The sequence below is a fragment of the Notolepis coatsorum genome, assembly GCF_963971535.1.
Source record: "Notolepis coatsorum genome assembly, chromosome: 7".
Classification (NCBI taxonomy): domain Eukaryota; kingdom Metazoa; phylum Chordata; class Actinopteri; order Aulopiformes; family Paralepididae; genus Notolepis; species Notolepis coatsorum.
This window is the reverse complement of record NC_140171.1, coordinates 80878678-80950766: the sequence shown is the minus strand read 5'-3', so window position 1 is coordinate 80950766 and position 72089 is coordinate 80878678.

Here is a 72089-nt window from a genome sequence, read left to right as displayed (position 1 = left end):
ATCAGGGCCGGGGACCACACAGCTGAGCCCCGGCCCGGCACGACCAGGACCAAGTACTGCGCACCCGACGTACCCGCCCCAACAGCTGAGCTATCAGGTGTAAGCGGGGGAAGCATACAGAATCCCGGACGGCCACGGAATCGGTCCCAGACCTGCCCGACTATGTCTGGACGTAATCCCCACTCGTCAGGGTGAGGACCGCCCCGCGATATCACACCTGCACCCACATTCACCCTGCCGGGGATGTGGAGAGCCCTCAGGCAGAGCAGATGGAGAACGCCCATAGCCAGAGCCCGACCGCCGCCCGGTGCAGACGGGGGGAGCGCACTCCTCCCTGTCCGACAATATACAACGCTGACATTGTGTTGTCCATCCTGACCAAAAAAACGCTTGCCCACCACAAGGTGGTCGAGCCGTTTGAGGACCAGAAGGACTGCCTTCAATCCCAACACATTGAATGTAGCGCAGACCGGGCAGCATGGCAGTTGCCCGCTACTGCGTTGGTCCGACACGTCCCCCCCCATCCCATGAGGGAGGTGTCGGTGAAGACCATGATGTGTGACAGCCAGCTGCCCAAGGGGACCCCGCAGGTGAGGGCACCAGACCCTCCCCAGAAGACGAGGTCCCCCAATACTGACATGGGAACCTTCAGCCGATTCCATATGTCTCACACCGGGTCCATTTCCATACTGGAAAAAACCACCTCTGCATCCTCCCCATTTAGAGGAGGCCACGATGGACTCCAGCAGCAGGCGCATCACGGACAGCGCCGTAACCGCCCTAGGACGGAACCTCCCGAGCGCGCAGAGAACCCAACCACTCGCTGCCGCTCAGAGAGGGATGCCCATATAGACCTTGAGCTTAGAAAAAGCCCAAGTACTCCACCTGTTACAAAGGATCAGATTAAACCGAATATATATATTTATTTATTGATATATATTGCATAGTATTTGTATATCGTTTGATATCCCCTGTATATTCCTTGTACATATACACGGAATATCCCTTTAGCCCAGACCATAATAGTTCATTCTCCTATTGGACAGCGGTCCACCGGCGCCAGGGACCGGCCTCCGGAGCCAGGTTCAAAGTCACCGTCAAGATGTGTCTGGACATGCCCGCCCTTGCCCAGGGATACGCGACAGAAATGAGAGTGGAACTAGTTTTGTTCACCGTGCGTATAAATACGGCGCAGGTGAATGTAGAAGCCCCTTACCTCCGTACCCTTCGTCCTTAGTATGTTACCGATAAATTGAAGCCTCACCCACGATACAACGTGCGGTGAAGTATGGCCTGTTTGGCCTCAGAATAGAGCATCGAGACCGCGTGCGAATTAATAACTGAATTGTCAGAGTTTGGCGCTATACCGTCGAGTGCGACATATTCCTATTAAGTCTTTAATAGTCTATTTGTGTATAGTGTATCGTGCGGTTAGAATCCTACAGTGACCAGCATCTCCAACGCTTTCTCGTATTAGCTAGAGTTCTTATCCAGGCTGGGCCGACCGCATGGCGCTTTCACCCGAGGAGACCTAGGCGAGAGCCGTATGGACATGTACACTGGATTAATCTACCCGACGACTACATAGCCCTTTGCGGCTGGAATATATTTGCTTTGGTCCTGTGATTTATGGAGCGGATAATCGCAGACGCCTGCACGTGTTGGATTTACCCCGAGAGGAGTCAAGTCGAGTCGGCGCTCAGAGAGCCTGAGGCCGCCTAGCTTTCTTCCCTGTGGAGCTACAGTCTACAAGAGAACCAAGCTGTATTCGTCTGTGGATCAAGAGGCTACTGCACCGGCTTCTGTACCTGAAGTCTCCCTAGTCATCGTTGACCAGACGTCCTACTACCGACAGATCTTCTACCCCCCCTGCTGGCTTACAACCAGTGGGAACCCCTTCCAGTATCTTCCGCTATATTACTAGTGCACCATAGATATAATCCCCTAAGATTCAGGTTGTATAATTACCTCCTGCGTAACCAGAGAATGGACATTCGTTATTGATTTGCCTACGCATACTCCTTTGCCTTACAAGTGCATTCAAAGAATAATGTAAAGTATCCTATGTACCTTTTGCTCCATTAAATACTTGATTAATACCTTTGACTGGAACCGATTTCATTGTGGGAAGTGTTCATCATATTCATATATCGTGTACTGTATGGCCAGTAATTAAAGTACATAAAGCGGTAGTGGTTTAATGATACCATACTTATCAATACAGTCAGGGAATTGTACCCCTCAGTTACAATTGGTCCTTCGAGCCGGAGGGTAACTAGTGTAATATTAATATAGTGGTATTAATATTGACATGGCCTATGATGAACACTCCACAAAACGGTTCTCCTAAAGTAGATCGCCCGCAGCGTAGACGGCAGACACCTCAGTACTTAGAGGATTACGTTGCCAATATACTACCTAGCCTTCTACATACGGTAAACGCGGAAAAAGTAGATAGTAAAATTATGTCCGACCCTACCGCCCAGGTTACCCCGCCAATAGAGGCCCACAATATAGCGCTGGCCTATGCCACCTCTACTACCCCATACACAGCGGCTCTAGCAGCACTCGACCAAAGATATGGACGCATATGGGATTACGTAATACAAGAGATAAGGCATATTGACCGCCTACCCCCAGCCACAGACAATCGCTCACTAGATGACCTGTCTATCAAGGTACAATCCCTGGTAGGGATGCTGGGGGCGCAAAGAGAAAAGGGTATGCACGAACTGTACGCAGACTCTAATGTCGAGAGGATTTTAGAGAAGCTTCCGCCCGCCCGACAAGAGCGCTTCAGGCGGCAAAGAGACCACCGTGATCCTAACGGTCCCGAGCCATCCCTCCTAGACCTAGCCGACTTCCTAGCGAGAGAAGTCAACAGCCTACGGTTGGCTTCGGTCAGAATCAGTACAGAGCAGCAAGAACCACAGTACCCCCTCGATGAAAGAGAAGTGGAAGATGGTGTGCCCGTACTGCGAGAAAGAACACTGGTTGTCACAATGTGACACATTCAAGAAGATGACCGCCGACGAGGTGGGTCAATGGATAAAGTCCAACCGACGCTGTTACCGATGTGCGCGCAGTCACATGGCAGCCGACTGCCGCTTAAAGAAGAGGTGTAGCCGGTGTGACGGAGCCCACCTAGATGTCCTACACGACAGTAACAGAAGAAAGCCTGCACCCTCAAGCAGCACAAAGGCAAGTGTTATGTACATTGACCCCGCCAGCAGCGGGGGCGCCCGAGTGCTCTTAAAGGTGGTCCGCGTAACACTGAGTTACCAAGACAAGGTCATGGACACTTACGCCGTCCTTGACGACGGGTCAGAGAAGACCCTTCTCCTCGCGTCCGCTGCGGCCCAGCTGGGGCTGCGGGGGAGCGAAAACCAGATGACGATTCGGACAATAAGAAGAGATCTAAAGACGATAAAGGGCGAGAATGTCTCCTTCACTATCGCAGCAAGCGGGCAGCCAGAGAGACGGTATAGGATTACTAATGCTTTCACCAGCCAAGAAATAGGCCTGTCGCAGTACACCTACCCCATCGCCAAGCTGATGGATAAATATGTGCACCTGCGTCAACTACCTATCCCGCTCATAGACGGTGCCACCCCGACCCTGCTGATAGGCTCCGACCATGCAGACCTCATCGTCCCGATTGACCGGGTCCACACAGGGCCCAGAGGCTGTCCTGCAGCAGTCGAGACCCGCCTAGGATGGACATTACAAGGCCCCCTCGCTAAGTCTCTTAACCGAACAGCAGCCACTAGCTGCCTCCACTCCAGAGTGACAGAAGAAGACACCACCCTCCTACAGCATGTCGAGAGGCTATGGACACTAGAGACAATGCCCTTTAAGAACGAAAAGAAAGACATTCGCTCCAAGGAAGACATTTACGCCATAGCACTCCTCGAGCAAGGGACAAAGAGAGTCAAAGTCAACGGAGTGATGAGATACGCAACTCCACTCTTGAGGCGAGAGGGTATGCCCACCTTCCACGCCCCAAAAGAAGCGACGGAGCGGTATCTATTGAACACAGAGCGGCGCCTAGCCAGAGACCCCGCTCAAGAGACTGTGTACTGCGCTGAGATTAACAAGCTAATCACAGCAGGACACATAAAGAAAATTGACATTAAAGAGGCCGATCAGACGACCGAATCATGGTACGTGCCGCACCACAAAGTCCACCACAACGGCAAGGATCGCATTGTGTTCAACTGCAGCTACCAGATCGGATCACAAAATCTGAATAAAGAGCTCTTGCCCGGCCCAACACTCGGCCCCTCCCTACTAGGCGTGTTACTACGTTTCCGCCAGGACAAGGTGGCCATCAGCGGCGACATCAAAGGGATGTTCCTGCAGGTGAGACTAGTGGAGGAGGACAAGCCCCTGCTGCGGTTCCTATGGAGAGAGAGGATCGGGGATGAGCAACCAGCCATCTATCAATGGGAAGTCCTCCCTTTCGGAACCACATGCAGCCCATGCTGTGCTACGTTTGCACTGTAAAAACACGTCGCAGAGGACCCAGCAGCTGATGAAGAGGTCCGAAAAAGTGTAGAAAATAGTTTCTACGTGGACAACTGTCTGCAAAGCGTCTCGACGCCAGAAGAAGCCGAGGCCCTTCTACTCAAGCTCCGCGCCTCCCTGATCAAAGGCGGCTTTGATCTCAGGCAGTGGGCCAGCAGCGACCCGCAAGTATTGCGCAGCCTCTCCCCCGAGGACAAGGCAGCAAGCAGCGAGACCTGGATGGCGACCATCCCAGGAGAAGCCCAAGAAATGACATTAGGACTAGTCTGGCGCTTCAAAACAGACTCGCTCCATTATAAACACACACCCCTGACCAAGGAGCAGGGAAGGTCGACTGCACTACCGACCACCAGACGGAGTGTATACAGAACACTCGCCAGACAATATGACCCGTTGGGATGTATTCTACCTTACACCACCAGGGCAAAGATGATTGTAAGAGCGTTATGGGACAAGGACCATGGCTGGGACGACCCCATACCCGAACACCTTGCATCCACATGGAGAGAGTGGGAGACGGAACTCAGCTCACTCCCAGGTGTTAACATACGCCGCAGCTACTTCCCACCCACAGTGAGGCCGGAGACGTGCCAGATGGACCTGCACGTCTTCAGCGACGCCTCCGAAGTAGCCTACGGTTCGGTGGCCTACTTGTGTGCCCGAGAGGAGGGAGGAGAAATACATACTGCCTTCATCCTGGCCCGCTCAAGAATAGCCCCACGAAAGCAACAATCTATCCCGCGTCTAGAGCTCTGCGCAGCCCTAGCAGGAGCGCAACTCGCCACGTTAATCCAACGTGAACTCACCATTCCGGTGCAAAGAACAATCTTGTGGTCAGACTCCACGACAGTACTCACATGGATCCGGTCTGATTCGTGCAGATACAAGGTCTTCGTGGGAGTCAGTCACAGAGATTCAAGATTTAACAGAAGTAGCAAGCTGGAGGTATGTGGACACAAAACACAACCCAGCTGACGTCATCACCCGGGGAATGTCCCTGGATGACCTCACCCGTCACAACCTGTACAGTGACGGGCCAGAGTTCCTCAAGCTCCCGGAAGAAGAGTGGCCTACACCCACCCCACGGGAAGCGAGTAAAGAGGAGGCAGAAAACAAGAAATCTATGTTCTGTGGATTGAACACACTCGTCTCCACAGACCCCGACATAGACGATTGCCTCACCCTAGAAAGTGCGCAGCTAAAGACATTCCTGTGGCACCACCCAGAGGTTCAGCTCACTACTGACATTACAGCAGCTGACTACAAAGAAGCAGAACTTCTTCTACTACAACGAGCCCAGAGAGACTCGTTCCCCGATGAGCTAGACTGTCTACAGGGAGCAAAGCCCGTCCCATCAGACAGCAGACTGCTCCACCTAGCCCCCGAGAGCGACGCCCATGGTCTCATCAGAGTGGGTGGTCGTCTGCGGAGAGCTCCAGACTTACCGGATGACGTCAAGTACCCGATAGTCTTAAACAGCCGACACAAGGTCACAGAGCTGATCATAAAGAAATACGACGAGGATGTGCATCACGCCGGGGCAGAGAGAGTCTTCGCGGAGATCAGACGTCGTTATTGGATACTGCAAGGGAGAGAAGCAGTGCGGCGCTTCCAGCGAACCTGTCTAGACTGTCGTAAGTGGCGAGCGCAGCCCAGTATACCCCGGATGGCTGACCTACCTCCCTGTCGCCTCCGACTCGGCGACAAGCCTTTTCACTCCACCGGTATGGACTGTTTCGGCCCGCTGTATATAAAGAAAGGAAGAGGCACCGAGAAGCGGTGGGGTATTGTATTCAAATGCATGACCACCCGAGCGATGCATATAGAACTCCTTCCAACCATGAGCACAGACTCATTCCTTATGGCCTTCCGAAGATTCACATCGCGGAAAGGTAAACCGTCTATATTGTTGTCTGATCACGGGACAAACTTCAAAGGCGGAGAAAGAGAGCTGAGAGAGAGCTTCCAAGCTATGGGCCCAGAACTTAAGACCCACCTCGCTCCATACCAGATTGACTTCCAGTTTAATCCCCCGAACGCACCTCACTTCGGTGGAACTTGGGAACGAGAAGTACGTTCAATAAAGACAGCCCTGTACGCCGTGCTTGGGGCCCAGACCGTGGCGGAAGAAGTCCTAATGACAGTCCTCACGGAGATCGAGGGAGTATTGAACTCAAAGCCCCTCGGTTACGTCTCAAGTGATGTAGCAGATGTCGACCCAGTCACCCCCAACACACTCTTGATGGTGCGGCTGGACCCCGCGCTACCACAGACAATGTACAGGCCTGAAGAAGCGAACGGCCGAAGAATGTGGAGGTACAGTCAAGTACTGGCTGACAAGTTTTGGAACAGCTTCCTACTCCACTACCTACCGTCTCTACAGACCCGCCAGAAATGGGTGAAAGAGAGAGACAATTTGACAGAAGGAACAGTCGTCATGATTATCGACCAGTCACTACCCCGAGCTATGTGGCCGGCTGGCCGCGTAAGCAAAGTGATCACCGGTGCCGACGGAAAGGTCCGAGCAGCCGAAGTGCTCGTCCAAGGGCGGACCTACACCCGACCCGTGGCGAGGCTAATAGAACTGCCAAGGCTCCCCGATACCATCGATGACGACCATGACCCCATGACTTTGTGAACTGACCGATCCCTCACAACAGACATTGAGTAGTGGACAGTGCGGTTAATCTGTCTCTGCTTAGCTAATTAGGTGGGACTAATTAGGGGGCGGCTGTTACAAAGGATCAGATTAAACCGAATATATATATTTATTTATTGATATATATTGCATAGTATTTGTATATCGTTTGATATCCCCTGTATATTCCTTGTACATATACACGGAATATCCCTTTAGCCCAGACCATAATAGTTCATTCTCCTATTGGACAGCGGTCCACCGGCGCCAGGGACCGGCCTCCGGAGCCAGGTTCAAAGTCACCGTCAAGATGTGTCTGGACATGCCCGCCCTTGCCCAGGGATACGCGACAGAAATGAGAGTGGAACTAGTTTTGTTCACCGTGCGTATAAATACGGCGCAGGTGAATGTAGAAGCCCCTTACCTCAGTACCCTTCGTCCTTAGTATGTTACCGATAAGTTGAAGCCTCACCCACGATACAACGTGCGGTGAAGTATGGCCTGTTTGGCCTCAGAATAGAGCATCGAGACCGCGTGCGAATTAATAACTGAATTGTCAGAGTTTGGCGCTATACCGTCGAGTGCGACATATTCCTATTAAGTCTTTAATAGTCTATTTGTGTATAGTGTATCGTGCGGTTAGAATCCTACAGTGACCAGCATCTCCAACGCTTTCTCGTATTAGCTAGAGTTCTTATCCAGGCTGGGCCGACCGCATGGCGCTTTCACCCGAGGAGACCTAGGCGAGAGCCGTATGGACATGTACACTGGATTAATCTACCCGACGACTACATAGCCCTTTGCGGCTGGAATATATTTGCTTTGGTCCTGTGATTTATGGAGCGGATAATCGCCGACGCCTGCACGTGTTGGATTTACCCCGAGAGGAGTCAAGTCGAGTCGGCGCTCAGAGAGCCTGAGGCCGCCTAGCTTTCTTCCCTGTGGAGCTACAGTCTACAAGAGAACCAAGCTGTATTCGTCTGTGGATCAAGAGGCTACTGCACCGGCTTCTGTACCTGAAGTCTCCCTAGTCATCGTTGACCAGACGTCCTACTACCGACAGATCTTCTACCCCCCCTGCTGGCTTACAACCAGTGGGAACCCCTTCCAGTATCTTCCGCTATATTACTAGTGCACCATAGATATAATTCCCTAAGATTCAGGTTGTATAATTACCTCCTGCGTAACCAGAGAATGGACATTCGTTATTGATTTGCCTACGCATACTCCTTTGCCTTACAAGTGCATTCAAAGAATAATGTAAAGTATCCTATGTACCTTTTGCTCCATTAAATACTTGATTAATACCTTTGACTGGAACCGATTTCATTGTGGGAAGTGTTCATCATATTCATATATCGTGTACTGTATGGCCAGTAATTAAAGTACATAAAGCGGTAGTGGTTTAATGATACCATACTTATCAATACAGTCAGGGAATTGTACCCCTCAGTTACACCACCCATTGACTGGGAAGAGGAGAACTCTACTTCCAGTCAACAGCAAAACTCAGGCTGGTGAGACACCACCTGCCTGGTATGAGACCTGGCGATCTACCCTGACCGGCCAAGGACCAGAACGTCATCCAGGGCAGAATACACTTTGTAACCCCAGACGACGCAGAGGCCCCGGTCTACACGCACTTGGTGAAGATGGGGGGAGCCAGAGAATAGCCAAACGGCAGCCTCTGGTACTCGTACGCTAAGCCCTGCAAAGGAAGCATAGGTAAGCCCTAGGATGGAAGATCGGCATTCAAATACGCATCCTACAGATCTATGGAGGAGAACCAGGCCCCCACCTGACAGCATCTAACAGGTGGGAGATGGTCAACATTCTGAACCTTCCATGGGACAGGTCCAGTATGAGTCTGACACCCCCCCCCCCGATTTCTCGGGCACCAGAGAATACCGGGAGGAAACGCCACGCATCACGTCCTCCTTTGGGACCACAACGATGGCTTGCTTCGCCCACAGAGATCTCGTCGGCCAGAGCTGTCACTGCTGTTGACCCCGACAATAGGGTCTGTACCAAACCTGAAAACGGGTGGGGTTGTGTAAACACAAGTCCCCGCCTCAACGTTCTCTCCATTCACCTCGACATATGGCACTGCTATAGCCATATGTGATGATAATCCCAAGCGCACCCGCCGCCACTTGGCGCTGGTCCGCCAGGAACCGTAGATAGGCGGCCCGGTCCCACCCGCTGTGCGTTGCCAACCCTGGACCCGCCAACCGCGCGAGCAGGGTGTCTCGCGGAGTCGGGATATCGGACCCTGACACTACTAACGAAGCAAACTCACCCAAGGGGGGACCCCGAAAGAAAGGGCCAGTTTGATACGGGGGAAGCTGACATCACACAGGGTGACAAAAGATCCCCCACTGAACACCTCCCCGGCATGGATTGCTGAGGAACTGTTCTACAGCTGGACATACAAGGCGTGAGGTCCACACACTGCCCGATAGGGTGGGTTCCTACACACCGTAGCCCTGCAGTGATATTACTACCACCCAAATTACGCACGCCTGCCTGACCACTGCCGGTCTTCCGGCCGTGGGAGGCACTAACCCGGCCTGGTGAGGGCGGGGCTGGGGGAACTCACGCTGCGACCCCAAGGGCCTCGAGCTCCCCCGCTGACAACCTTTGTTGTTGACAGACACAACACCAGGCTCACCGAACACAGACGCAGAACGTGTGGCGTGGGAGCCACTTGACAGCACAACATTCTCACGGACAGACCCAGGCCTAGCCAGCAACTGGGTGTCAGCAACTGTCCCCATGAGAAGTGAAATGTGGGGCCGCTTGCGCTTCATGGAAACAAATCAGAGCCCTTATCCTGCTGGTGTTGGGGGGGGAGAGTGACCAGAGAGCGAGCTAGACACAGCTAGACAGCGACAGTTTTTTAGGTCGTGCTCATCTAATGTAGCCGATCCCTCGGCCGCCAAGGCTGTCAGCCTTGCAATCACCTGTTGTCTTTGTGTCCAGGGTACCTCAGGCAGGGGAAAACATGGCCGCTGGTTGAGGGCCTCGCCACAGCCGCTGGCGAGGCCGCGCCCTCACCTCTGGCTGCGCAGTGTGAGGCGGTGTGGGGCCTAGGTCAAATACCGCCCGCGCTCCTGCGGAAAGACCAAAGTCCCTCTGCGGAGAGGGGAGCCCTGAGGAGGGAAAAAACTTTTCTCCTCCTCAAGGGGAGACTGATCAAACCAAGATGTCTGTAAACAAGCGTTGACAGCTGTTAAATGTATTATTATTATGTCCGCCCTTACTCATTTGTGTTCTACAGAGGGCGATGTAGTAAATCCAGTATGTGACGTCACTGACGTTTCCTTTCCATTCCTGTTCCGGTCTATTATTTGTCAATGATTGTTGTTGATATATATAGCGGCACTACGACCGCATCTCGCCCCGCCTGAGAAATAAATATGCCTACGAGGCTAAAGATGATCTGAGTCAATTGAGTTCCATTCAATCGCCACCGCAACACACTCCGTTTAACAACAGCATCCTAGCCCTCCCTGCGGTTATAGCTTGCGGCTAGGTCAAAGCTAATAACCTCAAAACCTTGTGCGATGTTTCGACGTCGGCTGGCCCTAAGGCCCCACCACCCGACACCATTTTTGACAGAAAAAACAGCAATTCGAACAATGTTGCTAGTCGCTGCTAATTCTATACCGTGACGGTATAGGCTTAACAGCCCACCAGCCACCTGCCGGGCCGACTCGCCTCATGGCGTCGGCCGGGCGGGAGACCGTTCCACCATGTCAGAGGCAAAGGACTGATGCCACCTGCTTCACAAGCACGGAGCACCAGTGGTGGCTGCAACAAAAGACTACTACTAGTGAAGCACTGCCTCACTAGTAGGAATGCAGCAACCTCCACTGTGGTGTGCACCCATGAAGGGGTAAATGAATAACAGAACGAAAACTCCACTAACACACTGCAGAATGGGCTAGCCCATACACACAAATGTTAGGGATGCAGACCAGAGAAAAACACCAGCCCCGCACACAATTCATAGATTCACAAAAAGCACACCAGCCCTAGGCCTCAGCCCATCCACCCATGAAATGGTAAACAAGCCCCCGTCAAAACTCCCAACAGTAGACACCGATTGACCGTCAGCATGAATGGTTAAGAGGAGGGAAGCCCTTTTAAAAAAGACAGCCCTCGGCGGGGAACAAGAACGGAGACCGAGCATTGTAGCATTAGCATTAGCTGCACGCAGTAGGATAGCTGGGAAAACACCCAAAACAGAGTCATGACGACCATGTTTTCCCAAATATCCTGCCCCTCGCGCCAATACACAACTCGGCTGTCTCACGGGACAACGAGCAGTATTACAAATGCTAGCAGATGCGCTGTTAGGATGTGCCGAGAAGATTCCAGGGGCTGGTGAATCTCCGGCGAAAACCCAACATTGTGTAATTTCTCTCTGCATTTCATAACAACCAGTTCATGGAGTGCACTGCAGCGTCCATGTTGGAAACAAAGAAAGAGGAAGGGGGAGTGTGACCATGTCCGGCATCTTATAGGAGGACACTGGGGCATGGCCTGGTCACGTGCATGGGTGCAAATTGTTTGTTCATGAGCACAGTAGTTGCTAGGAGATAAGAGTTATCTCATTATGGCGAAGAGCGAGACGCGATTGGCCAGTATGATAATATAACAGGTTGAGAAGAAAAGACAGTGTTTCTGACAAATGTAACCGTGTTGAAAACCAGCCCATTCTCTACCGCTAATCATGAGAGTTGACGGTGCATTTAGATAGTGTTTGTTCTCATGGAACAAGTACCCAGGTGGCCAGCATACTCGGCCCGATTCCGGCTACCGGTCGGCACACTCGGCACATGTCCGGCACGGCACGCCAACGATGAGCCGGATCTGGCCCGGTAATGGTTGCCGTGCCAGAGCCGACTCGGGCTCGCCAAATATAAACCGGCTCTGGCCCGGCTCTGGTTGCCGGGGCAGAGCCGACTCGGGCTCGCCAAAGATAAACCGGCTCTGGCCCGGCTCTGGTTGCCGGGGAAGAGCCGACTCGGGCTCGCCAAAGATAAACCGGCTCTGGCCCGGCAATGGTTGCCGTGCCAGAGCCGACTCAGGCTCGCCAAAGATAAACCGGCTCTGGCCCAGCAATGGTTGCCGTGGCAGAGCCGACTCGGGCTCGCCAAAGATAAACCGTCTCTGGCCCGGCTCTGGTTGCCGGGGTAGAGCCGACTCGGGCTCGCCAAAGATAAACCGGCTCTGGCCCGGCTCTGGTTGCTGGGGCAGAGCCGACTCGGGCTCGCCAAAGATAAACCGGCTCTGGCCCGGCAATGGTTGCCGTGCCAGAGCTGACTCGGGCTCGCCAAAGATAAACCGGCTCTGGCCCGGCAATGGTTGCTGGGTCAGAGCCGAAGTTTCAGTCAAGCGACGCCGCCCCCACACACAACAGCGGTGTGATTGGCAGAAAAATTCAAAATTGTTCTGTTGAGACCACTGCAACAAGTGAATACAGCTGTACTGTACCCACTCTGCAGTCTGTCAATAAAGCTTTCAATCAATCAATCAATCAATCAATCAATCAGACAAATGCATACAAAAGCCCTTATTTTAACCAAATAACAAAAAATTATATTATTGTTTATGAAAATGTTTTAGCCCTATGCTTGCCTATTATTTTAATGGCAACAAATAAAATAATAATAATAAAATTAATAAATAAAATGTTAGAGGAGTGGAGGGGGGGGGGGCAGAGCGAGGTGGGTGTTAGAGGAGTGGAGGGGGGGGGGCAGAGCCTCATAAAGCTAACATTAGCTGCACTCATAGGAGCCTGCATGTTGATGTAGCCTCATAAAGCTAACATTATAGCTGCACTCATAGGATGTTGATGTAGCCTCATAAAGCTAACATGCTGCACTCATAGGAGCGTGTTGATGTAGCCTCATAAAGCTAACAAGAGTATATGTAATACTGTGGTTATGGCCTCTATAGTTAGCAGCTCATAGCTAACATAATACTGTGGTTAAGGCCTGCAGCAGCTCAGTAGCTAACATAACAACACTGTAGTTAAGGCATTTAACCAGCAGCTCAGTAGCTAACATAACAATTGTGGTTAAGGCCTTTAACCGCAGCTCAGTACGCTAACATAACAATACTGGTTACTGATTTATTATTTACATTGAAAAGATACAGAGATAATTTGTTAAAGCTGGACCAGCACACTACACCTAGGTTAGTAAATCCTAGGCCCCAGATTCAGATTCAGATTCCTTTATTTAGCCATTTGTGTAAAACACATTGGTAATTGTTGCAGCAATACAGTGTATGCATTTCCTTTCTTTTTTCACAGAAAACAACACCAACACAGACAAGAAACGAAACAGTGCAGTGGGGGATTAATCAATAAATACATATATATATATATAAAGTGAAGAGTGCAGGGATCCAGTACGGACTAGTGCAGTGCAGTCAGTGTAATTGTGCCAGTGTCACTTGGGGGCAGGGGGGGGGGTACCGAGGGGGGGGGGGGGGGGGACCTGAGGCAGTCTGTGTTGAGCTCAGTCTGTGTCGAGCTTTCACAGCCTTTGGGATCCTCAGCCTTCTCCCAGAGGGGAGCAGGGTGAAGAGGCTGTGAACCTCTGCTAAAGCTCCACTCCTGCACTAAAGTCGGGGATTCAGTTGGACTCAGATCTGCTGCGTTCCCCCCTACCGCTGGTGACAGTGTGTACATCGATCTACTCTCATAAAGTAGGGAATCCACCCTGCTACACAAACATAACAAAACACACTGGTCAGACTACTGCTTGACCTTACTCCTAGAACCCACCTCACCCCTGCCCACTTTGACAACCTAGGATGGCTAGTAGACGACACTTACAGCAACTTGCAATGGGCCTGGTCTACAAGATACACTACACGACCAAGGTACCCGGTGTACATGTCAAAATACTTCCCAAAGGTCAGTGAATACCACGACCACAACACAGGGAGCTCCACAAATCATGTTAAACCCAGATTCGGCTAACAGGGGAGCTAACAGGGGAGCTAAAGAGGCTAACAGGGGAGCTAACAGGGGAGCTAACAGCCGCAGCTAAAGAGGCTAACAGGGGAGCTAACAGGGGAGCTAAAGAGGCTAACAGGAGAGCTAACAGGGGAGCTAAAGAGGCTAACAGGGGAGCTAACAGCCGCAGCTAAAGAGGCTAACAGGGGAGCTAACAGGGGAGCTAAAGAGGCTAACAGGAGAGCTAACAGGGGAGCTAAAGAGGCTAACAGGGGAGCTAACAGGGGAGCTAACAGCCGCAGCTAAAGAGGCTAACAGGGGAGCTAACAGGGGAGCTAAAGAGGCTAACAGGAGAGCTAACAGGGGAGCTAAAGAGGCTAACAGGGGAGCTAACATAGGAGCTAAAGAGGCTAACAGGGGAGCTACTAACTAAGTCTCTGCTTCAGAAAGGTTTAGCCCAATATACAGAATTGCTAATTGTACATTACCTTTTACATTAAAACTGAACATGAAAGTCATGCATCCCATACATGAGTACATCTGAAACACATTAAATTAGAGGCACAACATTTCTGCAGATAATTATCTGCTTATATAAGTACACATATCATCTAATGAAATAAGTGTTTTATAGACAATACAGCTAACTTTATACAGTTTAAAGGAACACGCCAACATTTTGGAAAATTCGCTCAGTCTTAGCACAATGATAGCCTAGCTTAGCACAATGAATGGAAGCGGGCATGACTGGTTAGCCTAGGCATTGTCCAACTAACACCTCTCCCGACGGCTACCCAGTCATGTCCGCTTCCATTCATTGTGCTAGGCTAACATGCAGCTTAGCTAGCCTACAGTCACACGAGTCTCCAAGTCACAAGAGTCTCCACGTCACACAAGTCTCCAAGTCACACAAGTCTCCAAGTCACACAAGTTACACAAGTCTCCAAGTCACACGAGTCTCCAAGTCACACAAGTCTCCAAGTCTCCAAGTCACACGAGTCTCCAGGTCACACAAGTCTCCAAGTCACACGAGTCTCCAAGTCACACAAGTCTCCAAGTCACACAAGTCACACAAGTCTCCAAGTCACACAAGTCTCCAAGTCACACAAGTCTCCAAGTCACACAAGTCTCCAAGTCACACAAGTCTCCAAGTCACACAAGTCACACGAGTCTCCATGTCACACAAGTCTCCAAGTCACACGAGTCTCCAAGTCACACGAGTCTCCAAGTCACACAAGTCTCCAAATCACACGAGTCTCCAAGTCACACAAGTCACACGAGTCTCCAAGTCACAAGAGTCTCCAAGTCACACGAGTCTCCAGGTCACACAAGTCTCCAAGTCACACGAGTCTCCAAGTCACACAAGTCTCCAAGTCACACGAGTCTCCAAGTCACATGAGTCTCCAAGTCACACAAGTCACACGAGTCTCCAAGTCACACAAGTCTCCAAATCACATGAGTCTGCAAGTCACACAAGTCACACGAGTCTCCAAGTCACAAGAGTCTCCAAGTCACACGAGTCTCCAGGTCACACAAGTCTCCAAGTCACACGAGTCTCCAAGTCACACAAGTCTCCAAGTCACACGAGTCTCCAAGTCACATGAGTCTCCAAGTCACACAAGTCACACAAGTCTCCATGTCACACAAGTCTCCAAGTCACATGAGTCTCCAAGTCACACAAGTCTCCAAGTCACACGAGTCTCCAAGTCACACAAGTCTCCAAGTCACACAAGTCACACGAGTCACCAAGTCACACAAGTCTCCAAGTCACACGAGTCTCCAAGTCACACAAGTCTCCAAGTCACACGAGTCTCCAAGTCACACAAGTCTCCAAGTCACACAAGTCTCCAAGTTACACAAGTCTCCAAGTCACACGAGTCTCCAAGTCACACAAGTCACACGAGTCTCCAAGTCACAAGAGTCTCCAAGTCACACGAGTCTCCAGGTCACACAAGTCTCCAAGTCACACGAGTCTCCAAGTCACACAAGTCTCCAAGTCACATGAGTCTCCAAGTCACACGAGTCTCCAAGTCACAGAAGTCTCCAAGTCACATGAGTCTCCAAGTCACACAAGTCTCCAAGTCACACGAGTCTCCAAGTCACAAGAGTCACACGAGTCTCCAAGTCACACGAGTCTCCAAGTCACACAAGTCTCCAAGTCACATGAGTCTCCAAGTCACACAAGTCTCCAAGTCACACAAGTCTCCAAGTCACACAAGTCTCCAAGTCACATGAGTCTCCAAGTCACACAAGTCTCCAAGTCACATGAGTCTCCAAGTCACAAGAGTCACACGAGTCTCCAAGTCACACGAGTCTCCAAGTCACACAAGTCACACGAGTCTCCAAGTCACACAAGTCACACAAGTCTCCAAGTCACACAAGTCTCCAAGTCACACGAGTCTCCAAGTCACACGAGTCTCCAACAATACGTGGTTAATGCCTTTAACCAGCAGCTCACTGCACTTTAAAGATAATTAGATTAGTATCTTTGTGAGGTTACTTTATTATTTACATTGAAAAGATACAGAGATAATTTGTTAAAGCTGGACCAGCGCACTACACCTAGGTTAGTAAATCATAGGCCCCATCCACTCCCTCTGCTAAAGCTCCACTCCTGCACTAAAGTCTGGGATTCAGTTGGACTCAGATCTGCTGCGTTCCCCCCTACCTGGTGACAGTGTACATCTCATAAAGTAGGGATAATCCACCCTGCTACACAAACATCTCAAAACAAACTGGTCAGACTACTTGTTGTGAAGGGCCAGATTAAAGCTGAGAATCTACCTTTATTGTTTTATATACCTTGTATATTATTTATATATACACGGAATGTCCCTTTACCTGCGTTCGAACCAGAGTAATATTCGCTCTCCTTATTGGATAGCGCCCTAGGCGCCAGCTCGCAAGCCCCCAACGTCAGGTTCAAAGACAAGCTCAGGCATGTCGTAACATGCCCGGAGACAGCGTATTGATCCCAGACAAGAACTGAGGTTTGGGACTAGATAATCACTTAAGTATATATACGGCGCAAGGTGCGCACATCAGCAGTCCTTCGTTGTTCGTTCATCAAGTTCATCCCGAGTCAGCGGGTAGTGAAGTGAGCAACCGTGCGTTGAGAACATGTGCGAATAGAATAGTAAAGTGTCAGAGTTTAATGCAGTAACGTCAAGTTCGACCTAATCTAATGTGAAGTAAATAGTCGTTCATTTATTGTATATCGTGCAACCCAGTTCGTTCGTGTGTAGCATTACCCAGCGGTTCGTCGTGTTTAGCTAGTGAACCTTAGCCAGGGTGTGTGGCCTAAATACGTCGCCAGCACCCGAGGAGGCCTAGTCGGAGAACCGTTGGACATGTGCACAGGAGAACCAGCGGCGGCGATTGCAGAACCATTACTGGTTGGATTATATTGATTTGGAACGTGTTACCCGGAGAAGAGCCTCGTTGATTTCCACTATCGTTTGGGATTCAACCTCGTGAGGATTACACTCGGGCTGGCCTCATGGACAGAGGCTGGCTAGCTGTCATCATTGCTATCGAGCATTTGGATTACAGTTATTGCTTTTGCTGCTGATCGTTGGATTTACAAGGACTGACTTCTGTACGTGGAGTCCCTTTATTCTTCATTGAATCAGACTGAGTATCCGAACATTCCTCTATCCTCTAGACCTTACAACTCTGAGAGGAACCCAGTGTCTCCAGGCGGTACCAGCGTTGCCTTCTATAATTGCTATTATACGCCAGGTGGCGTCAACTTAGACCCATCGTAGGAATCCTGCTATTCCCAGTGACTCATGCTACTGACTGACTTTATGCATATTCTTCGCCATACAAGCGCGACCCTAATTCTCATTCTGTAACCTAATGTTGCATAATAATAAAATACCCTCAAATACTATTTCTTTGTCAATGCCGTGTTCTTATGAGTGTTCACCATCTATATTCGATGTACTGTCTGGCCAGTAATTAAAGTACATACCTAGCAGTGGTTTAATCTATCACAATATTTAATACAGTCAGGGTTTTGTAACCCCTCAGTTACAATTGTTCCTTCGAGCCGGAGGGTAACAGTAATATTTAATATAATATTAATATTGACATGGCCAGCGGTGAACACTCTCCAAGCGGCTCCCCTAAGCTAGAACGCCCGCAGCACAAACGTCAGCTACCTCCATATCTGGAGGACTTCGCTTTCGTTTTACCCCCTAGCTTATCTAAACGTTAAATACGGATAAATCGGATAGTTTAAGCATGCCCAATCCTATCGACTTGGCGGCCCTGCCAGTAGAGACCCCAGTGGGTTCAAACGAAACTGACTTAGCTCACGGGGGGGACCAAGTGGGACATGACGTGACTATACCTCCAGACAGCGTCACCGGGATAGACCCCGGAGCGCTCCAGGATAAAGAAAGTGCTCCAGGGATAGACCCCGACGCACAACCAAGAGAAGAGTACCGCGCTCAGGAGATAGACCTCGGAGCGCGCCAGGAGAACAGATCTCCACCAAGCCCTGTCAGCACCCGATCACCTCCGTCAGTGTCATCCCCCAGCGAGGCGGACCAGAGACTGGCGCAAGCCTTGATCGCCACGCTGACAGCTTCAACCGAAAGAGACCGACTCCAGGGTGAGCGCGACCGGCTTCAAGCAAAGACGCTTAGTGAGCGCGAACACTCTGCAACGGAACGAGAGCGCCTCCACGCGCAACTCCAAGCACAAGCCCTTAGTGAGCGCGAACACTCTGCTACGGAACGAGAGCGCCTCCAGGCGCAACAACTAAGTGAGCGCGAACACTCTGCTGTGGAACGAGAGCGCCTCCAGGCGCAACAACTAAGCGAGCGCGAACAACGAGAGCGCCTCCAGGCGCAACAACTAAGCGAGCGCGAACACTCTGCAGCGGAACGAGAGCGCCTCCAGGCGCAACAACGGAGTGAGTACGACCGCATCAGACTGGAGGAGAGGCGCCTTCAGACGGAAGAGAACATCGAACGAGACCGCGCCAATGCACAGCGCGACGCCGCCAATGCACAGCGCGAAGCAGAGCGCGACCGGCTGTAGGCGCAGATGATAGAACAATTGATCGCCAGGGCGACACCCCCTCTCTCCGCACGGAGCTCCCGGAGATCATCACGACAAGGGTCTAGGGCACCTTCCCCTACCCGACAAAGCTACCAGGGACACGGCCAACAGGAAGAACCTGCCTACGTCTCCGAGCCCCCTCCCCGACCGGTCCATACGAGACCCAGCCAATGGGAAGAACCGACCTACGTCACCGAGAGACTAACTAGAAGACTCCAAGACCTAGAGGAGGAAGAGGAGGGATATCAAGCCCACCAGCACGAACATACTTTGGACCAGGAGGCCCAGTACAGCCCCGACCTCAGCCCCGAGTCACTGCACTACAAACCCCCGACCCAACTCAAGGGTGAGTTTGACGTACAGTCAGCACCGAGGAACAGCACCTGGGGACCCGGCCTCTGGTACCCACCAAGTACTAACCCACGACCACCCGTACGGGGAGACTCGCCCAGGAGGCCTCTCCCCCTACGCTCATCGGTGTCCCAGCCATCCATGGCATCTTACCTTGGCACACCGACGTTCCCAGACTTTACGCGCGAGGACAGAGCACAGTACACAGAATTACGCATGTGTTTAGAGACTATAATGTCCGATGTCCACGACGAGTCGTACACATATGCCATCCTCCTCAAGCATCTCAAGGTGCCCAGAGCGCATAACATAGCGCTGGCATATTCCAACTCAAGCACCCCATACTCCGCTGCTCTGGTGGCCCTCGACGCGCGCTATGGACGCATATGGGATTACGTGATCCAAGAAATACGAGATATCGACCGCCTCCCCCCAGCCAAAGACAATAGATCACTGGATGACCTCTCTATCAAGGTACAATCCCTCGTGGGGATGCTGCAGTCCCAAAAGGAGAAGGGGAGATATGAACTGTATGAAAATTCTAACGTGGAGCGGATACTGGAGAAGCTCCCTCCAGCCCGTCAAGAGCGTTTTCGGCGGCAGAAAGACCACCGTGACCCCAACGGCCCAGAACCATCCCTCCTAGACCTAGCTGCTTTCCTCGCAAGGGAAGTTAGCAGTCTACGACTGGACACATTCGTGTGGAGTGGCTCTAGCCCAAGAGATGGACCGCGGAGGTTCAATGATAACCGCCGGTCAGTGACAGTTATGCACCAGGCCGAGTCAGTGCCGCAGCACAAGAACCACAGCACCCCCCACGTGAAGGAAAAGTGGAAGATTGCATGCCAGTACTGTGAAAATGAACATTGGCTGTCTCAATGTGACACCTTCAAGAAGCTGACCGCTGACGAGGTGAGTCAGTGGATCAAAGCAAACCGCTGCTGCTTCCGCTGCGCGCGCAGCCATATGGCAGCTGAGTGCCGCCTAAAGAAAAGATGCAGCAAGTGCAACGGCGCCCACTTGGAGGTCCTGCACGACAGCAACAAGAGGAGACCCGTACCCCAAAGCAGCTCGAGAGTGAACGTCATGTACATAGACCCTGCGAAGAGCGGGAGCTCCCGAGTGCTCTTGAAGGTGGTCCGAGTGCTCCTAAGCTACGAGGACAAGGTCATGGACACTTACGCCGTCCTAGATGATGGTTCAGAAAAGACTCTCCTCCTCGCATCCGCCGCAGCCCAGCTGGGTCTGCGGGGAACCGAAGAAACAATGACAATCCGTACCATTAGAAGAGACCTAAAGACCATAAAGGGTGAAAATGTCACGATAGCAGCGGTCGAGCAGCCCGAGAAGCGGTATAGCATCACTAACGCCTTCACCAGCCACGACATAGGCCTGTCACGGTACACCTACCCCATCACACAGCTGACGGAGAAATACGTGCACCTACGTCAACTACCTATACCGCTCATCGACGACGCCACCCCGACCCTGCTCATAGGATCCGACCACGCACACCTCATCGTCCCAATGGACCAGGTCCACATCGGGCCCAGAGGCTGTCCAGCAGCGGTCAAGACCCGCCTGGGTTGGACACTACAAGGCCCCCTCTCCGGGTCTTCCAACCGACCGACAGCCACTTGCTGCCTCTACACGAGGATAAACGAAGACGACACCACCCTCTTGCAGCACGTCGAGAGGCTATGGACATTAGACGCGATGCCCTTTAAGAATGAAAAGAAACTCGTTCGTTCAAAGGAAGACACTTATGCCATAGCCCTCCTCGAGCAGAAGACAAAGAGAGTCGAGGTCGACGGAGTGATGAGATACGCAACTCCACTCTTGAGGCGAGAGGGGATGCCCACCCTCCACGCCTCAAAAGAAGCGACAGAGCGATATCTACTGAACACCGAGCGGCGTCTAGCCAAAGACCCCACTCAAGCCACTGTGAACCGCGCTGAGATCGACAAGCTGATCACAGCGGGACACATAAAGAAAATTGACAATCAAGAGGCCGACCAGACGACTGAATCCTGGTACGTGCCCCACCACAAGGTCCACCACAACGGCAAGGATCGCATTGTATTCAACTGCAGCTACCAGATCGGACTACAGAACCTGAATAAAGAACTCTTGCCCGGCCCGACACTCGGCCCCTCTCTCCTCGGCGTACTACTACGTTTCCGCCAAGACAAGGTGGCCATCAGCCGCGACATCAAAGGGATGTTCCTGCAGGTGCGACTAGTGGAGGAGGACAAGCCCCTGCTGCGGTTCCTATGGAGAGAGAGGATCAACGATGAGCAACCATCCATCTACCAATGGGAGGTCCTCCCCTTCGGCACCACATGCAGCCCATGCTGTGCTACGTTCGCACTACAAAAACATGTGACAGAAGACCCTGAAGCTGACGAGGAGGTCAGACAAAGTGTAGAGAGGAGTTTCTACGTGGACAACTGTCTGCAAAGCGTCTCGACGCCAGAAGAAGCCGAAGCCCTCCTGCTCAAGCTCCGCGCCTCACTGATCAAAGGCGGCTTTGATCTCCGTCAGTGGGCCAGCAGTGACCCTCAAGTACTTCGCAGCCTCTCCCCAGAGACAAAGGCAGCAAGCAGCGAGACCTGGATGGCGACCACCCCAGGTGAAGCACAGGAAATGACATTGGGCCTAGTCTGGCGCTTCAAAACAGACTCGCTCCATTACAAGCACACACCCCTGACCCCGGAGCAGGGAAGGTTGACCCCTCTACCGACCACCAGACGGAGCGTATACAGAACACTCGCAAGTCAATACGACCCGCTGGGGTGTATCCTACCTTACACCACTCGGGCGAAAATGATTGTACGAGAGCTGTGGGACAAGGAACAGGGCTGGGACGACCCCATACCCGACCACCTAGCCTCCACCTGGAGAGAGTGGGAGAGAGAACTCAGCTCGCTCCAAAATGTGAACATACGCCGGAGCTACTTCCCACCCACAGTGCGGCTGGAGACGTGCCAGATGGACCTGCACGTCTTCAGTGACGCCTCGGAAGTAGCCTACGGTTCGGTGGCTTACTTGCGGGCCCGAGAGGAGGGAGGAGAAATACACACAGCCTTCATCCTGGCTCGCTCAAGGATAGCCCCCCGCAAGCAACAATCGATCCCGCGTCTAGAGCTCTGCGCAGCTCTGGTAGGCGCGCAACTCGCCACGTTAATCCAACGTGAACTCACCATCCCGGTGCAAAGAACAATCTTGTGGTCAGACTCCATGACCGTACTCACATGGATCCAGTCCGATTCTTGTAGATACAAGGTCTTCGTGGGAGTCAGAGTCACAGAGATTCAAGACCTGGTAGGATCAGCGTGCTGGTACGTTGACACCAAACAGAACCCAGCCGATGTCATCACACGGGGGATGTCCCTAGATGACCTCACACGTCCCAATATCTACAGTGACGGTCCTGAGTTCCTCAAGCTCCCGGAGGAGAAGTGGCCTACCCCCACCCCACGGGAGGCTAGTCAAGAGGAGGCAGAGATCAAGAAATCTATGTTCTGTGGGCTGACGCACATCCCAGTCCCCACTGACCCTAACATAGACGACTGCCTAACCTTTGAGAGTGCGCAGCTAAAAACATTCCTGTGGCACCACCCTGAGGTTCCCCCCACTACAGACATTGACGCATCGAACTACGCAGAGGCAGAACTCCTTCTGCTACAGCGAGCCCAAAGAGACTTGTTTCCCGATGAGCTAGACTGCCTGCAGGGAACAAAGCCAATCCCTTCAGACAGCAGACTGCTCCACTTGGCCCCTGAGCGCGACACCCATGGCCTCATCAGGGTGGGTGGTCGTCTGAGACGGGCCCCGGACTTAACGGATGACGTCAAGTATCCTATCGTCCTCAACAGCCGACACAAGGTCACTGAGCTCATCATAAAGAAATACGACGAGGATGTGCACCACGCTGGGGCAGAGAGAGTCTTCGCTGAGATCCGACGTCGGTACTGGATACTGCAAGGAAGAGAAGCAGTACGACGCTTCCAGCGGACCTGTCTAGACTGTCGCAAGTGGCGAGCACAGCCCAGTATACCCATGATGGCCGACCTGCCTCCCTGCCGCCTCCGACTCGGCGAGAAGCCCTTTCACTCCACGGGCGTGGACTGCTTCGGCCCGCTCTACGTGAAGAAAGGAAGAGGGACAGAGAAGAGGTGGGGCATTGTATACAAGTGCATGACCACCCGAGCAGTACACATAGAACTCCTTCAGACCATGAGTACGGATTCATTCCTCATTTCCTTCCGGAGATTCACAGCAAGAAAAGGAAAACCGTCTACGTTGTTGTCTGATCAAGGGACAAACTTCAAAGGTGGAGAAAGAGAGCTGAGAGAGAGCTTCCAGGCCATGGGCCCAGAACTTAAGACCCACCTCGCTCCCTATCAGATCGAATTCCAGTTTAACCCCCCGAACGCCCCTCACTTCGGGGGAACTTGGGAAAGAGAAGTACGTTCCATAAAGACAGCTCTGTACGCCGTGCTTGGGGCCCAGACCGTGGCGGAAGAAGTCCTCACGACAGTCCTCACGGAGATCGAGGGAGTATTGAACTCAAAGCCCCTCGGTTACGTCTCAAGTGATGTAGCAGACGTCGACCCAGTCACCCCCAACACTCTCTTGATGGTGCGGCTGGACCCTGCTCTTCCACAGACGGTGTACAGACCTGAAGAAGCGAACGGCCGAGGAATGTGGAGGTACAGTCAAATATTGGCTGACCAGTTTTGGAACAGTTTCCTCCTCCACTACCTACCGTCTCTCCAAACCCGTCAGAAGTGGGTAAAGGACAGAGACAACTTACAAGTGGACACAGTCGTTATGATCATAGACCAGGACCCGAGCTATGTGGCCGGCCGGCCGCGTAAGCAAAGTGATCACTGGTGCCGACGGGAAGGTCAGAGCGGCAGAAGTTATTGTCCAAGGGCGGACCTACACCCGACCCGTGGCGAGGCTGATAGAGTTGCCGAGGCTCCCTGACTCCCCTGATGACGATCATGACCCACTGACTTTGTAGATTGCCCTACTCCTCACAACAGACATTGAGCAGTTGACTGGACTATTAATCTGTCTCCCTTAACTAATTAGGTGCGGACTAATTAGGAGGCGGCTGTTGTGAAGGGCCAGATTAAAGCTGAGAATCTACCTTTATTGTTTTATATACCTTGTATATTATTTATATATACACGGAATGTCCCTTTACCTGCGTTCGAACCAGAGTAATATTCGCTCTCCTTATTGGATAGCGCCCTAGGCGCCAGCTCGCAAGCCCCCAACGTCAGGTTCAAAGACAAGCTCAGGCATGTCGTAACATGCCCGGAGACAGCGTATTGATCCCAGACAAGAACTGAGGTTTGGGACTAGATAATCACTTAAGTATATATACGGCGCAAGGTGCGCACAGCAGCAGTCCTTCGTTGTTCGTTCATCAAGTTCATCCCGAGTCAGCGGGTAGTGAAGTGAGCAACCGTGCGTTGAGAACATGTGCGAATAGAATAGTAAAGTGTCAGAGTTTAATGCAGTAACGTCAAGTTCGACCTAATCTAATGTGAAGTAAATAGTCGTTCATTTATTGTATATCGTGCAACCCAGTTCGTTCGTGTGTAGCATTACCCAGCGGTTCGTCGTGTTTAGCTAGTGAACCTTAGCCAGGGTGTGTGGCCTAAATACGTCGCCAGCACCCGAGGAGGCCTAGTCGGAGAACCGTTGGACATGTGCACAGGAGAACCAGCGGCGGCGATTGCAGAACCATTACTGGTTGGATTATATTGATTTGGAACGTGTTACCCGGAGAAGAGCCTCGTTGATTTCCACTATCGTTTGGGATTCAACCTCGTGAGGATTACACTCGGGCTGGCCTCATGGACAGAGGCTGGCTAGCTGTCATCATTGCTATCGAGCATTTGGATTACAGTTATTGCTTTTGCTGCTGATCGTTGGATTTACAAGGACTGACTTCTGTACGTGGAGTCCCTTTATTCTTCATTGAATCAGACTGAGTATCCGAACATTCCTCTATCCTCTAGACCTTACAACTCTGAGAGGAACCCAGTGTCTCCAGGCGGTACCAGCGTTGCCTTCTATAATTGCTATTATACGCCAGGTGGCGTCAACTTAGACCCATCGTAGGAATCCTGCTATTCCCAGTGACTCATGCTACTGACTGACTTTATGCATATTCTTCGCCATACAAGCGCGACCCTAATTCTCATTCTGTAACCTAATGTTGCATAATAATAAAATACCCTCAAATACTATTTCTTTGTCAATGCCGTGTTCTTATGAGTGTTCACCATCTATATTCGATGTACTGTCTGGCCAGTAATTAAAGTACATACCTAGCAGTGGTTTAATCTATCACAATCTTTAATACAGTCAGGGTTTTGTAACCCCTCAGTTACACTACTGCTTGACCTTACTTCTAGAACCCACCTTGCCCCTGCCCACGTGACAACCTAGGATGGCTTAGAGTAGACGACAGAGTACAGCAACTTGCAATGGGCCTGTCTACACATACACGACCAAGGTATATGTGTACATGTCAAAATACTTCCCAAAGGTCAGTGAATATGGAGCTCCACAAATCATGTTAAACCCAGATTCGGCTCAAACAGGGACTAAACCTTTTTTTTCTCAATTATGCCACATCAATGTGGAACGCCCTACCCAAAGATGTAAAGGAATGTGAATCACTACCCACTTTCAAAACCATGCACTCTCAAAGAACACCTACGGGAGACTGCAATTCGAAACTGGCCCCTGTAAATGTCCTAACCCAACCCCCTCCAATGTACAGTAAAGTACCAAACATGGTTTTGTCAATATTCCAATGTACAGTTGTGCTTGTGCAGTTGTACAGTGTCCCCCACCCACCCCTCCTACCCAACCTACCCCCCCCACCCCACCTATAATGTACGGTTCTACGTCAAATATATACTCTCTTTTCTAGACTCTTTTTGTATCACAAACAGTAGGCCCTACTGTATTTGCAAATCTGGTATGTCATAAATGTATAGAAGTGTCTATCTGTATGTCACATGTCATGTTATGATGAATTGAAAATGGGGGACCCTGATGTAAACAAGATGAAAGTCTTTCTCTGGTCTGCATGCCCTTAACAATTGTATGTATTGAGCTGTACTGTATTGTACCCATTCTGCAATCTGTTAACAAAGTTTTCAATCAATCAATCAAAACCGTGGTCAGTCTGTGCGGGGAAACAAGGAAGAGCATGGTTGCCAGATCGGATTAACAATATCCGAACCGCCCATTATTATCAAAGGTTTGTCGGATGATGGCAGACTCTCAAATCTGGCAACACTGATGCGTTGCATTGTGGGGGATCCCGGCCTGCACCACGTCGTGAGCAACTGTTGCATCTTCTCCTCAGGTAATTGTGCAACACATATATTTTATTATTTATAAGTAATGCGTGCCGCTGATATAAATGAGTGCTGTTTAGTCTGTGTTTCAGTGAGTGTAGCGCAAGCTCACGTTAGCTACTAGGCTACATACACTGTAGCGCGAGCTCACGTTACTACTAGGCTACATACACTGCGTGCGAGCTCACGTTAGCTACTAGGCTACATACACTGTAGCGCGAGCTCACGTTACTACTAGGCTACATACACTGTAGCGCGAGCTCACGTTACTACTAGGCTAAATACACTGCGCGCGAGCTCACGTTACTACTAGGCTACATACACTGTAGCGCGAGCTCACGTTACTACTAGGCTACATACACTGTAGCACGAGCTCACGTTACTACTAGGCTACATACACTGTAGCGCGAGCTCACGTTACTACTAGGCTACATACACTGTAGCGCGAGCTCACGTGCTACTAGGCTACATACACTGTAGCGCGAGCTCACGTGCTACTAGGCTACATACACCGTAGCGCGAGCTCACGTGCTACTAGGCTACATACACTGCTACAGGCAGAGCCTCACGTCGTCACCAACTGTTCTCATCTCAGGTAATTGTGCAACACATATATTTTATTATTTATAAGTAATGCATGCTGCTGATATAAATGCTGTTTAGTCTGTGTTTCAGTGACTAGTCTACTGTAATGTTATTTGCTCGATATTATGAAACTGGTGGGATCTGTAAACTACAGTAGCACTACTGCTAGCAGGCCTAGACTGCAGAATACTGACGTTAGCTAACCAATGCATATCACGCAGATCTTTCATGGTTTAATTTAATTGTAAAATATATAATTTCACAGCAAATACTGTTACAGTGCTGGATCTCAACAACGACATGAAAGCAGAAGACAGCTCAAAAACAACTACCGGTATACTTCAAGTGGTCGTAAGTGATGTATAATTTTTTTTTATTGTGTGTGTGACTGTATATATAATATATACTTTTTAATCTGGGACATCATTTTCAAAGAGTCATCCTGTAATGCCTTCTCTCTCTCTCTCTCCCAAGACGGTCAAGATCTACCAAGTCTTCAAGATCCTCAAGTGGTCATGCTTGTAAGTGATGTATAAAATGTTTTATTGTGTGTGACTGTGTATATATATATACTTTTCAATCTGGGACTTTCATTTCAACAGCTGGAAAGAGTCATCCTGTAAATGCCTATACTGACTGTTGAATGTCCTTACTTTTAGCCCTTCTGCAAAGAATTCTTACAAATCAAGAAGTGTTGATAGATGCTACAGTATATTGTATGTAGATGTACATGACGTGGACTAAATTAGAGGTCCTAGATATGGAAGTTTGAAGATGGCGGTGTTTCAAGAGACTGGCTAGGCTACTGCAGGCTGTAGAGTGGTGAGTTAACTTGTTCCATGTGCCGCAAGTATGTCAAAAAGAAAAACAGAAACCACGTTTGTCATTGTCATGTTAACAGTTACTTCACAGTACAAATACGTGAGTCCCCTGTTGTGGTTGTGAGTCACCTTTATTAGCTTAACTCCGTAGCACCGTATATTCTCTCCCCACCGTATGTATCTTTTTTTCTACCACCCCCTCCTAATGTACAGTCTCCTCCCCATCATAATGTATATATTCTCTGTTAGGATCTATGGGTAACATTGATTACTGTATATTTGCATATCATATATGTCACAAATGTAACATTACTATATACCTGTAGTATGTCCCTACTATGCCATAAATGTCATGATGTCAATGTTGTGTAATGTCATAAATGTCACTATGAATTGAAAATGGGGGACCCTGATGATGTAAACAAGACGAAAGTCTTTCTCTGCTCTGCATCCCCTTAACAATTGTGTGTATTGAGCCGTACTGTATTATACCCATTCTGCAATCTGTTAAATATTGATTGATTGATTGAACATTTTATTAACAGATTGCAGAATGGGTACAATACAGTACAGCTCAATACACACAATTGTTAAGGGGATGCAGACCAGAGAAATACTTGCATCTTGTTTACATCAGGGTCCGCCATTTTCAATTCATCATAACATACACGACATACAGATAGACAGTACTGTCTGCTACATCTATACATTTATGACATACCAGATTTACAAATACAGTATTGTTTGTGATACAAAAATAGTCTAAAAAAGAGAGTATATATACATTTGACGAAGAAACTGTACATTGGAGGAGGTGGGGTGGGGGGACTGTACATTGGAGGTGGTTGGGTAGGCGGGGTGGGGGGGGGGGGACTGTACATTGGATTATCGACGAAACCTTACTTGGTCCCAAGAAGAGGGTCTCGTGTATTAAATAAAGTTTTTATTCATTCATTCACTCTGGATCTGGTAAATCCAGTAGCAATACACACAATTGTTAAGGGGATACAGACCAGAGAAAGATGTGTCTTGTTTACATCATCAGCGTCCCCCATTTTCAATTCATAGTGACATTTATGACATACACAACATACATGACATCATGACATTTATGACATAGGGACATACATGACTTACAGGTATATAGGGATGGGTACCTTTCACATTTGAACCGATACCGGTACCGGTACCTGTGAATCGATACCGGTACCCAATGGTACCTTTTTTCTGTACTTTAGTCTCAAGAAATTTAATTTACCTACCTCAAGTCAAGTCAAGTCAAGTCAAGAGTTTTAATTGTCACGGCATACAAGTATACAATGAAATGCGGGTGGTCTTGCCCGCGACGATGTGCAATACAGTGGTACAACATATAATAGAATCCAATAAAAATACAGTGGTACAACATTTAATAGAATCCAATAAAAAACAACAGTGCAATAAACAGGTAACATGGTGTGACATCTCGGTATCTGTACATAGTATTTACAGAGCATATAGGACATGCTAGGTAGCTTTAGTAGTGCAATACACTGTTCCTGTTGTTATACTAATTTAAAGTGGCCTTTCCTTCTTGGCCATAAGTGTGCGTGTGTGCGGCATGAGTGTTAAAGTGGCTGCTAGTGTGTGAGCGTGCTCAGCGTGCGTGTCGTGTGTGTGCTTGTGTGTGCTTGTGTGTGGATAGTTCAGTTTCTGTGGCTCTCAATGTTCATTGTGCAAGGCTCTGATGGCCTGGGGGAAGAAGCTGAGCCTAAGCCTCTCCGTCCTAGTAGCTGGGGTTCGCAGGCGTCTGCCTGACCTCAGCAGCTGGAACAGGCTGTTATTGGGGTGGTGGGGGTCTTTCATTATTCTGCAGGCTCTGGATTTGCACCTCTTGTTGTATAGAACCTGCAGGGTAGGTAGCGCAATACCCATGGTACGCTCGGCTGAGCGCACCACTCTCTGTAGGGCCTTCTTGTCCTGTGCCGTGCTGTTTCCATACCAGGCAGTGATGTTTCCGGTCAAGATGCTCTCTACAGCTCCTGAGTAGAAGGACTGAAGTATCTTCCCCGATACTCTGAACTTCCTTAACTGTCTCAGGTGGTAGAGGCGCTGCTTCGCTTTCTTTACTACTGTGTCTATGTGTGTTGACCATGTCAGATCCTCTGAGATGTGGACCCCCAGGTACTTGAAGCTGCTCACCCTGTCCACGGTAGCCCCGTTAATCATCAGTGGTGTGTGTGTCTCCTGCTGTCCTCTCCTATAATCCACGATCAGCTCCTTGGTTTTACCAATGTTCAGGAGCAGGCTGTTGTCCTGGCACCAACGTTCCAGTACCTCATCCTCCTCCCGGTAGGCCTTCTCGTCGTTGTCCGAGATCAGCCCCACCACCACCGTGTCGTCTGCGAACTTCACTATGGAGTTGGAGCTGAACTTGGCCACACAATCGTGTGTGTAGAGTGAGTACAGCAGGGGGCTTAGTCGTAAAAAAATAATCCAAACTTCAAATAACTACAATTTCGACAGTTTTCGGCTCGTCATTGCTCCGACTGCTTTGTTGTTGAATCAAGTCAAATCATAGGTAAGCATATATTGTGCGTGTGAACGTTAACATGAAAAGAAAAAAGTAAAAAAAAAAAAAAAAAAAAAAAATGGTTTCTCACTTGATTCGATACTCGGTAGTACCGACGTGTTTCGGTTCGGTACCTCAAAAGTACCGAATTCGGTACCCATCCCTACAGGTATATAGTACTGTTACATTTGTCACATATACGATATGCAAATATACAGTACTGTTACCCAGAGATCCTAACAGTAAATATATACATATGATGAGGAGGCGACTGTACATTAGGGGGGGGGTAGGCTCCCTTAAAAGGAGAATTTCTTTTGCTTTAATCCCTGGAATCACTGGCCTTAGACTATCTACTAACGTATTCTCTATCTCTCTCTCTCTAGGTTCATGGCCACTAATGACTTCAGAGCTTCAGAAGGACAGTATGCTGGATGAGGAAGGTCTTGGCCATGCTGTGATGACTCCTAGAGGACAAGAACGGAGGTGCAGGACCTGGCTGTCAAATGGTTTGTAATGCTACAGTATATTGTATGTAGATGTGCATGACATGGACTAAATTAGAGGTCCTAGATATGCTAAATAATATTGAGAATCACTGGCCTTAGACTATCTACTAACGTATTCTCGCTCTCTCTCTCTAGGTTCATCATGACCACTAATGACTTCAGAGCTTCAGAAGGACAGTATGCTGGATGAGGAAGGTCTTGGCCATGCTGTGATGGCTCCTAGAGGACAAGAACGGAGGTGCAGGACCTGGCTGTCAAATGGTTTGTAATGCTACAGTATATTGTATGTAGATGTGCATGACGTGGACTAAATTAGAGGTCCTAGATATGCTAAATAATATTGAGAATCAATGGCCTTAGACTATCTACTAACGTATTCTCGCTCTCTCTCTCTAGGTTCATGACCACTAATGACTTCAGAGCTTCAGAAGGACAGTATGAGGAAGGTCTTGGCCATGCTGCGATGGCTCCTAGAGGACAAGAACGGAGGTGCAGGACCTGGCTGTCAAATGGTTTGTAATGCTACAGTATAAATTATTGTATTACCCATCACACTGACCATCAATGACTCCACCATCACCCCCTCCCCCCTAGTCCGCAACCTCTGTGTCATACTCGACCCCACCCTCTCATTTGACCCCCATGTCCGCTCCATTGTCAAAACTTCATATTTTTACCTCCGCAACATTGCCAAAATCCGTCACTGCCTCTACCCCCTGCTGCTGAATCCCTCATACACGCCTTCATCTCCTCCCTCCTGGACTACTGTAACTCCCTCCTCACTGGCATCACCTCCCGCTCCCTCCATAAACTGCAGATGGTCCAAAACTCAGCCGCCCGCCTCCTCACTAACACCCGGTCCCGCGAACACATCACTCCTGTCCTCCACTCCCTCCACTGGCTCCCGATCAAGGAACGCATTAACTTCAAAACACTACTCCTCACCTTCAAAGCCCTCCATAGCCTGGCCTCACCCTGGTCTCAAACTTTTTACAGCAAGTACCACCTGAGAACGTAGCTGGCTCTCCAAGTACCACCATATGACAGACGTTAAAATACAGTATTCAGCTATGCACAGTTCACGCAGGAGGCAAATGTATTCCTAATACCATTATTTTGTTACAAAGACTTAATTTCCTGCATTCTGGTGCAGGAATGTTTGAATTTTTACCATTTAAATTCCAGTGTTTGTGATGGGCATCACAAAGTATTGTATATAAAAAAAAAAAAAACACATATTCAATACATTTTGAATTGTAACCCTTTAAATGCCAGTTTGTGTGATGGCATCACAAATTATTGTTAATTTTTTTTATTATTGTTGTTGTGGTATGGAAGCAAATGAGTGACAGAAGTATCAGACACCGAATTCATAGCATTGAAAATAATTACTTTGAAAACGCGTATCTGAATTGAATTTATAGCATTGAAAATAATTACTTTGAAAACATGTATCTGAATTTTTTCAGACACCGAATTTATAGCATTGAAAATAATTACTTTGAAAACATGTATCTGTTTTTTTTCAGACACCGAATTTATAGCATTGAAAAGAATTACTTTGAAAATCATGTATCTGAATTTTTTTGCTCCGAATTTACCTTATGTGAAATTAAAATTCAGTGTTTAAAATTCAATGTAAAAAATTCGAATGCATAATAAAATTCAATGTAAAAAAATTCGATGCATAATTGCGGTGTATAAAATTCAATGTAAAAAATTCGATGCATAATTGCGGTGTATAAAATTCTATATAAAAAATTCGATGCATAATTGCGGTGTATAAAATTCGATGTAAAAAACCATCATCCGGGCTGCGTGAATCCTTTCAGCAACTGGCTTGTCCTTCCGTGTTTCCGTTTGGCGCTCTGATTGGCCAGGTCATGTGACATGAGCGCCAATCGTGGGACGGCAAGTTTTTGCAGGGTTAAGCTTAGGCACTCTTTCGAAGTTGGTTAAGGTTAGAGTTTGTCTTAGAGCGTGACGGCAATTTCTTTCGACGGTTAAGCTTAGGCACTCTTTTGAAGTTGGTTAAGGTTAGAGTTTGTCTTAGAGCATGGCGATAGAACGCCAGGTAGTTTGCAGGCTGTTCGACGCGTGAATGGGCAAACACGCTATTGGGCGCACATGTCACATGACCTGGCCAATCAGAGCGCCAAATGGGAACGCGGAAGGACAAGCCAGTTGCCGAAAGGATACACGCATCCGGGCTGCGTGTATACCAAACCAAGCCGCATTTCTCGGAGACGCTCTCTGATTGGCACTGACTGACGCTCTCTGATTGGCCACTGACGCATTTGCCCAATCCGTGACGAGCTGTGTCTTTGCCCATTTCCACGTCAAACAGCCTGCAAACTACCTGGCGTTCTATCGCCATGCTCTAAGACAAACTCTAACCTTAACCAACTTCGAAAGAGTGCCTAAGCTTAACCGTCGAAAGAACTTGCCGTCACGCACTAAGACAAACTCTAACCTTAACCAACTTCGAAGAGTGCCTAAGCTTAACCAGTGTAAAAACAGGCGTCGGCCAATCAGAGAGCGTCTCTGAGAAATGCGGCTTGGTTTGGTATTCACGCATCCGGGCTACCCAGACAGGATAAGCAATCGAGCCTGGATGCAATCGAACTAACTTCTGGCCTATCACTGCACGGCTTTGTCAGTCATGTGATCACACCAACCCGGGAGAAAGATGGCGGTATATACATACGGTGGGGAGAGAAATATACATACGGTGGGGAGAGAATATATACATACGGTGGGGAGGAGACTGTACATTAGGAGGGGGTGGGAGAGAAATATACATACGGTGGGGAGAGAATATATACATACGGTGGGGAGGAGACTACATTAGGAGGGGGTGGGTGGGAAAGAAATATACATATGGTGGGGAGAGAATATATACATACGGTGGGGAGGAGACTGTACATTAGGAGGGGGTGGGTGGGAGAGAAATATACATACGGTGGGGAGAGAATATATACATATGATGGGGAGAGAATATATACATACAGTGGGGAGGAGACTATACATTAGGAGGGGGTGGGTGGGAGAGAAATATACATACGGTGGGGAGAGAATATATACATATGATGGGGAGAGAATATATACATACGGTGGGGAGGAGACTGTACATTAGGAGGGGGTGGGTGGGAGAGAAATATACATATAATAGACAGTCTCCTCCCCACCGTATGTATATATTCTCTCCCCACCATATGTATATTTCTCTCCCACCCACCCCCTCCTAATGTACAGTCTCCTTTCCACCGTATGTATATATTCTCTCCCCACCGTATGTATATATTCTCTCCCACCCCCTCCCAATGTACAGTTTCCTCCCCACGTATGTATATATTCTCTCCCCACCATATGTATATTTCTCTCCCACCCACCCCCTCCTAATGTACTGTCTCCTCCCCACCGTATGTATATTCTCTCCCCAACGTATGTATATATACCGCCAGCATTTTCAATGCTATAAATTCGGTGTCTGAAAAAATTCAGATACATGTTTTCAAAGTAATTATTTTCAATGCTATAAATTCGGTGTCTGATCAAATTCAAATACTTCTGTCACTCATTTGCTTCCATACTGTGGCTCTTGTTGTATTTTGTTATCTTGCTTTCCTTCTCTCTCTTCTCTCTCTCTTCTCTCTCTCTCTTCTCTCTCTCTCCATCTCTCATCCTCTTCTCTTCTGTCTTCGTTCTGTCGTTGAATTTGTGGTTCGTTCTTTTTATTTGCCTTTTTCACTTTTCGTGTAGGGCAGTAGTTCGGTGAGTGGAAGTCCCGTCCCCTCCACGTCGGGGACCAGCACGCCTCGCCGGGGCCGGCGACAGCTCGCCCAGACCCACGCCACGCCCCCACGTCACCTATTCCCCCGTGGTGCCACGTCACCTATTCCCCCGTGGTCCGTAAGGCTATGCCCACGCCTCCCGGCCCGGCCCCCTGGCGCTTTTCTCCGGAGCCCCCCCCAGGGCCAGGGGCCTCCCCCTGCCGGCCCCCTGCCACCCCACCATGGCTCACCCCGTCAGGGTCGCCACCCGCCACCTCGCTGGGGTGACGCGGGAGGAGGGGGGGCTCCATGGAGGGCGACGGTTGCTTCTACAACCAGGACTACCAGGACTAGGAGCCACGCCACGAGCCGCCCGCCTATGAGCAGAGCCCCGAATAACATTGGGGTCTTGTGCTTGGCACTCCGAGCATGGCACTAACACTGTCACGGTTAGGGGTTTGATTCCTGCTGGGGCCACCCGTTGTGAAAGATGTATGCAGTCATTCCAAAGCACTTTATGTCCTAGTAATACAGCTGTGCTATAGAGATGCTGTCATTCATTCATAACCAAACCAAAAGACATTTATAAACAACGTCTTACTAAATGCAGGCTTTTGAACGACCATATCACTTGGTTTTTGTATTAATTATCCTAAAAAAAATTGCTAAGCTAGACTAACATGGAAGTTTAAGTGAAAGTACACACTTGAGTAAAAGTTAAAGTTTCTACTTTTAAATGTACTTAAGTAGTAAACAGTGAACTTTTTTTCTGACTGTCTATATTCTTCTGCTAGCAGGTGTTTAATCAAAGATCCCCTGTGGGAGAAGCTGTTGCAGGGGAACAATGGGTTAATTTCATTGGAGGCTTTATCGTTGGGTTCAGAGAGGAGGATGTGATATTTTTTGTTAATAAATGTTTAAATATCTATTCAAGTTGTCTTTTTTAACTGGAAAAAGTAGCATGTATGAGGGTAATTGTTACTTTACTTGATATTTGAGCTTCACTGCAGAATGATGTATATTGTGTACATACACTGAGAATATATTTCAGTGAGGTAGGAGACAGCATGTAAACTTCTGAATTTTTCAATGAGGGACATGCCAATACTGAATTGGTAAAGGGAAGGGTCCTTAAATATGTGGCATTGTATTACTAATCAACCATTTCCTACTGTATTTCCGGTAATGTACGGTCATAGGCAGATAGTGGAGTAGCTCTGGCAGAATACTGGGTACACAGTAAATTCCGCTGACTTAAACTGAGTACATTTCACTCAAACTGAGTAAAATTTCTTTACTCAGTTTGAGTCAAATGTACTCTGCGGAATTTACTGTGTAGTACCAGTATTGCATTGGCAGTATCGGCTAGGCTTCGGGCAACCAAACCTGGCCCAGTGTGTGTGGGTCGCATCTGAGCTGCTTTAGGCAACCGGACGTTCACCGCTTCCGGCAACCCCGGACATGGCCCAGTGTACTCGGGCCGGAATCGGCCAGTCAGTCATTGCCGCCTACTGGGCCGATTCCGCCAATTCCGGACGTTCACCGCTTCCGGCAACCCCGGACCTGGCCCAGTGTACTCGGGCCGGAATCGGCCAGTCAGTCATTGCCGCCTACTTGGCCGACTCTGGCAACCGGACTTGGGCCGATTAATTTCTTCCGGCCTGCCGGATACAGGCCATTAATGGGCCGGAACTTTTTGGCCACCTGGGTATAGTATATGTCTGTTTGTCTGTCTGTCAAAGCAATAACTCTGGCAGTTTTAATCCGATTTGGATCACAGTTTTCCGAGTTGGGGGTAGCGTCACGATATTCATTGATGGCTGGCTCTGAATGTTGCGGTTTGTGTTTTTCATTTTTTGATCTTTGTTAGTTACTTAGGTTCTTGGTTTAACAATGGGCTATAGGTAGGCGTGTGTGGTTCTGCAGAAAACAGTTCCTCTCCATCTGGGTGGTAACTACTGCAGAAAACAGTTCCTCTCCTTACTAACACAGGTAGGCAATGGTAAATGTATACATATTTCGCCATATGGCCCCTACACACACACAGACATACACTACTACAAACAATTTTACTAACGTTACATACCCTGGTCCATATGTCGCGGTTGCCTGTTGTTTCTGGTGTTGATGTTGTGTATATCGCGCCGTAGTCGTCATGAAACATTTTGGGTATTTTCGTTACCCTACTTGACCCTACTTGACCGTCTTGACATCTTACGAATAATCAGCTGCGCAAATAAAATACAAAACTACTAAAACGCTACTAAAACACTTCTTAAACGAAGTCACATCCACTCGCCAAAAAAAAACTTCCTCAAAAGATTATTCCAGAGTTACCGACGTCACCACGTCGTGACGTGTACCGTAATGACAGAGAATGAAGCACAGCTGACATGGTCGGCCCTCACACAACTCTGTTGCTTTTTCGGGAGCGGACACCGGTTTTCGGGAGCGGGGAACATAGAACCCTAATACACTAGCTTCACAACAACAACATAACATCCGGTCCGTCCTCCCATATCTCCCGGGGGGAAACAACACCCAGTGGTGCCCCTAAGACCATACAACTAGAGCGACACACACAACCCCAGAACATTACAATAATTCACCCACGGAAAGATGGGTTGGGGATAAGGGTTCCGCACGGACAATTATGTTTGTTACTTTCCTGTCGGCAAACGAGTTCCTGTTAGCTAGCGAGTAGCAAGTAAACAGTCTTGATGTTGAAGTTGAATAAACGTTTAGCAAGATTTTATTTTGCAAACTACATTTTGTGTTGTCGTTTTTAGTCAACGACATTACATGAGGTTCCCGGTTCGATTCCCGCTCCTCCCGGGCAGCGTGTCGATGTGTCCTTGAGCAAGACACTTAACCCCTAATTGCTCCCGATGAGCAGGTTGGCACCTTGCATGGTTGCTTCCGCCGTCGGTGTGTGAATGTGTGAGTGAATGTGTGAGTGAATGTGTGAGTGAATGGGTAAAATGTGAGTAACAAATTGTAAAGCGCTTTGGATAAAAGCGCTATATAAAAAAGCAGCCATTTACCATTTACATGAATAATTTCGTCACGTTAGTGTCACATGATCTCCATTAACGTGACGTCTCCTCTCGTTTTCGTCAGGGGGAAAAGCTTCGTTGGCGACCATATTTTCGTTGACTAAATTAACACTGATTCCATGTGATTTACATGATTCCATGTATTTACATGATTCCACATGATTTACATGATTATATGTGATGTACATGATTCCACATGATTTACATGATTCCATGTGATTTACATTATTCCACGTGATTCACACGTGGCATCACATTTGAAGCCTTGCTTTCACATACAGTATCACAGATGCGATTGCAAGGCCCTCACATAAGTTACATGTGACATGTGAAATTCACATGCACGTGGAATCCATGTGTAATGAGGGATGGCCATGGGTTGTGTCAGTTCCCAATGAGTACATACGGAGACACTGCATATGATACACAGACAGAGAAAAAGGGAGAGAGAGAGTGAAAGGGAGAGAGAGAAATGGTATTGAGAGAAAGTAGGAGAGAGAGAGAGTTGATTGTTTGATTGAAAACTCTATCAACAGATTGCAGAATGGGTACAATACAGTATGGCTCAATACAAACAATTGAGGGAGAGAAAGTGTGTGTGTGAGAGAGAGAGAGAGAGAGAGAGAGAGAGAGAGAGAGAGAGAGAGAGAGAGAGAGAGAGAGAGAGAGAGAGAGAGAGAGAGAGAGAGAGAGAGAGAGAGAGAGAGAGAGAGAGAGAGAGAGAGAGAGTGTGAGAGAGGGAGGGTGATTCGTAAGAACTTTTCTATAATAGTGAATATCCGTAACTGACTGACTCCACAATGTTGGAATACTCGTGTGTTAGTGTAGTGACAGTGTTGAGGTGGAGGGGGATAAATATGTTCTTGATCTACTGTATGCACTTCACCGCACTTAATGTACAGCCATGTAGGCCTACTCTATACACACTCACAAATCCACAGCAGAATGAATAGCGGCTGGTCTGTTATGGAGGGTGTATGAATTGGTGCTAGTATCATGATGGAGCCCAGTAAAACACTGGGCCCAGTACCCTCCATTTTACTGGTTTTAATTATTTAGCAGCCTTGCTGAATATTGTAAATAACACACACATGTGCGCTCACGCACACACACTGTACTGTGCTCTGTTTACGGGCTCTATCAGACAGCCAGGGTGCTCCTGAAATATCCTTCCTTGCCTTTGAAGATGATTGATTCCAAGGTAGGGCAGACATTTTTATTCCCCTTACACAGACGGCTCTTGCTTCCCAGAGCAAATTAATTTAGAATGGAAATAGTAGTCTCTGGCACCTTTGAGGCCCAAACTAGGTATGATAGTCTGATGCCACAAACGGAAAGAAACGCTATGCTTCAGAGGAAAGGGTGTGGAGCCATAAATGAATTTAATGAAGACAATGGTTTATCATTTAAATTAAAAAGTCAGCTCAAACCCCCCCCCACCCCCAAACACACACACACACACCTTTTAAGCATCGATTTCCTATCACAGTAGACACATTACTCAGAGTAATTTCACTCAAGGATTTAGTGCATGTTACACTGTAGCTCAAATAAATGTTATTTAATCAATAGAGAAATATAGTGCGGTAATAAAAAATTATAAGGTGCCCATGCACATATGACCCTAAATCTTTGCTCTATTTGCTGTGTTCATCAATATCCTCAGTCGATAGAAAGACTGCCTTTCCCAAGTGTGTGAATCAAGTGCCATGTGTGCCAACATGAGAGAGTATGTTAGCATTCCACCTGTTCCTAACATACTGCAAGCGAGCGAATGCCCAACGATATTGCTTTGGACAGTATCTTGACACGATCCCGATGGATATCGCAGAGATAAGGGCTAGTTGATATACTGTATGACCACTAGACTAAACTGCAGCATAAAGGTTAACTATAACCAGCTAGTTGCTGTAAGACCACTAGACTAAACTGCAGCATAAAGGATAACTATGTAAGGGATAATGTATAGCTACGAGGTCATTGTCGCAAAATAATTGACCGACACAGAGTTTAGAATACCGAGGCTCCTCGCCGAGGTGATCTAAACGCAGTGAAGGTCAATTATTTTGCGACAATGACCGAGTCCTTGAGCAAGGCACTTAACCCCCAACTGCTCCAGTGGAGTTGCTCAGTGGCCAACGGTGGCAGACTGTGGTTGTACTGGGCAGCTCCCAGGTGTGAATGGAACTGTGTGAATGTGAAGCAGGGCGTTCCTGAAAAAGAGCATCCGTGCTCAGAGAACCTACCCTGGGTAAATAAAGGTTAATACAATTATAACCAGCTAGTTTATATACTGTGTAGGCTATGACCACTAGACTAAACTGCAGCATAAAGGTTAACTATAACCAGCTAGTTGATATACTGTATGACCACTAGACTAAACTGCAGTATAAAGGTTCATTATAACCAGCTAGTTTCAATATAACCACTAGACTAAACTGCAGCATAAAGGTTCATTATAATAACCAGCTAATTTCACTCAAGGATTTAGTGCATGTTACACTGTAGCTCAAATAAATGTTATTTAATCAATAGAGAAATATAGTGCGGTAATAACAAATTATAAGGTGCCCATGCACATATGACCCTAAATCTTTGCTCTATTTGCTGTGTTCATCAATATCCTCAGTCGATAGAAAGACTGCCTTTCCCAAGTGTGTGAATCAAGTGCCATGTGTGCCAACATGAGAGAGTATGTTAGCATTCCACCTGTTCCTAACATACTGCAAGCGAGCGAATGCCCAACGATATTGCTTTGGACAGTATCTTGACACGATCCCGATGGATATCGCAGAGATAAGGGCTAGTTGATATACTGTATGACCACTAGACTAAACTGCAGCATAAAGGTTAACTATAACCAGCTAGTTGCTGTAAGACCACTAGACTAAACTGCAGCATAAAGGATAACTATGTAAGGGATAATGTATAGCTACGAGGTCATTGTCGCAAAATAATTGACCGACACAGAGTTTAGAATACCGAGGCTCCTCGCCGAGGTGTTCTAAACGCAGTGAAGGTCAATTATTTTGCGACAATGACCGAGTCCTTGAGCAAGGCACTTAACCCCCAACTGCTCCAGTGGAGTTGCTCAGTGGCCAACGGTGGCAGACTGTGGTTGTACTGGGCAGCTCCCAGGTGTGAATGGAACTGTGTGAATGTGAAGCAGGGCGTTCCTGAAAAAGAGCATCCGTGCTCAGAGAACCTACCCTGGGTAAATAAAGGTTAATACAATTATAACCAGCTAGTTTATATACTGTGTAGGCTATGACCACTAGACTAAACTGCAGCATAAAGGTTAACTATAACCAGCTAGTTGATATACTGTATGACCACTAGACTAAACTGCAGTATAAAGGTTCATTATAACCAGCTAGTTTCAATATAACCACTAGACTAAACTGCAGCATAAAGGTTCATTATAATAACCAGCTAGTTGCAATATAACCACTAGACTAAACTGCAGCATAAAGGTTCATTATAACCAGCTAGTTGCAATATAACCACTAGACTAAACTGCAGCATAACGGTTCATTATAACCAGCTAGTTGCAATATAACCATTAGACTGCATTATAAAGATTCATTATAACCAGCTAGTTGTCTTCTTCTTCTTTCGTGTAACGTCAGAGGTCCAACTCCGTATCTTGTAGCCATGCCCTTAACTCTGGTCCCACATCAAAGAGGCTGGCTTCCGTGGGTGGTTTGTATTGGGGGCAGATGGTCAGGATGTGGTCAACAGTCTGCTCAGGGTCGCCACACTCACATGCAGTGCTGTCTGCCAGGCCCCACTTCTTTAATGATGCTTTAAAGCGACCGACCCCAGATCTTAAACGGTTCATCAGAACCCATTGCCGGCGTGGAAGATCGTCTCCTGTGGCGCCATCTCCTGGATTCCAGATGTAGTGGTGGATACGGGTTGGCCCAGCACTCTCCCACTCTCTCTTCCAGGCTGCCGCCAGCCATCCATTTCTGGATAGGTCCTCAGTGGTGGAACGGAGCATCTCTTGTGCCACCTTGTTGTAGGGGTGGCGGGACTTGAGTCTGCTCATAGGTGCTGTTGTTGTTGTGGTGTTGTGTAGGGTGTGCCAGTCATGCTTCACTGCTTTCCTTGCTAGGGCGAGAGTGGCAGCCTCTCATTGTAGGCCAGCTGGTGCGATTCCTGCAAGGACTGGCAGCAGGAAGACGGGTGTAGCCTTCAGGCATCCAGTGATGATCCGGATGGCGTTGTTAGTAGCCGCATCAACTTTTTTAACGTGTGGGCTTCTGCTCCAGACTGGGGCACAGTACTCCGCTGCCGAGAAGACCTGGGCCCCGTTCCCCGTACCTGGATAACTGAGTTAGCCGGATAACTTTCGGTTAAGTCTGACTTAAGCCGGACTTTCCGGTTCCCCGTACCTGGATTGTCCAAATCACCATGACAACAGATCCAAAAGTTTGAGCCTGGTCGAAAGCAGGGTTTAAGTTCAAGTTAGCCGGATGAAGCACAGCCACGCCCCCGCAAAGAAAGTGACAGCGCGTTTCCTGAAATTATTCCCACAGTCTAGGATCTGCGTTATACCATTCTGAATTATGTTTTTGTGCTCCATTCTTCCAGAGGGGGCTTTTGAAATGTAAAATAGACCCAAAATGCTGATACTAAATTCACTTTGTCCTAAATAATGCACGTTATATATACCGTGGCGCTCGCTCGGTGCGATGTACACATTATGTGGTTATTTTAATTGTAACTGGGATTAAGATGTCTGATGAGATGCGCTGTTTGACGGATTTGAGAAATTGAATGAGCCGTTGACGTCACATTAATGAATGAGGATAAAGAGATAAAACTTCATTCAAAATAAACACGGGTCTAAACACGGGTCTCTCGTTCATTAATGTATAAACAATGAATCTATCCCATCTGGCACAGTGGCGCTGTTATGGTTTGTAACCGACCCCAATCGCACAACACAAGACAGGTATGAGAGTAAGCCAAGAACTGGGCATTTATTGAAAACACACAGAAACGGCACTGTCCCTTTAAGGGAGAACACAAATTACTGGATAAACAGAAAGGGAAAAGGCACAGTGCCTTTAAGAGGCGAGCTGGCTAAGGGGAAGGCTAAGGGAAGGCTAACGGAAAACAGGGCCGGGGCAAGGGAGGAAGGGAGGACTAGGAGGACTGGAACAGGGAGGACTAGGAGGACTAGAGAGGGGAGACAGGGACAGAGGCCCGCGGAGGCGGGCTGGGGACAGGGAGGACTAGGAGGACTAGAGTGGGGAAAACAGGGACAGAGGCCCGCGGAGGCGGGCTGGGGAGAGGGAGGACTGGAGGGACTAGACAGGGAGGACTAGGAGGACTAGAGAAAAACAGGGTAAGGCCTTGGAACAGGGCGAGGGCTGGAGCTGCATACTGGGACAGAGAAAACAGGGTAAGGCCTTGGAACACAAGCATTAATGAATGTTGCTGCTCTGCAGCTTCTCCCGGGATGGTTCGTCTGAGGAAGCAGACGGTGGACGTCAGAAACGCTCTGCAGATCTCTCTCGGCAGATCTCCGAGGGTGGTAAACGGGACCGAGAGGGAGAGAGGGAGAGAGGGAGCGGGTTAGCTCAGAGTTCAGTTGGGAACAGAGCAGGTGACAGGAGAGGTGACTTGTCCCAAAAACAGAGTAATCCAAGTGACAGAATCTTCGGTGTAAATACACACTGTGAGTGAAGTCCCAAAATACAAATCCAAGTGAATAATATCTTCGGTGAGTATACACACAGTGAGCGATGTTGAGGCCAAAGATTATCCCAATGAACTATCCAAAAAGCTGACGCTGGGTGAGTGACAGTCTGACAAAAAGCAGGATATCTTCAGTGTCATTAAACACACGAAAAACGAATAGGATCAAAGACAGTCATAAAAACCTCACCCAGGCGCTGTGCGTAAAGAGAGAAGGATCAAAACGGGGCGAGCGCGTCGCCACGGGAAACGGGTTGTCCAAGCGGAGGTCTGAGTGGTGCGCGACTGCTTGGAGTACGCGCCGGTACGGAGGGCGCATCTGGCGCGGAGGTCTGAGTGGTGCGCGACTGCTTAGAGTACGCGCCGGTACGGAGGACGCATCTGGAGTGCGTCTGAATGCGCGTCAGGAGTGAAGAGCGCGTCTGCGCGGAAGAGCGCGCCAGGCTCGGAGAGACGCATCCTCCCGTAGAGTATTAGGAAGCGATGCGCGTCTGGAGTGAAGAGCGCGTCTGCTGCGCGGAGGTCTGGATGCGCGTCTGGGCGTCTGCTGCGCGGAGGTCTGGATGCGCGTCTGGACGTCTGCTGCGCGGAGGTCTGAATGCGCGTCTGGGCGTCTGCTGCGCGGAGGTCTGGATGCGCGTCTGGACGTCTGCTGCGCGGAGGTCTGAAGTGGAACACTGGGATACCTCCCGTAGAGGATTAGAGAGCGTAGTAACAATGTCCCCATCCAGGCAAACGGCGACAGGTGGCCAAAGCTTGCACCCCGTCTCACGCCGGAGATAAAACAGCAGACAGAAACAGAACTCCCGTAAGAGCCTATTGACAGAGACCCTCCCGAAGGAGTTAGGTGATAGAGATATGATACGGAATGATACGGCACGACCCGACAAGGGACAGAGGGGAAGAGCCAGGTACTTAAAGCCCACAGGGGTGCTAATTAGAATACACATCAGGTGCGGGAGGTAATTGATAATCGAACAAGAAGTGTGTGTTCGGCACCAGACCAATCAAACACATAATGACAGGTAGTCCAAGGGTGTGGTTGCTGAAGAGCAAACGAACGCGAGGGTGGGGGCTAGTGAGGTGAGGAGAATGCAATTGATTAACAGAAAAATAAAGGAACAGAGCGAGAAGGCTTAAAGGAACAGAGCGAGTAGGCTTAAAGGAACAGAGCGAGTAGGTGAGCAAAGGTCAAAACCTCACAGTACCCCCCCCCTCCACGGGAGCCACCCGGCGACCCAAAAATACAGACAGAGTGGCAGGGGACAAAACAAGGCAACAAACAAAAAGTACCGGGCCAAGCCAGCAGGGGAAGCCACAACAAAAGTGGGGCTAGCAAAAGAACAGGGTAGCTGAGGGGTAACTAGGGTAGCTGAGGGGTAACTAGGGTAGCTGAGGGGTAACCATGGTAGCTGAGGGGTAACTAGAGGAGCTGAGGGGTAACCAGAGGAGCTGAGGGGTAACAAGAGGAGCTGAGGGGTAACTAGAGGAGCACCGGGAAGGGGCTAGCAGAGGGAAGGGATAGCTGCCAGGGCACAGATAGCTACAGGGCCTATGCTAGCTGTACTGCTACATTAACAAAGAGGCTGCGCTAGCTGCCGGAGCTAGGCTAGCAGACAGGGCTGGAACAGGGGCATCGGAGAGGGGAACAGGGAAGGGGCTAGCAGTGGGAAAGGGTAGCTGCCATGGCACTGATAGCTACAGGGCCTATGCTAGCTGTACTGCTACATTAACATAGAGGCTGCGCTAGCTGCCGGAGCTAGGCTAGCAGACAGGGCTGGAACAGGGGCACTGGAGAGGGGAACAGGGAAGGGGCTAGCAGAGGGAAAGGGTAGCTGCCAGGGCACTGATAGCTACAGGGCCTATGCTAGCTGTACTGCTACATTAACATAGAGGCTGCGCTAGCTGCCGGAGCTAGGCTGGCAGACAGGGCTGGACCAGCATGAGAGAACAAGCTAGCTGGAAGTACAGTCCTAGCAGTGGGAGAAAACTGACCTTGCTAGCTGAAGGGGCAGTCCTAGCAGTGGGAGAAAACTGACCTTGCTAGCTGAAGGGGCAGTCCTAGCAGTGGGGCAAACTGACCTTGCTAGCTGAAGCGGCAGTCCTAGCAGTGTGGCAAACTGACCCTGCTAGCTGAAGCGGCAGTCCTAGCAGTGTGAGAAAACTGACCTTGCTAGCTGAAAGGGCAGTCCTAGCAGTGGGAAAACTGACCTTGCTAGCTGAAGGGGCAGTCCTAGCAGTGGGAAAACTGACCTTGCTAGCTGAAAGGGCAGTCCTAGCAGTGGGAAAAAACTGACCTTGCTAGCTGAAAGGGCAGTCCTAGTAGTGGGAAAAAACTGACCCTGCTAGCTGAAAGGGCAGTCCTAGCAGTGGGAGAAAACTGACCTTGCTAGCTGAAAGGGCAGTCCTAGCAGTGGGAGAAAACTGACCTTGCTAGCTGAAGGGGCAGTCCTAGCAGTGGGGCAAACTGACCTTGCTAGCTGAAGTGGCAGTCCTAGCAGTGTGAGAAAACTGACCTTGCTAGCTGAAAGGGCAGTCCTAGCAGTGGGAAAAACTGACCTTGCTAGCTGAAAGGGCAGTCCTAGCAGTGGGAAAAACTGACCTTGCTAGCTGAAAGGGCAGTCCTAGCAGTGGGAAAACTGACCTTGCTAGCTGAAAGGGCAGTCCTAGCAGTGGGAGAAAAACTGACCTTGCTAGCTGAAAGGGCAGTCCTAGCAGTGGGAAAAAACTGACCTTGCTAGCTGAAAGGGCAGTCCTAGCAGTGGGAAAACTACACAAAAAGTGGAGGCCATGCAGAGGGACCGGGTTAGCTGCCTGGGCATGGCTAGCTACAGGGCCTAAGCCAGCTGCAAGGGCTGCATTAACATAGAGGCTGTGCTAACAGCCGGGGCTAAGCTAGCAGACTGGGGCCATGCAGAGGGACTGGGTTAGCTGCCTGGGCAAGGCTAGCTACAGGGCCTATGCCAGCAGCAAGGGCTGCATTAACATAGAGGCTGTGCTAGCAGCCGGGGCTAAGCTAGCAGACAGGGGCCATGCTGAGGGACTGGGTTAGCTGCCTGGGCATGGCTAGCTACAGGGCCTATGCCAGCATCAAGACCCCACCAGGTGGGCACTTAGTGACCCCGCCCCCCACATCGCCAGCGTATTCGGACAAAGGCCCCTCAGCCGAGCGGGCCCTGTCCCCCCAATAGTACACCGCCTGGCACACTGACCCTGCAGAACAGGCAGTCAGCATGGCCGTAAGCACACAAAAAAGGATAACCAACGGAAGCAGGCAGCGCACCGGGGAAAAGACCAGGCAACAGGCTGTTAACCCGAGCCTGGAGACTGCGGACGAGACAGGCGCCAGATGGGACAGCTGAACACAGCTGCCCCGGCGGAAGGGGCGCATGCTGGCGTTGTTGCATGACCAAGCCTCCATTTAAAAACCCCCACCCAGAGGGGTGGAGGCAGAGAAGGCTGACACGATTGGCAGACGTCATGAACGTGCAGGGGCACCCTCAACCGGTTTACCCGGGAGTTGACACTGCCCCAACACACCAGAGAACCAACCACCCAGTCGTTACCCTATGCGGTGGTTGGTCCCATAACCCCCCAGGAAAAAACTCCAAAACACACCTGCGGCACTGCCGCAGTAACCGTGTTCCAGTTTCCAACAGGGTTATCCCGGGCCTACGGGTCAACGAAAACATTACTTCGGACCGGGCCCGGTGATACGGGGAGCACAGGGTCCCCCGAGGAGGTCAAAGACCACTCCAACAGGCCCCTCTTCGCCACGCGTAAGAGAAGAGCGCAATAATGGAAAACCAGCCCCAACACCCCGTACTTGGTATTCCCAGGAGGTCACCCAACCAAGTACTAACCAAGACCAACCTGCGTGGCGGCCGAGAGCCGACGAGATCGGGCGTGTACAGGTTGGCACTGCCGTAAGCCATTACGACAGCGTAGAATACAATGTACCCAACAAGGGTTCCATAGCGCTTAACCCTGCGACACCCGGACCGACCTAGCATTTTTTCCCCTGAAAAAAGCCCAAGTCCCTCAGGGTACCAGAACAGCAGATCTGCATCCCCGGCGGACAACGGGTTTAACTGATCCGGACCAGCGTGACCAGAACCAGTCCCGTGCCCTAACCACGCCGACCTGCCAACTCCAGGAGAAGGGGCAGATATGCGTGTTGATCTTAAACATAAAAAGAAGGCGCCACTCAGACGTTTCGGTGCGAACCGCGCCTGGCGGCCCACCCCCAGGGCGTGAGACCCTTCCACATATATTCAGATCCATTCCGTTATCATCCCCTGATATGAACGAGAACCCGTCGACAACCACACAGTTCGTCGGAAGAGGAAAACCCCCATCCCAATTGCTTTATAAAAACGCTGTTTTAACCCCAAGCAACCAAGGCGCGCCAGTCAGTTACCTAATGTCCAACAGAACATCCTGAGCTAGCACTATGTGTGCATTGGGCATATCCACATCAATAATAGGATATTTAGACCATCTTATTGAATCCCCAAGACGCCCAGGGGAACGACAAGAGGGGCGGGATGCAACCAACTCCATGAATGAATGAATGAAAACTTTAACCAACAGATTGCAGAAAGGGTACAACACAGTACGGCTCAATACACACAATTGTTAAGGGGAGGCAAACCTGAGAAAGACATTAGTCTTGTTTCCATCAGGGACCCCCATTTCCAATTCATATAGACACATCCAACTCTTTATAATAATAAAAATGAAGCATCACCTGTATGAACCCAACTGCACAGCTGGGAGTAAAAAACCGTTTACATGTTTTTACATCCAGTCACTCCTTTTGTCAAAGAGTAAAGACCGGACCTTCCCAGAAACCTTCCCACATGAGTCGTAGTCATGAAAAAGACATGCCAACTGTGAGTCACGTGACCAACTGACTCAAGTTTACACATAAATCGAGCGTAGCAGACCCATAAGCCATACGCTCTAACTCGACACCTTAACACTATGTAACTCATGGAAGGCGTCGCCATAGCAACATCGCTATGACGGGGGAAACCCTGCACACGGCTCCTGTTTGTAATAGGAGTCGGCAGGATAACCCTCCCCCCCCCCCTGCCAAGACGTCCTAACGGCTCGGCCCTGGCTCAGCAGAATGAGATAAAATCTCCTAAACCAATCAAGTGGGAAGGAGGGGTTTATTCGACACCCCCTCACAAAAAACCCTTCTTTCCCTACACACAAAAACAATTGTAGCATTTTGAAACCTCCGGTAGAAATGCTAATGTATAGCGTAAGCTAATACAATGCCCGCTACCCACAAAATGTGAACAGGATTTACAACAAAAGAAGTTGCATGCGTGTGAATCCTACACCCGTTGACTATGTCGTACATAGCAAAAACGCTGACCGAGAGTAACGGCTAGGCCGTGTACGAGTATTACTGCAACTAACACAACAGCATTGTGGGACACATATACTTTGTTTAAGCAACGGAATACCACCAGTTTCGACCTGCATGTGGAGCGTCAGGCTAATAGAACCTCCTACGACTGAGTGTATGTTGCAGACCTTGCTTAATCTCGTAACACAACACGACTCATCTCACAACGTAAAAGTGCAGATTCATATTTACGCAACCCCACCATATGATTTGTTGAAGAAACACACAGTTTGTTTGGCCAAAAACATAGTCCCCCTTATATCGGGGAACTTTTTATTGTATATTTTGGCACAAAAACACAATCATAAAGGGGCCGGGGAGGGTGTAAAGGAGAGGGGACACAGAGGGAAAAAGTCACTCTCAGCGGCGTCTGCCACCTCGCGCCGCTCGAGTCTTGCCACCCCGAGGAGCCCCGGAGGGACGGTAGGTAACTGTCTGCTGGTCTCGACGTTCCCTACCGTCTCCTCCGGTCGTGGATGGGCAGGGCGGTAGCAGAAGCGCCGTCTCTTCTCCTGGCCTTCTTGGAGGGGCCAGCAGCGGCGGTAGAGGCAGTGGTAGGGACGACGGAGGCAGCTCGACGTCGTGGAAGCCTTCTGACTCCACCGGCAAGGACGGGAGGCAGAAAATGGGGTTGAAGAATGGATCTCTCCTCTGCCATCTCTCTGCACGTTGAGGTCATCAACCGCAGGGCCTTCCCGAACAGACCAGCATCGGAGAGGGTGGCCGTCAGAAGAGGGGCTCTCTTCTTCTCTGGCACACGGGCCTGCTCCAGCCAAAGATGGCGCTAGCTCAGGGTGGCCAGGGCGCGCACTTTCCCCGAGGCTATGGCCAGCACCTGGGTAAGGTGCAGGACAGCTCCTGCCGCCTGGGTGATCTGATCGCATTTTACCTCGGTCAGATCCATGCCGCCCGTCATAATCCCAGATACAAATCTAGCTAGGTGGGCGATGTTAGACGCCGCAGCCAGCGATTGTGTACCAGCGATAAATGACTGGTCACCCCAATATGCCAATCGCCTAGCCGATCTTCCATGGAGGACCGGCTTGCATAATGGTTCCCACACCACATCCGGACAGAGGAGAGCGGCCATCGGACTATCAAGCCGAGGCACGCCCTCCCTCATACCTTTGACTAACCCCGACACCCGCGTAACTGGTACGTAGGTGGGGGTAAGTCCCATGATGTGAGACACCGCCTGACCCTGACGAACATAGGTCCCCATTGAGGGGAAAAATGGGTAGACAACATCAGCCCCTCTCACCGGGTGACGCTGCCAGAGATGACCTATGAGATCGTCAGGGACAGGAGCAGGCAATGGCAGCGGCAGCGGCGAAACAGCGCCTCTACCACCTGAGACAGTTAAGGAAGTTCAGAGTATCGGGGAAGATACTCCAGTCCTTCTACTCAGGAGCTGTAGAGAGCATCCTGACCGGAAACATCACTGCCTGGTATGGAAACAGCACGGCACAGGACAAGAAGGCCCTACAGAGAGTGGTGCGCTCAGCCGAGCGTACCACGGGTATTGCACTACCTCCCCTGCAGGTACTATACAACAAGAGGTGCAAATCCAGAGCCTGCAGAATAATGAAAGACCCCCACCACCCCAATAACAGCCTGTTTCAGCTGCTGAGGTCAGGCAGACGCCTGCGAACCCCAGCTACTAGGACAGAGCGGCTTAGGCTCAGCTTCTTCCCCCAGGCCATCAGAGCCCTGAACAATGAACATTGAGTGCCACAGAACACTGAACTATCCACACACAAACACACATGAACACACACACGACACGCACGCGGTGCACGCTCACACACTAGCAGCCACTTAACACTTTAACATGAGCGGGCACACACTCATGCCGCTCACACGCACACTTATGGCCAAAAGGAAAGGCCACTTTAAACTAGAATAACAGGAACAGTGTATTGCACTACCAAAGCTACCTAGCATGTCCTATATATATGCTCTGTAAATAACTATGTACAGATACCGAGATGTCACACCATGTTGCCTGTTACCTGTTTATTGCACAATGTTGTTTTTTTATTGGATTCTACTATATGTTGTACCACTGTATTGCACATTGTTGCGGGCAAGACCACCCGCATTTCATTGTATACTTGAATGCCGTGACAATTAAAACTCTTGACTTGACTTGACTTGATGTATGTCATATATGTTATGATGAATTGAAAATGGGGGACCCTGATGTAAACAAGACGAAAGTCTTTCTCTGGTCTGCATCCCCTTAACAATTGTATGTATTGAGCTGTACTGTACTGTACCCATTCTGCAATCTGTTAATAAAATTTTCAATCAATCAATCAAACCACTAGACTAAACTGCAGTATAAAGGTTCATTATAACCAGCTAGTTTCAATATAACCACTAGACTAAACTGCAGCAGAAAGGTTCATTATAATAACCAGCTAGTTGCAATATAACCACTAGACTAAACTGCAGCATAAAGGTTCATTATAACCAGCTAGTTGCAATATAACCACTAGACTAAACTGCAGCATAAAGGTTCATTATAACCAGCTAGTTGCAGTATAACCATTAGACTGCATTATAAAGGTTCATTATAACCAGCTAGTTGTGATATAACCATTAGACTGCAGTATAAAGGTTAATTATAACCAGCTAGTTGCAATATAACCACTAGACTACAGTATAAAGGTTCATTATAACCAGCTAGTTGTGATATAACCATTAGACTGCAGTATAAAGGTTAATTATAACCAGCTAGTTGCAATATAACCTCTAGACTACAGTATAAAGGTTCATTATAACCAGCTAGTTGACTGCAGTATAAAGGTTAACCCCCTGTGGTCGCTCCAGCTGAACGAAGGTTATCCTATAACCTAGTTATATGAGTACTAGCGAGCGCTCTGCTCTTTAGTGGGATATTCCCCTGTCACCTACAGTACTGTGACCTTGTCATTTATTTTTTATTTTTATTATTTTTATTTTTTCAATTATTTTTTTCTCCCATCCCAATTTAGTATTTCCAATTCTCCCCTCCCCTGTCTTGAACGTTGCTTGACCATGCCTCCCACTGGTCGGTCATAGGGAGGATAGAAGCCTTGCATCACGTGTCCCCTCCGGTACACGTGGAGGCAGCCTGTCGCATCTTTTCACCAGACAGCGCGGACTCTCAGTGGCGAGGTATAACGCATGGGAGGCTCACACTACCCCTGCTACTTCCTGTTTCTGCTGTGCAGGCGTCCCCCAACCGACCTGTAGGAGTCGCTGTTCACAACGTCCAATCCCCACCCATCGACTTCCACCCGCTACCTCTGCTAATTGAGATAGTATGACGACTGGCCCAAGCCGGAGGCAATGCTGACACCGGGTTCGAGACCGGAGTCTCTTGCATTGGTGACGAGCGCAATCTCTGCTGTGCCACCCAGCCGCCCGTGACCTTGAAAGTTTCCTGCCACAATGCACCTACAACTCTCCGCCCACGCCCACTTCCACCCATGTATTTAAGCGAGGGGTGTGACTGTACTTCCGCTCTTCCCTAGTCTTGACCGTTATTCGGAAGACAATTAGGGGCCCTCAGTGAGTGAGAGCAGAGCGCTCGCTAGTACTTATAGGATAACCTTCGTTATATTTCATACTAGCTCTGCGCTCTGCTCTTTAGTGGGACACAAGAGCGGAGCAGGGCAGAGATACCGACAAATGCACCCGCTGAGGTCCCCTACAACCATCAGAACACCGGGGAGGGTCCCAGCCCCCCCACCCCACCTAGTGAGGCGTGGGGGGGGGGGACAGGACACTGACTGTGCGAAAGCCTAGACAGTTCTAATTCAGAGTGCAATATTTCTGAGGTGAAAAAAGCAGGTGCGTGTGAGTGTTTTGACGTGTTTGTCTAGGTTCATGGCCTGGTCGAAAACAACACCCAGGTTTCTCAGATGCACAAGGGATTCCGAGTGAGAAAAGGTGCGCTCGTTTTGAGCCACGTCCTCCCCATCCGCCGTCAGTATTTTAAAGGATATAACCATATCCAAGGGGGAGGGTTTATCCTCACCCCCCCCAACCAACCCCACGTAAACACGAAACATGTAAGAGGTGAAAACAGAGAGCGGCTACCAGCCGTGCGGTGTGTCACAAATGAAAGGCACATACAAGCGTGTGCTCGCTTTATTGCATTGCACAACCAAAACACAACAGCTAATCACCAACCATGGGGCCAGGCCACGTCTGTTTAAAAGACGCATCCACCGAAAACCCATGGCTCTGTTTCATAAGCGGAAAACTTGTTGCACGCCATGTTTTTCACCTTATCACGTAAAGCAACGGGATGAAGAGAGGGACAAAAGCCCTTGGCTATGTGCTACTGCAGGGGTTCCCAAAGTTTTCTGGCCGCAACCCCCGAAATAACAGTGTCAGAGAGCCGCGACCCCCACTATTATAGGAGGTATAAAAAAAATAAAAATAAAAATAAATAACATTAAAAAATAAAAATTTATTATAAATGGAAATGTATGGTTGAAACATGCAAACGTTCAAACACACACTAATAAGCATTGGAGGCTTTTAACCAGGGCCAGACTGGGGAAATAATTCAGGCCATGAAATATAGTGCGAAATATAGCCCCAGTCAGGCCACTTTTTAAGCAGGGGGTCCCCCACCAGGACATTTTGAGTTACAAAGACTTAATTTCCTGCATTCTGGTGCAGGAATTGTTTTATTTGTACCCTTTAAATGCCAGTGTTTGTGATGGCATGACTGCATAAAAAAAGAAAAAAAAATTGAAAATGTGAAAAAAAAATATTTTTTATCATCTGGCGACCCCCCCACGGCGGCTCGCAACCCCTTTGGGAACCACTGTGCTAATGTACATTGCTTTGCAAAGCTAACACAAATAGCAACACCACTCGTGGATTCAGAGTCTACGTTTGTTTAAAAAACTTGTTCCCAGGGTAGCGTAGCGGACTAAGCATCTGCCTACCACCACAGAGACAGTGGGATCAAATCCAGCTGTGGTGCTTCCGGGTTGGCCTACCGTCCATACTAACACAATTGGCAGTGTTAGCGGGTGGGAAATCCGGCGAGGGTGGGTCCTGGTCGTTGTAAACAGCAACTCCTACAGTTCGGTCGGGGCGCCTGCACAGCAAGGGAAGGATCTAGGAGAGGTAGTGTGACCTTCCACACGTTACACTCTCCCAGTGAGAGTCCGTGCTGCCAGGTGAAAAGAAGCGGTGGGCTGGGTACACATGTGTCGGAGGAAGAATGTGATAGTCTCCGCCCTCCCAGACCGACAGTAGGGGGTAGAGTGCGCAATGACCAGGAAGGGGGATTCGGAATTGGCATAATGACTAACATTGGGATGAGGGAAAAATGGAAAAAGAAGGGGGAAAAAAGATAATAAAAAAAAATTATAATAAAATGTGTTCCCACATGAATCGCGTAACTCTCCTCATATACAAGAAAACGCTGCCTGTCAATACTTTATCTGCTTTAAACAGAAAAGACAGCGGGCCCTCATTACTCATTTCGTACGCATACCCAAAATACACAGTGAATGATCACACATTTGTTGTAACAAAAACCGTCACTCTCCAAAGAGGGACTTTTTATTTAACATAGTATTTTGAGGGGAGGTGGAGAAAATAGTAGGGTGTTAAACATGAAGGCCGGAGAGGGGGAACAGAGCCGTCATCTCCCGTCGCGCATGGCGCGTCCTCGCTTGCGGCCCGGGGGGACGGTTCGGGGGTGCAGCTTGCGCTCGCAGGTCCCTACCTTTCCCCCCGGGCGCAGGGTAGCTGGTACCAGGCCGAGGTACGCTGTCGGGCTCTCCCCCTCGGTGGCGAGCCTTCTTGCTGATGCTGGCACCGACGGCTACGCTGGCTGTAGCCCTACGGCGCCGTTGGTGGGTGGTTGTCGTGGAGCCGGGTCGGGGGAAGTGCCGAACAAGGACAGACCGCTGCTCCTCCATCTCCTTAAAGGCGACTGTCACCTCATTGATGGCGGAGCCGAAGAGCCCACCGTCAGAGAGAGGGGCTAGGAGGAGGGGTAGTCTCCTCCGCTCATCCAGCGATGCCTGCTCCAGCCACAGGTGACGTTGAGTCAGGGTGGCCAGAGCGTGCATCTTCCCCACAGCTATGGCCTGGAGCTGGGTTAGGTGCAGGATAGTGTGGAACATCGCGTGGATATTAGAAGACGCAGCCAGGCTTTGCGTCGAGGCGATGTAGGCCTGGTCGGACCAGTAGGCCAGCTGCCGGGCCGACTTCCCCTTCGGAAGAGGTTTCTCCCGGGGCTCCCACACCATCTCAGGGCAAAGGACGGCTGCCATCAGGTTGTCAAGCCACAGCACGCCGTCCTGGACCAGACCCTCTACCTGCGTGAACAGCAAGTAGGCGGGGGTCAGGCCGACGATGTGGGGCACCACCTGTCCCCGAGTCACGTAGGCACCCATGGCTGGGAAGGCCGGGCACATTATGCTCGGCTCCCTCACCGGGCGGCGTTGGAATGCATGGCCTACTGTACCATGTCATCGGGAACAAGTGCCGGCAGGGGCGTCGGTAACGGGATGCCGTTAGCGCACGCTGCTGCCGCCATAAGCTCAGGGAAGAGAGCCCGCAGCTCTCCCTGCTCTCCTCTCTCTTGATGTAACAACCATCAAATGCACTCACAGCACACACATCCACACAAACACTCACTTTAAACAAACAACTCACTGCAGCACCCACTTTACACACTTTAGAACACCTAAACACACTTTATATTTATTGGTAAAGAATTTGCACTACAACCCATACCTCATTACACCTTACTGTAAATTGTACCTCATCCCATTTCTGCTTTGCACTATATAGTATATTGTATATTAGTATATTGTATGGTAACTCAGTTACTTCTACTCTGCATTGAACACATATGTACATACTGAACACTTGTGTCCACGTACGTGACTTCTATTTTTACTTGCTATACTTAATTTACCCTGGTAAGCAAGTAAGAACAAATTCTGATTTAATTTATTGTCAAAAGTATGCATAATGTTGTGTTAATTCCACAACAAGAGATATGAAATGTTAATTACCTGAAATTATTCCGTTTTTTGGGGGGAAAACCCTGCATATATTGGTATCGGTTGATATCGGTATCGGAAATTAAGAGTTGGACAATATCGGTATATCGGTATCGGCAAAAAAAGCCAATATCGAGCATCCCTAATATAAACCAAACATAGTTTGAGTTTTCCAATGGCCACAGTTTGGAGGCAGGATGTACTAATGAAATATTGCAGAAATAGAACCAGCACGACCAGAGCGATGCTGTCAATTTGGAAAGTTTCATTGGAAATACCAGAGGCTATTAATTTTATCGCGCTGCACTGCCGTTCGCTTGCTTGCATCGCTGCATGTTAGGAACGGGTGTTACCCTGAACAGACAGGAGCAGATTTTGGTTCCTCTTCGAGTGTCTTGTGTGTTCTTGTCAGCCCTCAAATGTAAGTTTAGATAATTGTTCATTCTGTTTTTTTTTGCCAAACTCCCCCTCCACATACATCCCGAGCCAAACACCAGGACAGCAAGCCAGGCTTGGAGATGGCGTTGCGACTGGTCGCTGAGGCCTTGTGGTCTGACACTCGGTGCACGTTTCTACTGTTTGTGAATGTCTGTTTGTTCTTACTAACATCATGTGGGGCTAAAAATAGCTACAGTAGACACGACCTACTAGAAATCGGATTACCCAAGGAAAACTCCGTTACAGCGGAGTTTATCCGTGGCAATAACATTCCGGTTGAAATCGCTAGGAGCCCTGGCGCACCGTGGTTTGTTATCTCCATTACCAAGCATCGCCGCCGGCGTAAGGAACGTAAACAAAGACGGGGCTGCAGAGCCGGGCTGCTAGAGAAACTGAGAAGACGCCCAGATAAACCTCCGCTGCAGGGTATTTTCCTAACAAATGCCAGATCTCTCGCTAACAAGATGGACGAACTGAGACTACAGGTTGCAACTAACAACACTGTGAAGGATACAGTAGCTGCGTGCTAATTACCACAGAAACCTGGCTCCATTCATCCATCCCGGACTTAGCTATCGAGCTAGAAGGGCGGACGCATCACAGACAAGACCGAACGAAGGAGAGCACAGGGAAGTTGCGCTGAGGCTGCCTTTTAATCTACACGAAAGACTCCTGGGCGACGAACACAAACATTGTGAGTAACCACTGTTCACCCGACATAGAATATTTGACTGTCAAATGCCGACCCATTTACCTTCCAAGGGAATTTAACGCCGTTCTGATAACCGCAGTGTACATTCCACCGGATGCTAATGCTAGCGCGGCGCTAAGTCAGCTACATAGCACCATTAGCAACCAACAAAATACATACCCTGAGGCTGTTCACATCATTGTGGGGGACTTTAATCACGCTGACCTGAAGAGAGTACTTCCCAAATTGTATCAGCATGTAAAATGTGCCACAAGAGGAGATAACACACACACTAGACAAGGTCTACTCTAATATTAAGCTGGGCTACAGAGCCAAAGCACTAGCCCATCTAGGTCAGTCAGACCATGTATCCCTGCTTTTAATTCCATCCTACACCCCCATTAGAAAGAGTGCCCCGGCCAAAGACAGTTAAAACCTGGCCGGTAAGCGCCACCCCACAGCTGCAGGACTGTTTTGAGAACACCATCTGGGAGGTCCTTGAACATGGAGACCTGGAACTGTACACCTCATCAGTGCTGGGATATATCAAGCACTGCATAGACTCTGTCACCGTGGACAAACATATCCGGGTCTATCCCAATACGAAGCTGTGGATGACGGGAGAGGTGCAGCATCTGCTCAGAGAGAGGGACACTGCCTTCAGGTCTGGTGATAAGGAGCTATACAGCACTGCCAGAGCCACCCTGAAGCGAGGTATCAAGAGGTCCAAGGCCGACTACAAGGGGAAGATCGAGGACTGCTTCCAGAGCAACAACACCAGACAGGGGGTCCAACAGATGACCTACTACAAACCCAGCCACTCCTCAGCCAACGAGGGTGACCCTCAGCTGGCAGAGGAGCTGAACTCCTTCTCGATTCGAGGCGAGGCCGACAAAAACATCCACACTGCACATCAACGCCACCCCCGAGGCGGTGCCGACAGAAGCAGCCTCACCACACTCACCAGCCCTCAGCAGCATCATCCTCACGGAGCACGAGGTGAGACGCACACTGAAGGGAGTGAACCCTAGGAAAGCGGCGGGGCCGGACGGTGTTGTGGGACGGGTGCTGAAAGACTGCGCTGACCAGCTGACAGGGGTCTTCACTAAGATCTTCAACCAGTCCCTGTCCCAAGCCATCGTCCCACCCTGCCTGAAAACCTCCATAATTATCCAGGTCCCAAAGAAGAACTCCATCAGTTGCCTGAACGACTACCGTCCAGTCGCACTCACCTCCCTACCCATGAAGGTCTTTGAAAAGACACTCAAGCCCCACATCATCTCTAGCCTCCCACCCGGACTAGACCCCCACCAGTTCGCCTACAGAGCCAACAGGTCCACGGAGGATGCCATCGCCACAACTCTCCACTCTACCCTGTCCCATCTGGAGAGAGCGGGGGGCTACGCACGGCTGCTCTTCGTGGACTTTAGCTCTGCATTCAATACCATCCTGCCTGACAGACTAGTGCCCAAACTCATGGACCTTGGACTAAACCATCCCCTCTGCCGGTGGTCGAAAGACTTCCTCTCTGACCGCCCCCAGAGGGTCAGGATAGGCCCCCACACCTCCACAGCCTCAGCACCGGATCCCCCCAGGGCTGCGTGCTGAGTCCCCTTTTTTATTCTATTTATACACACGACTTCACCGCAGTCCACCCCAGCAACACCATCATCAAGTTCGCTGACGACACCACGGTGGTGGGCTGCATCTCAAAAGGCGACGAGACCGCGTACCGCGATGAAGTAGAGCAGCTGTCAGCCCTGTGCAAAAATAACAACCTGCAGCTGAATAAGCTAAAGACCCAGGAGATGATCGTGGACTACAGGAGGAAGAAGACCGACATACAGCCCCTGTACATCGACGGGGGATGCGTGGAGAGAGTCTCGGTCATCAAGTTCCTGGGTGTCCACCTGGAGGATGACCTGACTTGGAGAATCAACACCATGGCGATTGTGAAAAAGCAGAGACTCTACTTCCTGAGAATACTGAGAAATTACCACCTCTGACAAGACCTGCTTGTGTCTTTTTACCGCTGCTCTGTGGAAAGCATCCTCACCTACTGCATCAACGTGTGGTTCCTCAGCTGCACAGCCGCAGAGAGGAAGGCGCTCCAGAGGGTCGTCAACTCGGCCCAGAAAATTATCGGCTGCCTTCTCCCCTCATTGGAAGGACTCTACAACTCCCGCTGCCTTAAAAAAGCAGTAAAAATACTGAAAGACCCACACCACCCGGGCAACAAACACCTCGTACGGCTGCGCTCGGGCAGGCGTTTCAGCGTCATGCCCACCCGGACTAACAGACTGAAGTTTAGCTTTTATCCTAGAGCCATATGTGCACTAAACTCAGCAAACATTTTAAACAACAGTCTCCCTTGCACCCCCCCCCCCCCCCCCTCCCACGCACAAGCACACACAACATTAAGGGATAGTGCAATTATCTTTTACACCCCCCTGTTTATGTTAATGTTATTTATGCCTTACTCCTGTTTTTATATTTAATACTGTGTTTAGGACTGTGTTTTTATATTTTTACTAGCACCTAGGGCTGCATTTAAAATTTTGTTGTAACAACTGTAACAATGACAATAAAGATCTATTCTATTCTATTCTACACACACACACGTACTTCAAAGCAGTCCATCTATAATAGAAAAATACAGCTTTTCTTAAGTTGTGTGTGTGCATGCCTGTGTGCGCTTGTGTATGTTTGTGTGTGTGTGTGTGTGTGTGTGTGTGTGTGTGTGTGTGTGTGTGTGTGTGTGTGTGTGTGTGTGTGTGTGTGTGTGTGTGTGTGTGTGTGTGTGTGTGTGTGTGTGTGTGTGTGTGTGTGTGTGTGTGTGTGTGTGTGTGTGTGCGTGCACATGATAAGCCATCCTCTGAGTGATAAAGGAAGAAAAAAGAAAGAGAGAGAGAAACAGTGTAGAAACAGCCGTGGCTTCCTTGCTGGATGGACAATGATTGATGGCCAAGGGTGGAAAGTAACTACTGTAAATAGAGTTACTCTTGTTACTGTAATTGAGTAGTTATTTTTTTGTGTAAATTACCTTTTTTTGTTTACATTTTGTTTTAAGTATAATGTATTATTTAAGTATATATAAGTGTATTGTGATTAGTTACATTTTAAATAGCATTTGTTACAAAGTAAAACATTTGTAGGCTTTCCATAAGCTTTGCACCAGTCGGTAAATAGCAGTGAATCAATGTGGTCAATTAGCAATGAGGAGTAGGACAAGCTGGTGATAAATCAATGTAAAGAGAGATGGAAGAGCCAGAAAGCAAATCAGCAGAGCAAAATCCTACTGAATTCCCATAAACTCAGATAAAGCTGAATATAGATTCTAAGAAATTACGTGCTTCCTTGGCCAAATCATAGAGAATCAAGGGACCACTTGTTTCTTGTACCTGGATAACTGAGTTAGCCGGATAACTTTAACTGGATAACTGGGTTAGCCGGACTTTCCGGTTCCCTGTACGTGGATTTTCCAAATCACCATGACAACAGATCCAAAAGTTTGAGCCTGGTCGAAAGCAGAGTTTAAGTTCAAGTTAGCCTGACCCATCGCCACGCCCCCGCAAAGAAGTGACAGCCCGTTTCCTGAAACTATTCCCACAGTCTACGATCTGCATTATACCATTCTGAATTACGTTTTTGTGCTCCATTCTTCCAGAGGGGGCTTTTGAAATGTAAAATAGACCCAAAATGCTGATACTAAATTCACTTTGTCCTAAATAATGCACGTTATATATACCGTGGCGACGGTGGCGCTCGCTCGTGCGATGTACACATTATGTGGTTATTTTAATTGTAACTGGGATTAAGATGTCTGATGAGATGCGCTGTTTGACGGATTTGAGAAATTGAATGAGCCGTTGACGTCACATTAATGAATGAGGATAAAGAGATAAACTTCATTCAAAACAAAGGATATTCTAAACACGGGTCTCTCGTTCATTAATGTATAAACAATGAATTTATCCCATCTGGCACAGTGGTGCAGCGGTAGAGCTCAAGCCTGCCAACCCAGCGACCGGGGTTCAAAACCCGGTGTTTCCAATATGATTTTTTTGAATATAATATTAATGATTATACGCCAAAGTAGCCTGGTTTTAAGTTAAAATATTATAAATCTACATGCATTGAGGATGTCATTCTTTATATAGCTCTCAACGTGCACCAAATTGAATTATTCCTATATTGCAAAAAGAAGGAGACGACTAGGGTCTCGAACCCCGGTCGTCTGTGTGAAAGTCAAAAGAACAACCCATTAGACCACATTGGAGATAAGTTAAAGATTGACTATACATCAATCAATGGGTAAGAGAGCCGTATCGTAATTCTGTATAACAGTTAACTAATTATTTTCGCTAGTAAGATCTCATTTGATTATTCAATCCAGCAGGCAAGTTTAAAGAAATATAATCTGATTGATTGAGGTAATGAGGGACTTAAAATTAGCCTATAGATAACGCATTTAACTTGTCGGCGAGGCGATTGAGCCGTATTGCAATCTGTCAATAAAGTCTTAAATCAATTAATCAATCAATGCCGTTAGAGAATCAGGATCTCTGCCATCGATACGTGCTGGCTTTTCACCTAAAGCGGCCGCGCGCATTTAGCCTGAGTCGCAAGTCTGGCTTGAGTTAACGAGACTGAATCCACCTTCGTGGAACAGGAAAATCCCGGCTTCAAACATCGGGTTAACTGAAGCTGGATAATGACATCTTGATCGACTTAGTTGAACCACGTACAAGAAACAGGGCCCTGGAGCTTAAAGTAGGCCTAGGTCTCAAATATATGAGCTATTAGCTAAAAAGCTATGATCCATCTCAGTGATGGTTTGTGTTAGTCTGGTTGCTAGCTCACTGAACTATAATAATGAGCTTGTTTACCAGATAGTGAGCTTGAAACATTATTGAATAACAGGGGCATTACATTTCCTTACCCCTCAGATCAAATAACATTAATTTCAAACATTAGAGTCAAATCAAAAAGTGGAATATAACCGGGTCTACTTTAGGACCAGCACTCGTGTTCAATACAAACAGTGCTTCATGTAGCGTAAACAATAATAGACGTTCATAATGCAGTTGCAAATTCAAGCATCCATCACTCTATGGCATGGCACATACTACATGCCCATTACGCACCTCCTTTTCCTGTGGGCTCTCTACTAGTCTCTCGTTATTCTGTTTTCAACAAGCATTTTTACTTTGACTATACACTTGCGATCAACTTAATTACATCTGCATTATTATGGGTATTACTTGGAGTATACTGCCTACAGCAAGCGCACACCCAGGCCTCAAGCATATTTAGCCTCAAGCAGCCACATGCTCACAAGAGCCTTCAGTTTGTCATCAACAATAGTAGCCTACTGTATATAATCTACTGCTCACTCCAGAGTCAGCTTTTGTCATCATCTCCAACTATTGGACATGCCTGTGCTAACCATAATCATCCACTCCATGGATGGACAGAAGCTACAGATGCTACCATGAATGGCTCCCTACATGGCTATGTTGAATCTTGCTTTACTTTGTTAATGCTTTTATAAAATGCATGCAAAGGTGACACTACTTTTTCTGTGGAAAGGGGGAAGACGCAGGGTATTGGGGATGGGGAAGCACACCCAAGTTGAGTAGCGACGGTACTGGCCGAGCCCGTGCCCCTCCCATGAACTTCCCTACAGATATGTTCAATACAGCCGATAGAAAATATCTCAGATGGTGTGCTGTTCTCCACACCACATAGATACAGATAGATTATCTTTGGAACGGGTGTGGGAGAATCCTCAGCGATCGGGGTTACAAGGCTTATTGAAACACAGCATCCGATAGCATAGTTGCCAAAAAGCATTTGCATGATTCCCCATCATGCCCCAGCGGGAGGGGAACCAGGTATTCTGAGTGACTGTTGTTGTTGTTGAAATGAGCTGAGTCGGGAAGACTGCATGCAGGCAGCAATCGTACCTGTTATTATCCGCGAACAGACAAGCCTGACTGAGTCACCTGATCGTGTTCATTTTTCTTTCTCTCTCTCTCTGTGACAGAAATTGTACAGCAACACAACGAACAGTGGCTGTTGGGATCATCCTCTGTCTCTCTCTCTCTTTCTCCATTCAGTGTATGTGGTCGCCGCGCTTCCCATCTTTCTCAGACAAATTCACAAGATGGCACAACGTGCCTCCTCACCACTCAGCAATCTTCAGTTTGCCCTGACGGCAATAACCTTTGAATATTCTAATAGTGCAAATTTATAAATGAGATTCCGCCAAGGATTTTCACAGGGAATCTGCTGATGGGAGTCACGAAGGAATTTGCTGCTCAAAAGATAGATCTGGGACATTTAGTAATTAGGCCCTACACTGTAAAAAAAAATCGGTAGAAAAACGGTAAAAGTCTGGCAGTTTGGGGACATAGAATTAGTGTAAAATTTACATTGAAATACCCTAATTAAAATAAAGTGGAAAAGCAATACATTTACAGATAATTCTGTTTATTATTTGAGAACCCGAGAACAGCGAATCACTGTTAATTGACAGGTTAGGTTCAGCAGTGAAACACTGTTATTTTACAGGTTTTTTCCTACATTATTATGATCAAACACCTTCAATAAAGTGACAGAACTTAAAGTTCAGCAGTGAAACACTGTTATTTCACAAGTTTTCCCTACATTTACGATGAAACTCCTTCAATTAAGTGACATAACTCAAAGTTCAGCAGTGAAACACTGTTATTTCACAGGTCTTTCCTAAATTATTACGATCAAACTCCTTCAATAAAGTGACAGAACTTAAAGTTCAGCAGTGAAACACTGTTATTTCACAGGTTTTTCCTAAATTATTATGATCAAACTCCTTCAATAAAGTGACAGAACTTAAAGTTCAGCAGTGAAACAGTTATTTTACATGTTTTCCCAGAATTATTACAATCAAACTCCTTCAATTAAGTGACAGAACTCAAAGTTCAGCAGTGAAACACTGTTATTTTACATGTTTTCCCAGAATTATTACAATCAAACTCCTTCAATTAAGTGACAGAACTCAAAGTTCAGCAGTGAAACACTGTTATTTTACATGTTTTCCCATAATTATTACAATCAAACTCCTTCAATTAAGTGACAGAACTCAAAGTTCAGCAGTGAAACAGTGTTATTCTACATGTTTTCCCATAATTATTACAATCAAACTCCTTCAATTAAGTGACAGAACTCAAAGTTCAGCAGTGAAACACTGTTATTTTACATGTTTTCCCATAATTATTACAATCAAACTCCTTCAATTAAGTGACAGAACTCAAAGTTCAGCAGTGAAACACTGTTATTTCACAGGTTTTTCCTCAATTATTACGATCAAACTCCTTCAATAAAGTGACAGAACTTAAAGTTCAGCAGTGAAACACTGTTATTTTACAGGTTTTTCCTCAATTATTACAATCAAACTCCTTCAATAAAGTGACAGAACTTAAAATTCAGCAGTGAAACACTGTTATTTTACAGGTTTTCCCATAATTATTACAATCAAACTCCTTCAATAAAGTGACAGAACTTAAAGTTCAGCAGTGAAACACTGTTATTTCACAGGTTTTTCCTAAATTATTATGATCAAACTCCTTCAATAAAGTGACAGAACTTAAAGTTCAGCAGTGAAACACTGTTATTTTACATGTTTTCCCAGAATTATTACAATCAAACTCCTTCAATTAAGTGACAGAACTCAAAGTTCAGCAGTGAAACACTGTTATTTTACATGTTTTCCCATAATTATTACAATCAAACTCCTTCAATTAAGTGACAGAACTCAAAGTTCAGCAGTGAAACACTGTTATTTTACATGTTTTCCCATAATTATTACAATCAAACTCCTTCAATTAAGTGACAGAACTCAAAGTTCAGCAGTGAAACACTGTTATTTCACAGGTTTTTCCTCAATTATTACGATCAAACTCCTTCAATAAAGTGACAGAACTTAAAGTTCAGCAGTGAAACACTGTTATTTTACAGGTTTTTCCATAATTATTACAATCAAACTCCTTCAATTAAGTGACAGAACTCAAAGTTCAGCAGTGAAACACTGTTATTTTACAGGTTTTCCCATAATTATTACAATCAAACTCCTTCAATTAAGTGACAGAACTCAAAGTTCAGCAGTGAAAGACTGTTATTTCACAGGTTTTTCCTAAATTATTACGATCAAACTCCTTCAATAAAGTGACAGAACTTAAAGTTCAGCAGTGAAATACTGTTATTTCACAGGTTTTTCCTCAATTATTACAATCAAACTCCTTCAATTAAGTGACAGAACTTAAAGTTCAGCAGTGAAACACTGTTATTTTACAGGTTTTCCCATAATTATTACAATCAAACTCCTTCAATAAAGTGACAGAACTCAAAGTTCAGCAGTGAAAGACTGTTATTTCACAGATTTTTCCTAAATTATTACGATCAAACTCCTTCAATAAAGTGACAGAACTTAAAGTTCAGCAGTGAAACACTGTTATTTCACAGGTTTTTCCTCAATTATTACAATCAAACTCCTTCAATAAAGTGACAGAACTTAAAGTTCAGCAGTGAAACACTGTTATTTTACAGGTTTTCCCATAATTATTACAATCAAACTCCTTCAATTAAGTGACAGAACTTAAAGTTCAGCAGTGAAACACTGTTATTTCACAGGTTTTTCCTCAATTATTACAATCAAACTCCTTCAATAAAGTGACAGAACTTAAAGTTCAGCAGTGAAACACTGTTATTTTACAGGTTTTTCCATAATTATTACAATCAAACTCCTTCAATTAAGTGACAGAACTCAAAGTTCAGCAGAGAAACACTTTTATTGTACAGATTGTTAGAAACAAAAAGCTTCAAGTGTTAACAAACGATCAGGATTGTAAAACTGCTTTATTTTGGAAGCAAGTGTGCTGTATAAAACAGATTCAAATGATTTAAAACTTTAGCTTGCAGTGTTTGTTCAAATATAATGTTTAAATACAGTATGTAAAGTTAAAAACCTATAGAAGTACAATCTAAACACTATTTATGGATCAATATGCATGGCAGCTGCCACCATTGGTGTGTGAATGTGTGTGAATAGGTGAATGAGAGGCCATACGCGCTTTGGATAAAAGCGCTATTGCTATATAAGTGCAGTCCATTGAACATAACATAATGGCCAAGTAGTAAATTAAACTTTATGTCCACAATTCTGAACTATCCCTTCAATGTCATCAGATGATTTCAACTTTTAAAAGCGGAGAAAGCAACATATTGTGCTGTTGAACCGAGGGGGTTGTGGTCAGGTCTACAGTTTTTTAGCTTTACCATTTCAGTTTTATATTGTTTTCCACAATATTCTCCCGACCCCTGGGGGCTCCATAATATATGTGAACATTATACTGTTTAATTCAGAATCCCAACTATACAGTGTATTACTAAGTAAAAATCAAAACATACCACACCACAAAAGGTCAATGAATCAGTGGCACAAGTGAAGAGCAGATAAGGAACAATCCTCCAGATTGGCAGTAATCAGCTGGATCCTTGGTGCATGGTGCATCTGGGAAAATGAAAAAAAAGGACACTATGATTCACTGGAAAGTCCGGGACTGTACATTAGGAGGGGGTGGGTGGTAGGAAAAAAGATATATACGGTGGGGAGGAGACTGTCTACAGATACACCTGTGTGATGTTGCTACGGAGTTAAGCTAATAAACGTATACTATACTCACAACCACAGCAGGGGACACAACTATTTTGTTACCCTGCCATGTGGCGGACAGACCTCGCAAATGTCACTCGCCCAATAGCCTCCAGCTGCAACCACTCGAGTCCCTGAGTGATGACTGCTTGGCGCCGCCTCGGTAGAAAAAATTCCCTTTTCATGATATTTGGCGCCTCTGATTGGCTCAATTTTGTTTCAATCTGTATGCATCTACAAATCATATTATACCAGGTAGTCAATTCCGTTAGACTGCGAATCAAATTGACGGATCTCCCCAATCAAATTGACGGAAATCCGTCTTGAGACGGAACACTTTAATGCCTGCATTCAACATCGATTATCTATTGTTCAGGATGTAGGAACGTTATACTTTTTCATTCATACAAAAATACAAAAATACCTTCTAGAATATAAGTATGTTTTATCATTTTCTGTAGTAATTCCTAGAACGTGAGTTATAGACCTAAATGCATCGATTGCCGTTTATTCCCTAGACACGCTATATTAAAAAATTCAACTGTATATGATCGTATACGTTATGCGTCATCATGCACGGAGGAAAGGGGGGGGGGCGGCGTTTATAATTACGTGATCGTCAGTAAATGCTTTATGTAGTATGGGTGATATATTGATCAGATGGTTTGCAGTGAAATGAATAAATTGGGCTGAAAATAACCAGGGTTTAGCCCAGTCAGATTTAAGGCTTTAAGACTTTTTAATGCCAATCAGAATTAAATTTAATACCAATTTCACGATAACAAAATGGCAAAAATCATGGGTACTCTCAGTACTCATTCAAGGGTACTACGACTATGCCTGCACCTCATGGTACCAAAGCACCTCAAAGGCACTAAAAACAAGATTACAAACATCACAAAACAAACTGGTCAGACTACTGCTTAACCTCACTCCTAAAACCCACTTTACCCCTGCCCACATTCAAAACCGCTCTTAAAGAGCACCTACGGGAGACTGCAATTCGAAACTGGCCACCGTAAATGTCCACCCCCCCCCCCCCCTCCTCCTAATGTACAGTCTCATCCCCATCATATATATATAATATTTTCTGTTAGGATCTCTGGGTAACAGTACTGTATATTATTTGCATATCGTATATGTCACAAATGTAACAGTACTACAGTATATACCTGTATGTCATGTATGTCCCTATGCCATAAATGTCATGATGTCATGTATGTTTTTACTGTATTTATTTCTGTATATGTTCGGACAGAGATACGGGATGGTTTGAAAGCTCGGCGTTGCTAATAAATATTTTTAATATTTTTTTATAAACTGCTCAAAGTGGCATTATTTCCGCCGTTGGGTGATCACAGCGCCTGCGCACCATCCCGTATCTCTGTCCGAAACCCTCGTGCAACTGTGAGCACATTTGTAATGTCTCTGTGATACTTGTATAACGAACGGTTCGGCCAGAACCAGTCCTTCAGGGTAAATCTAGGTTGGTTTCCCATTGAGGAGCAAGTGACTGTGGATTCACTCTGTGCAGCACAGTCACGAAAGAGGCTAGTATGGACCCTGATGTAAACAAGACAAACGTCTTTCTCTGGTCTGCATCACCTTAACAATTGTGTGTATTGAGCCGTACTGTATTGTACCCATGCTGCAATCTGTTAAATAAAGTTTTCATTCATTCATTCAGCCAGCCGCCGCGCTCACTGGGGCTATTGATAGCGTCAATTAATTGTTGTTGTTGTTGGTACTGCCGCTGCGGATGTGAACGGGGCCGGAGGGGCTTTGGGAGGATGGGAAAGTTATTATTATTATTATTATTATAATAGTAATTGGCTATCATACGTGCCTAGCTAGCGTTAGCTAAAAGAGCCCTCGCAGTGAAGTTATTATTATTATAGCTATCATACTGCAATATAAACTGAGTTTTATAGTGAAAAGAGCAGCTTTATTTTGGTCAAGATTGAAGGCTCTATATTGCAGGAAATTGCACATACAGGTGTTCATTAAATGTAAAAAAAATAAAATAAAAAGAAAAGAATAAAAAATAATCTTGCACCCCCACTTTCAACTATAACTAGGCGGCCATGGGTGTATATATGAATTTTGAATGCCATGGCGAAAAAATTCAATATTGATCTCAATAACGCTGTACAGCGAGATCCAATAGGGTCCAGCTGCAGACTCGGAGCCTCGGTCCAGATTGGAACTTCCGCCCTGCCACAGGACTATTACTCCTGTGACAGGGCAATGCGCTGATTGGCGGAAAGTACGGAAGTATCTCGAAGTACGTCTGACGTATCTCGAATTACGTTTGACGTTTCTCTACGTTAGCGAACATTAAACGTTGTATTCATAAAATAATATAAATTCAGCAGCATGGGGAGGGCCGGGGGGGGGGGGGGGTACAGGTAGTAGAAGACATAGTTATAGTACAGTGGAGAAGTAAAAATAGAATAAAAAGGCAGTGGAAACAATATACAATATTATTAACTCTAATAATAACACGCCTCGCGGGCTCATTATAATACGAGAGCCGTGGGTCTGCATTGTATAGAGCGGATCCCCCGGCCGTATTCAAGCGCTGGAGCGCTTTGCCATGGATAAAACTGTATTAATATAGTAGTAATAATAGTAGTTGGCTAGTTGCGCGCTTCTGGCCACCTCCCGCAGTGCGCGCAATGTGCATACACACATACTGTCTGTAGCCTATACAGTACGTGCAAAATTAGTTGTCAAGAGCCAATCGCACAGGTTGCCTCATCTCATCTGGCTCTGCAAATAAATCTAGAGTCTGAATATCATATATAGCCTGCTGATGATCTCTCTCAAATCCATTCTGAGAACGGAATGCAGTGCCTGCGACGCGGGTCTTGATTGATTGATTGATTGATTGATTGATTGATTGATTGATTGATTGAAAATTGTATTAACAGATCATGCTGGACCTACAAAAGGCCTTTGACACTGTCAATCACTCCATTCTTGATTGAACATTTTATTAACAGATTGCAGAATGGGTACAGTACAGTACAGCTCAATACACACAATTGTTAAGGGGATGCAGACCAGAGAGACTTTCGCCTTGGGGGGGGGGGGGGGGGGGTCGGGTAGGAGGGGTTAGGAGGGTGGGTGGGTGGGGGACACTGTACAACTGTACAAGCAAAACTGTACATTGGAATATTGACAAAACCATACTTGGTCATTTACTGTACATTGGAGGGGGTTGGGTTACAACACAGGAGCAGAGTATAAACAACAGTACAGGAATGAGAAACAGTACTGTACTGTTGTTTATACTCTGCTCCTGTGTTGTAACCCAACCCCCTCCAATGTACAGTAAATTACCAAGTATGGTTGTCAATATGCCAATGTACAGTTTTGCTTGTACAGTTGTACAGTGTCCCCCACCCACCCACCCCTCCTACCCGACCCCCCCCCCCCCCCCCCCAACCACCTCCAATGTACAGTCCCCCCCCCCCCCCCCCCACCTACCCAACCTCCTCCAATGTACAGTTTCTACGTCAAATGTATATACTCTCTTTTCTGGACTCTTTTTGTATCACAAACAATACTGTATTTGCAAATCTGGTATGTCATAAATGTATAGATGTAGCAGTACTGTCTATCTGTATGTCGTGTATGTCATATGTTATGATGAATTGAAAATGGGGGACCCTGATGTAAACAAGACAAAATTCTTTCTCTGGTCTGCATCCCCTTAACAATTGTGTGTATTGAGCTGTACTGTACTGTACCCATTCTGCAATCTGTTAATAAAATGTTCAATCAAGAATGGAGTGATTGACAGTGTCAAAGGCCTTTTGTAGGTCCAGCATGATCTGTTAATACAATTTTCAATCAATCAATCAATCAATCAATCAATCAATCAATCAATCAATCAATCAATCAATCAATCAAGACCCTCGTCGCGGGCACTGCATTCCGTTCTCAGAATGGATTTGAGAGAGAGAGAGAGAGAGAGAGAGATCATCAGCAGGCTATATATGATATTCAGACTCTAGATCTATTTGCAGAGCCAGATGAGATGAGGCAACCTGTGCGATTGGCTCTTGACATCTAATTTTGCACGTACTGTATAGGCTACAGACAGTATGTGTGTATGCGCGCACTGCGGGAGGTGGCCAGAAGCGCGCAACTAGCCAACTACTATTATTACTACTATATTAATACAGTTTTATCCATGGCAAAGCGCTCCAGCGCTTGAATACGGCCGGGGGATCCGCTCTATACAATGCAGACCCACGGCTCTCGTATTATAATGAGCCCGCGAGGCGTGTTATTATTAGAGTTAATAATATTGTATATTGTTTCCACTGCCTTTTTATTCTATTTTTACTTCTCCACTGTACTATAACTATGTCTTCTACTACCTGTACCTCCCCTCCCCCCGGCCCTCCCCATGCTGCTGAATTTATATTATTTTATGAATACAACGTTTAATGTTCGCTAACGTAGAGAAACATCAGACGTAATTCGAGATACGTCAGACGTACTTCGAGATACTTCCGTACTTTCCGCCAATCAGCACATTGCCCTGTCACAGGAGTAATAGTCCTGTGGCAGGGCGGAAGTTCCAATCTGGACCGAGGCTCCGAGTCTGCAGCTCGACCCTACTCGCGAGATCTGGCGGTCAAAGCATGGTGGGCAATAACCCTTTACAGCGTGGATGTGTTAATAATGATTTGAAGATGTTTACACTTTTTTTTACAACCCTACTGTTCTCCCAAGAATTAAATAAAGGTTTGATGATGATGACATGTCCTAGAAGAGAGATATAGATAGAGTGGGTGTGTTTGTGTTTGTACATGGAAGTTATACTCACA